This window comes from Brassica oleracea, chromosome C5 (assembly GCF_000695525.1).
Source record: "Brassica oleracea var. oleracea cultivar TO1000 chromosome C5, BOL, whole genome shotgun sequence".
NCBI lineage: Eukaryota > Viridiplantae > Streptophyta > Magnoliopsida > Brassicales > Brassicaceae > Brassica > Brassica oleracea.
In genome coordinates, this window is record NC_027752.1 from 33,838,332 (window position 1) to 33,906,142 (window position 67,811).

General features: G+C 34.0%; 12 protein-coding genes, 2 long non-coding RNA genes and 1 pseudogene across 14 annotated transcripts; 4 read left to right on the forward strand and 11 right to left on the reverse strand.

Moving 5' to 3' along the window:
- Positions 1-3,205: 3,205 nt before the first annotated feature.
- Positions 3,206-6,381, reverse strand: LOC106345064 (annotated as a pseudogene).
- A 21-nt stretch (positions 6,382-6,402) lies between these two features.
- On the reverse strand, positions 6,403-7,444 carry LOC106343911. The gene is made up of 3 exons (XR_001270049.1): positions 7,207-7,444; positions 6,593-7,136; positions 6,403-6,519 (listed from the first exon to the last, which is right to left on the reverse strand). It is a non-coding gene; the product is annotated as an uncharacterized LOC106343911 (long non-coding RNA).
- A 512-nt stretch (positions 7,445-7,956) lies between these two features.
- LOC106294237 lies at positions 7,957-9,052 on the forward strand. The gene is made up of 4 exons (XR_001260788.1): positions 7,957-8,135; positions 8,259-8,363; positions 8,512-8,610; positions 8,714-9,052. It is a non-coding gene; the product is annotated as an uncharacterized LOC106294237 (long non-coding RNA).
- Positions 9,053-9,604: 552 nt separating this feature from the next.
- LOC106293546 (CCA tRNA nucleotidyltransferase, mitochondrial-like) lies at positions 9,605-11,614 on the forward strand. Its single transcript, XM_013729227.1, has 7 exons — positions 9,605-9,967; positions 10,149-10,258; positions 10,360-10,487; positions 10,580-10,646; positions 10,733-10,816; positions 10,919-10,981; positions 11,242-11,614. Exons 1-7 carry the CDS (start codon positions 9,817-9,819, stop codon positions 11,431-11,433), a joined length of 795 nt encoding a protein of 264 aa, XP_013584681.1. The 5' UTR covers positions 9,605-9,816; the 3' UTR covers positions 11,434-11,614.
- Positions 11,615-13,672: 2,058 nt separating this feature from the next.
- Positions 13,673-15,181, forward strand: LOC106343228 (COBRA-like protein 10). Its single transcript, XM_013782383.1, has 2 exons — positions 13,673-14,440; positions 15,094-15,181. Exons 1-2 carry the CDS (start codon positions 14,116-14,118, stop codon positions 15,135-15,137), a joined length of 369 nt encoding a protein of 122 aa, XP_013637837.1. The 5' UTR covers positions 13,673-14,115; the 3' UTR covers positions 15,138-15,181.
- Positions 15,182-15,247: 66 nt separating this feature from the next.
- LOC106343226 (early nodulin-like protein 3) lies at positions 15,248-16,160 on the forward strand. The gene is made up of 2 exons (XM_013782382.1): positions 15,248-15,519; positions 15,583-16,160. Exons 1-2 carry the CDS (start codon positions 15,333-15,335, stop codon positions 16,044-16,046), a joined length of 651 nt encoding a protein of 216 aa, XP_013637836.1. The 5' UTR covers positions 15,248-15,332; the 3' UTR covers positions 16,047-16,160.
- Positions 16,132-20,330, reverse strand: LOC106343225 (protein disulfide-isomerase 5-3). Its single transcript, XM_013782381.1, has 15 exons — positions 20,290-20,330; positions 19,988-20,078; positions 19,807-19,901; positions 19,482-19,539; positions 18,808-18,992; positions 18,664-18,721; positions 18,227-18,267; positions 18,059-18,133; positions 17,853-17,909; positions 17,532-17,598; positions 17,180-17,323; positions 16,874-17,095; positions 16,643-16,804; positions 16,483-16,560; positions 16,132-16,395 (listed from the first exon to the last, which is right to left on the reverse strand). Exons 1-15 carry the CDS (start codon positions 20,328-20,330, stop codon positions 16,318-16,320), a joined length of 1,452 nt encoding a protein of 483 aa, XP_013637835.1. The 3' UTR covers positions 16,132-16,317.
- A 2,452-nt stretch (positions 20,331-22,782) lies between these two features.
- On the reverse strand, positions 22,783-23,493 carry LOC106294335. The gene is made up of 3 exons (XM_013729888.1): positions 23,203-23,493; positions 22,989-23,051; positions 22,783-22,893 (listed from the first exon to the last, which is right to left on the reverse strand). Exons 1-3 carry the CDS (start codon positions 23,419-23,421, stop codon positions 22,783-22,785), a joined length of 393 nt encoding a protein of 130 aa, XP_013585342.1. The 5' UTR covers positions 23,422-23,493.
- Positions 23,494-28,842: 5,349 nt separating this feature from the next.
- On the reverse strand, positions 28,843-29,665 carry LOC106343981 (protein LHCP TRANSLOCATION DEFECT-like). Its single transcript, XM_013783347.1, has 2 exons — positions 29,350-29,665; positions 28,843-29,256 (listed from the first exon to the last, which is right to left on the reverse strand). The coding sequence occupies exons 1-2, from the start codon at positions 29,626-29,628 to the stop codon at positions 28,999-29,001; spliced, it is 537 nt and encodes a 178-aa protein (XP_013638801.1). The 5' UTR covers positions 29,629-29,665; the 3' UTR covers positions 28,843-28,998.
- Positions 29,666-30,301: 636 nt separating this feature from the next.
- On the reverse strand, positions 30,302-34,872 carry LOC106295508 (DNA polymerase I B, chloroplastic/mitochondrial). Its single transcript, XM_013731430.1, has 12 exons — positions 34,691-34,872; positions 33,794-34,391; positions 33,501-33,692; positions 32,745-33,424; positions 32,205-32,667; positions 32,020-32,115; positions 31,708-31,800; positions 31,420-31,614; positions 31,228-31,320; positions 30,936-31,142; positions 30,775-30,864; positions 30,302-30,690 (listed from the first exon to the last, which is right to left on the reverse strand). The coding sequence occupies exons 1-12, from the start codon at positions 34,801-34,803 to the stop codon at positions 30,529-30,531; spliced, it is 2,982 nt and encodes a 993-aa protein (XP_013586884.1). The 5' UTR covers positions 34,804-34,872; the 3' UTR covers positions 30,302-30,528.
- A 1,591-nt stretch (positions 34,873-36,463) lies between these two features.
- LOC106293782 (serine/threonine-protein kinase CDL1) lies at positions 36,464-38,118 on the reverse strand. Its single transcript, XM_013729429.1, has 6 exons — positions 38,016-38,118; positions 37,765-37,946; positions 37,491-37,680; positions 36,844-37,238; positions 36,536-36,758; positions 36,464-36,498 (listed from the first exon to the last, which is right to left on the reverse strand). Exons 1-6 carry the CDS (start codon positions 38,116-38,118, stop codon positions 36,464-36,466), a joined length of 1,128 nt encoding a protein of 375 aa, XP_013584883.1.
- A 453-nt stretch (positions 38,119-38,571) lies between these two features.
- LOC106293603 (glycerophosphodiester phosphodiesterase GDPDL5) lies at positions 38,572-41,513 on the reverse strand. The gene is made up of 9 exons (XM_013729279.1): positions 41,371-41,513; positions 41,032-41,292; positions 40,841-40,950; positions 40,267-40,768; positions 40,140-40,181; positions 39,771-40,055; positions 39,554-39,696; positions 38,983-39,466; positions 38,572-38,905 (listed from the first exon to the last, which is right to left on the reverse strand). Exons 1-9 carry the CDS (start codon positions 41,456-41,458, stop codon positions 38,634-38,636), a joined length of 2,187 nt encoding a protein of 728 aa, XP_013584733.1. The 5' UTR covers positions 41,459-41,513; the 3' UTR covers positions 38,572-38,633.
- A 408-nt stretch (positions 41,514-41,921) lies between these two features.
- Positions 41,922-43,479, reverse strand: LOC106293062 (protein FATTY ACID EXPORT 6). Its single transcript, XM_013728738.1, has 3 exons — positions 43,095-43,479; positions 42,358-42,445; positions 41,922-42,214 (listed from the first exon to the last, which is right to left on the reverse strand). Exons 1-3 carry the CDS (start codon positions 43,291-43,293, stop codon positions 42,142-42,144), a joined length of 360 nt encoding a protein of 119 aa, XP_013584192.1. The 5' UTR covers positions 43,294-43,479; the 3' UTR covers positions 41,922-42,141.
- A 4,615-nt stretch (positions 43,480-48,094) lies between these two features.
- LOC106295796 (purple acid phosphatase 18) lies at positions 48,095-50,877 on the reverse strand. The gene is made up of 5 exons (XM_013731781.1): positions 50,528-50,877; positions 49,496-50,164; positions 49,104-49,292; positions 48,921-49,009; positions 48,095-48,672 (listed from the first exon to the last, which is right to left on the reverse strand). Exons 1-5 carry the CDS (start codon positions 50,660-50,662, stop codon positions 48,447-48,449), a joined length of 1,308 nt encoding a protein of 435 aa, XP_013587235.1. The 5' UTR covers positions 50,663-50,877; the 3' UTR covers positions 48,095-48,446.
- Positions 50,878-51,329: 452 nt separating this feature from the next.
- Positions 51,330-58,658, reverse strand: LOC106292914 (DNA mismatch repair protein MSH5). The gene is made up of 34 exons (XM_013728578.1): positions 58,537-58,658; positions 58,199-58,230; positions 57,918-58,012; positions 57,620-57,700; positions 57,472-57,544; positions 57,245-57,308; positions 56,848-57,002; positions 56,639-56,740; positions 56,519-56,546; positions 56,412-56,443; positions 56,261-56,318; positions 55,979-56,065; positions 55,659-55,715; positions 55,321-55,422; positions 55,166-55,210; positions 54,787-54,864; positions 54,656-54,706; positions 54,497-54,578; positions 54,083-54,156; positions 53,888-53,987; positions 53,702-53,798; positions 53,460-53,549; positions 53,294-53,358; positions 53,149-53,207; positions 52,968-53,044; positions 52,795-52,881; positions 52,560-52,621; positions 52,405-52,466; positions 52,249-52,302; positions 52,076-52,161; positions 51,958-51,989; positions 51,852-51,875; positions 51,633-51,748; positions 51,330-51,536 (listed from the first exon to the last, which is right to left on the reverse strand). Exons 1-34 carry the CDS (start codon positions 58,561-58,563, stop codon positions 51,456-51,458), a joined length of 2,415 nt encoding a protein of 804 aa, XP_013584032.1. The 5' UTR covers positions 58,564-58,658; the 3' UTR covers positions 51,330-51,455.
- Positions 58,659-67,811: the final 9,153 nt, after the last annotated feature.

The window sequence follows — 67,811 nt, forward strand, 5'->3', positions numbered from 1 at the left end:
TGTGTATCAATGATATAGAGACATTTAAATTAGGATACACATTTTATTTTGTCCATTTTAAAGTGTAGAAACCAAAATAAAGACCAAGCAAAACGATATAATGGAACTAAGGAAATAAATATCCTATTAAGCCCCTATGAATTACAAATTTCTGAATTTACACGGCTACAAAAAACTTTAAACCCAGCTACCAATTCTCTAAAGGGGTTTTAGTTACATATTACATACGTCTGCGATTCTTACTGATGTAGTAGCAGTGTTAACATTATAAAGTAGTACGGTTAGATGCGCAAGGTTGTTTATAAAATTAAATAATGGATCACCCAAAAGCTGTACCATAGTGTCTTCTTTACTACTCTGGTTTTTCTAGCGTTGCCTGCTAACCGTGAGTTCGAATCTATTGGCTGTTCAGTAGAAAAATTTGAAGGAACGGTTCAGAGAAACATTATTCTACCTGTGTGTACACTATTCTTCTTGAAGTGGATTTTTTTGTTTGCGTTAGAATTGGAACTATACTCCTCTGCTAGTCATGGACGATGTTGATGGTCATTAAGATTTCTTGTGGAAACGCTACCTTTCTGCAAGCACATAAGCAGAGTTGTAACTAATGATCGTAAGTATTGAAAGATACCACATTTGGTGAGAGAATTCTGTACCTGGAAATGCAATAGACCTTCTTTGACAGCGTCTTTTAAAAGGTTGAATCGAAGCTGAGGACATCAAATATTAGCAGCACTAAGACTAGTGTGAATCAAAATTCTTAGCTGAATCACTAACTGGAATATAGTTTGTATGAATCTCAGTAAAGCTCTATGTAAACGTTTTCAGTGATTTACCTCCTGGAAATATTTGCAAGCTCTTGTTGATCGCAGTAGCTTTCGTGTATGTAGACATACTTGTGCATCATTTTCTGTTGGAATAAAACCTGAGCAATAAAGATACCAAAAGAGTGTATGAGCTAAACCTGAACATGTACATGTCGTGAAAACAATGTTTTCAAAAGAGTGTATGTAATATTGATGTCTGAATGATTTGTATAAGAATCAGTCAGAAAACTGGTAAACTTTTTTAAACAGTTTTGTTCATAAAACAGGAATAATAGAAGAGACAGCTCATACCTTTACGTGATTTTGTTGGTGAACTATCTTAGACATTCTTATTGCTGAAATTTTAGAGAAAAAAAAAGATTGAGAGGATTGTAAGGATAAATTTCAAGGGACAGAGACTTATTTATATATAATCGAAGATTACCACAAAAGAGGTTAAAGAAGTAATGGAGATCGTGATTCGTGAGAGTGGAGAGCTGATTTTTGTGAATACGTTGATTCAACGACGCTTGGGTTAACGGCGTTTGGATTCAGCTGGAGTACTACGGCGGCGATGAATCGATTTGGAGAAGACGGAGATATCGAAGAGTGATCAGACGATGACTATCTATATTACAGAGAAGTGTTAGCCATTATTCTGGAAATAAGTTTTTTTTGGATAATCACTAATGGAAGATGATGTTCTATGGGTGAATCATTACTTTTTTATAGGTGGATAAACACCGCCTAGAACATGGATAAGTATCATTGATTGAAATTCCGTCCTTGATGTGCGTTGATTGAGTTAAGAGGTTTATTAAAGACGATGAATCAAGACATCTAGTAACGTTTCACAGTATATAAACTAAATACAAAACGATTCTATGGAAGCACCACAAAGAGTCTCTACGCCACGATTCGTCTAACTGGATATGTTGTATTACCATTGTTGGCTAGCTGACAGATCGACGAAGAAGATAAAACCGTAGTTCCAGAGAATGCCTCTTGCCAATAGAACTGTATTTCTATCGGGCTGGCACTTGACATTCTGAATAATAAAAAATAGCCCAGTAAGCCCATTAACAATAAGAAAAGACAAAGCAAAACACGTTAAAGCCTGGAGACGTGTCACGCCTGGAATCTTCGACTTTCTTACGTGGATGATGACGTGGCGCGCCCAGGAGAGAGAGATAACTCTCTTTTATATATATAGATAGATATGACATAAACTAAAATAATTAAATATTACCAACAGTCCAGCCTACGCGACACTACCACAAATTTCATCTAAAGATTAGTTAGGAAAAAATAATTTTAGAATTGATGTTTTTTCTTAGAAAATATGAAATATTAGTTTCTTTATCAGCAAAAATATATTTGAAAATCAATTAAAACACTCGCGACACTATCACAAATTTCATCGAAAGATTAGTTAGAAAAACATAATTTTAGAATTGATTTTTTTTTTGAGAAAACATGTAATATTAGTTTCTCTATCAGCAAAAATATATTTGAAAATCAATTAAAAAATCGCGACACTACCACAAATTTCATCGAAAGACTAGTTAGGAAAAATAATTTTAGAATTGTTTTTTTTTTAGGAGAAAACATGTAATATTAGTTTCTCTATCAGCAAAAATATATTTGAAAATCAATTAAAAATGTACTAGACAAATTTATATATTGGGCTTGGGCTTGAAAACAAGGGCCGAAGAGCGAACCAATGAAAATAAAAACATAATAACATTAGAATTGATTTTTCCCTTACTTTAACAACTTTTCTAGTAATCAATGGCAACTTTCACAACAATCAAAACAAAAAGAGTTAAAATACTATAAAAAGACGCGGTTAATAGACTACATATTGTTAAGGACCGTGAGGCGGCAACACCATACTAAAATATGAAGAACAATTAACAATACAATATGCGATTGGTTATATACTAATTCAACTAAAAGTTAAGAAATTCTCGTACTGACATGAATAAGAAGACAACATAACCCCCCCCCCCCCCGTTATTTTGTTTTGTATTTTGCGAAAAATGATACCATTACTGGAATAAAAATACCACTTTTATGAACAATTTACTTTTGAACAGCTGCATAAAACTTCATAAACTCACAATTTTTCTTTTACGGATTTAAAAAGTTTTATTTTCACACTTGTAATCACTACTATATTAATACTATTTTTTTTTTTTGATCGAACTATATTCATACTATTATGCACTTGTTGTCATGTGTTCTTTGTTCCTTCATTTCAACCTCAAGATAACTGTATAATAGTTATGCTTGTATGTAAGGATAACTGATTTCAAATACAATTTTGTTGATAGATAAACTAATACATAGTTGATCGTTCAAAAAAAAGAAAACTAATACATAGTTGAAACAAATTAATCGATGATTCGTTTAATAAAAAAATTGAATAAATTAATCAATGATTACTTGGTCAAATTTGGACACGATGAAGGAGAAAGAAGAAAACGAAAGTAACACACACAATAAAACTCAAAGAGTCAATTTTTTTTGTGAGCAAGAGACAAATTTATATAGACAAACTGGTTGCTCCGCGTCCATATGGACAACAAAAGACGGTTGATTTCTTGCACTGCGTGCTAGACTGTCTGCCCTTGAATTATGCGTCCGTGGTATATGGATGAGCTCTGAACTGTTGAAACTTCTCTTCAATAACTTTATATCTTCCAAATAACTTGCAAAGGTTAGCCACTCTTCAGGTTCAGAAACCATCTTCACCAATTGAGAACAATCTTCTGCAAATGTGATGTTTAACTGTCTTAGATTCCTCATACATTCCATAGCCCAAATAAAAGCTTATATCTCCGAATGAAAAGGTAATTGACTCGCTCTTGTATTTCTTGCTCCCATTAGACCATCAAAACCTTCTAGCGTACTATACCACCCTTGTCACGAAAATATTTCCCCATCTTTCCAAGATTCATCCGTGAAACACCATCTACAAGGGATAGATGGTATTGTCACGTTCGTTGCAGTCCGAGCTTGATCAGTTCTCTGTGTAATTGTAATTTGTGCCTCAGTCCAGAGTACCGACTCCGTTTCTGCCAATCTAAGAGTTTCACACGGATCAATATCCATATTACTGAAAACTTTATTGTTTTTTCCTTTCCATATATACCATAAGATCCATGCAAATTGATGATCTTCCATTTCCGGGGTAACCCTCCAAAATAAATGGTCCATATTTGCAAATAGGGATTTGAGGGGAAAAAAGTCTGGATTCGACGGAATTCGTGAAAGTGCCCAAACCTGAATTGCTGGTGGACATTCAAAAAATACATGATTTATGAACTCTTCTGGTGCTCCACGCCGTGCGCAAGTTGTGTCCCTATGGATTCCTCTTGAGCGTAAAATTTTCTTCACCGATATGCATCATGTTGCCGGTTTAATCAAAACAAACAAACAACAGCACCAACCTCGTAATTTTTTCTGCACTGCTATACATCATGTTACCAATTTAATCAAAACAAACAAACATCAGCACCAGTTTAATCAAAGAGTTAATAAAACCGCAAGGAACACGATCAAATTCATTAAAACACAAACCGGAAAATAGCTTCTTAATCTAGCAGAAGAATCAGATTTCTTCATCTTAATCCCTTTCTTATGAACCTTAACTCCATCACCGTTGACTTCAACATCAGCACCAACCTCGATCCCATACCTCTTAGTCTTCCAGAAGACAATCTTGAACCTCACCTGCGTCTTCAAATCCATCCGAAAAACCGCAGATCCATTAGGCAAAACCGCTCGTGAAACCGCCTGGTTATCCAAAGGCAGAGTATGTCCCTGGTAGAATCTTGGCACTCTGTAGGTAGCGAGAGAGGAGTTGTTGTCGCTGGAGAAAGAAAGGTAGACATCGTCGTAGTAGATACCTAGGTCTCTGTTGGATTAGCGAAATGAACTATGAAGTTGAGAGTTGTATTGAGCCGTGAATGTGAATCTAAAGATTTGTTGAGGGCAGGAACGTAAAAGTACTCGATGGAGCATTTGGGTTTGTCGGGACGAAGACTGAGCCACAAGAAGAGAGAAGTGAGACCAGCTGTGAAGATGAAGCTAAAGCAGTAGCTACAACATGTTTTGCCACCATTGTCTGTGTCTTGATAAGAACCATTGCGTTTTAAATTTTTTGATAATTTTTTTTTTTTGGTAATTTTTTTTTTTTGGTAATTTTTTGTCTGAAAGATTTGAAGATGTTTTATAGATTAGATTATGTGGTCTTGTGATTATTTTAGCTGATATGTCAAGTTGTCTCCTAGAGACGACTAAGGGCATCTCCAACCACAATACCAAATTTGGTGTTAAAATTACATTAAATTTGGTGTTTTGGTGTCAAACTTTATTTTACATTACATTATATATGTTATTTGTATTTTAATTAATTTTGATACTTTATTTATTTTATTTAAAATAAGTCAAAAAGAAAATTTTATACATTTAAAATGAAAAGCATTTTTATTTTGTTACAATTTAATGTAACTGATAACTCATTTAAATATATTATTAATTAAAAATATAAATATAATATTATTTAATGTTTTACTAGTATGAAAATAAAATAATAAATACAATAAATATGCTATATTCATTTTAACTATAAGTTAAAACTAATTAATAAAACTAATCTATCTATAACTAACTATAAAGTAATAAAATACATTATTTTAAATATTTGGTATGATGAATAATATTACACCACCAAATTTGGTGGGATAGTGTAATTTTTGGTGTCCCATTAGAAATGAAATCACACCGTGTTTTAGTGTCCCATTGGAGTTGGCCTAAGTAGTAGACACTAGAGCATCCCCAATGGGGGTTCTACCCATTGGAGTTCTTAAAATGCATATGTGTGTATGTATATATTATATGTATGTATGTAGTTATGGGGTCCACTACTTTTGTGAAGAACCCCCTCCAAAAGTTCTAAAAACAATAGCTTTATACATACATACATACATATAATATATACATACACACATATGCATTTTAAGAACTCCAATGGGTAGAACCCCCATTGGGGATGCTCTCACCATTATCGCGTCTCCTAAGCGTGTATCTTAGGTTAATTAAACAAAAAATGAAAATGAAAAATATAAAACAGGGAAGACACGTCTCTTGTTCTGGCTCCTCAGAGCATCTCCATTGGTTAGAGCTCTTAATGAGTTCTTAAAATTAATTTAATAGTTAATTGTGTATTTTATGAAGTTTAGAACCCCTATTAATGTAATTAGTTGTGTGAAGGTCCAATGGGAGAACCCTATGAGGTTCTTAATTTTTGTTTTTTTAGAAATTGAATTATTAAAAGAAAGTTTCAGCACTAATGAAGAGACCATTAAAGCAAAGAGGTTTAGGAACAAACTTGGGATAGATGCATAGAACGTGTCATCGTAATGATCCTTGTTGTTCACGAGATACGCAGCTTGTCTGCAGTACGATAGAAGAAGACAAGGAAACACAAAGAAAGTAAAGCTGTATCGCTAGTAACGGGAATGTCTGCGTATGGAGCCTCAGTGCCTGTTAAAATGACAATGGACATAACCACAACAATGTCTGCCGCAACAACAACAAGTAGTAAAGTTAGAAAGAACTAACTAGCATAAAGGTGCAGTGAATGTTTTGTTACCTCTGCTCATCTTTGGGCTGCTGACTTTGATCCCACCAGTCGCTGAAAGAACTATGAGAAGATTGTTTTGTCATCAACCTTGAGTAAAAAGAAAAGAAAGAAAGGCAAGAAGGTTGTTGATTACCGGAGATGGCTGGAGTTAAGATACCATCACCGATCATCATACACGTCCCGAGAAGAACAACGAAGAGAAGAGCTATCTTCCTAGATTCTTTACTCTCACAAGCTTCTTACCTTGACCATTGTCATTAGATTTGCAGACAATGAACACATACTTGATGAGAGGTATAAGCAGAAGAGAGTAAATGATCAAAGAAAGAGCCCCGATCACATCTTAACTATCCTTAATGCCATCAGGGAATGTATTGTAGAACACATACAATGGAGAAGTCCCTAAATTGCCGTAAACTATGCCTAGACTTTGGAATGATAGTCTCAGTAACATCCACATTGACAAGCCCTGATGACAAGTCGTATTAAAAAAAAAGTCTAAACTTTCTTGAAACTGAAACAGAGTAAAATAGAGAAAGTCGTTATCCCTTCCTGAATATGTTCAAGCTCTTATCTTCTATTGTCGTATAGATTTTGATTCCCATTGCAGCCTTGTTATTAAATCCAGTGTTCTTGAGGAACCCATCAACGGAACCTGACCTCATTAACCATATATGCTGCAATGGAAACAACAACATCAAAATAAAAATCTCACCAACTTAAATCAGAGGCTTAACAGAAAATTACCGGCTTTAGGATTGAGTTTGGTGAAGTGGAAGAACTCATCAGCTGAGCAAACTCTGTACCAATAGTCGCTGAGGTCGACGGCAAGCAATTGTCTGAGTTTCATCCTTCCCTGAATCTTTGCTTTCTCTTGAAGCCTTCTTCTCTTCTGATCTTCATCATAGCCTCAGAAGGAGATTTTGCCTAACCCAGAAGGATGAGATGAGATTGAGAGAGGAGAAGGAGTGATCGAGAATGGAGGAGGAAGAGAAACTGATTTCGCACAAATGCCGGTGAAGGAGGGAGAAAAACATTAAGGGGGTCCAATAGAAAACCGCCACGTAAGGGCTTTTTACCAATTCTAAGAGCATCATTATCCCAAGTTTTTAATGGGTCTCTTAGGATAATTAAAATTAAAAAGAAAAAGAAAAATAGATATTAAAACAAGAGACGGTTCTTTTTTCTCTTAAATAGGACATGTTCCTTCTTCTCCTCTTCTCTCATCTTCTCTCCGCAACAATCTCTGCAAGAACAAGAAAGCCTAGGTTCTCTTCTCTTCTCTTCCTCAAGTTTTGTTCTTCTTTTTTTTCTGATGATTGCTTTTCTCGTGATGTGAGTAATCACACAACTACTCATTAGACCATCGTCTGATTCGATTCTCCTCGCCCTATAATCGTAAAGCTTGTACGATAGTTTGTTGTATCGACAGTTATCAATTTATTGGCACTTTCAAGTTTCGAAATCAGAAATCTCATAGTGAAAGAATCATTCATTGATTGACTCATTCCTTGTTATCAGGTTTGAAGTCATGGACGGTGTTTGCTAGGTGTCTAATAATGGGCGTGGCGGGTTCGAAACTGGAGAAAGCGCTGGGCGAGCAGTTCCCGGAGGGAGAACGATACTTTGGCTTCGAAAACTTCGGCAACACTTGTTACTGTAACAGTGTCTTGCAGGTTGGTCGATAGGTTCTGTTTTGTGCACAATTTTGATAGGACCAGAAGACCTGTTTGTGTTCTGTTTTTGTTAAGTGTTGTCAACTAATCGTTTTATGATTATGAACGGTTCCTCTTGTGCAGGCACTTTACTTTTGTGCTCCCTTCCGTGAATAGTTGCTTGAATACTACACAAATAATAAAAGTGAGGAGAATCTCTTGACTTGCTTGGCTGATTTGTTTTCTCAGGTGATTATGATCCCTAACTCCTGTGTGTTTGATGGATGTGTACTACTTGGGTGTTTTGTTTTTATTCTCCTGTGTTGAGAGCATCATGTCACTACAGATAATATGGACATTGTGGCGGTGCTAATTTTATTGCCCTTTTTCCCAATAGATAAGTTCTCAGAAGAATAAGACATGAGTTATTGCTCCCAAGCGCTTTGTACAGAGGTTGAAGAAACAAAATGTACTTTTTCGGAGTTATATGCATCAGGTTCCCTACCTACTTTGCGTTCCTGCCTTATCTTTTTAAAGAAACAGTTTTAAGGAAACATAGCGTTTTGATTAAACTGTTATGTTACTATATTCTCATGCAGGATGCACATGAGTTCCTTAATTATTTGCTAAATGAACTTGATGACATCTTAGAGAAAGAGGCAAAAATGGACAATGAAATTTCATCATCTCCTGGAAAGATTTCAAATGGACCAAAACTTCTTCGGGCAAATGGTGTTCATAAAGAGCCTACTGTTACATGGGTGCACAAGATTTTTCAGGTAACGAGCGGTTCCTTTTGGCTTCATTACTATACCAGAGTAAAGCTTAACCGAGTCCCCAAACCAAACCAGATCATAAAGTGATCTCAAGGTGTTTTAGCATGTGCAAACTATATTTGTATACTTCTAGCACAAAGTCTTAATTTTCTCTCTTCTCACAAAACCTGATCAAAGCCATAATCTCAACGTCATGTTCCCTCTTCTCACCAAACCAAGATCAAAGCCATAATCTCAAAGTCATATTCCCTCTTCTCACCAAACCAAGAGTAACCATTTAAAAAAAAAAAATCTCTTGTTGTATATCACAAATATGGCATCTTCTTCTCAAAACACCTTTCAAGAATCAAATGCTAATACATTTGATCAATATTTTGATCAAACCTTAGAGAATTTTACCATTTGTCATCAAGAAGAAACAAGGAAACAAAGAAAAATGTTTAATAATATTTTATTTTTAAAAACCCTAAAATAAGAGACATAAGAATCTCAAGTTTCTTATCGAAGTCTCTTAATCAACTTTATTCCTTAAATATTATTAAAAATCAATTAAGAAACCCTTAATGGGTATGTAGGATAAAGATGCTTTAATAAGCCCAAGTTAGACACGGTTTCTCTGTTATTTTTGCATTTTTCATTTATTATTTTTTTACTTTTGCTTAAAACTCCTACTAGGAGACTCCCGATGGAGTTGATCTCAAGGAACGTGTCTTGTGGGACAGCTGTTGAAACATGATTGGGTGGAGGAGAGGCTTGGTCTTTCGACCTTCTCTGGTTCTCTCTCTCTCAAATCCTCGACGACGGCGAAAGCTCTTCTCTCTCGACGTCATGCTCGTCCTATCTCCCAATTCCATCGTCTGCCTCTCCGTCATGTCTCTCGGCGCCGTCATCACCACCGCGGAGGCGTAGGAGCTTCTGTGGATACGATGAAGGAGAGTCGGAGATACGGTGCAGCCGGGATGTTGAGCCAGAGTGGAAGCGAGGATTGTGGTGGCATGGTGGTTGATTGGTTGCTGGAGACGGTGGCTATCCACGCGCTGTTGAATTGCAAAGAGGGAAGAAGCTGTCAAAGAGAAGGTACTGATTGATTCTATTGTTATATATCTTTATTTTTTCAAACGCGGTATCGAGCTTTATTTAACCTTAAACAAGTCTTAGGAATCACCTACTCAAAAAAAAAAGGGAGGCTTTTATGTTGTTTCAGTGCTCATGTCAGATCTTTCATTTGAAATCTGTGGTTGTCGTTTTGTCATAACAGGTGCAAGATTTGGTTTTACGCTGGATGAAGAACTAAAACAAGATGCTTCAAGCGAGGAAGTTAGGGTAGCTCTTGGTGAAAAAATTAGCAGAGAGCGGATTGGGAATGAAGTATGTATATGATCTTCGTGCTTGCTGGATATTGGCTGATTCCGCTGTCAACCTCTCTTTTTAGGGGTATATTTGTGACGCAACTTGATTTCTTGGTGCAGATTGATTTGATGATATCTGGGAATGGGCCAGTTTCAGCAGTAACGTATCTTTCTGATCTGAAACTGTTTGGGGTTGTATTTGCGTTTCCCTCTTCATCGGAGCCTGCACCATCAGAGGATTGTGGCAGGTTTATCTCATTTCTAATCAACTTAGCAAATCTGGTTCTGTGACACTGCTATTTCTATTTTGCAAAAGCACTAACATATCTTCCCTTTTTAGTCTCTGTAAAGCGTACTTGGAAGCAATGTGGAGCCTCATTCAAACACCTGAGCTAGCAAAGTTCAATGTGAGTGATTATCCTGTCATGATTTCTTCTTGTTCCATTTCTTTTTATGTTTAGTTAGATTTTATTGGTGTCTTATTTGGTTTTAGGGTGAACAAAGAAGACTTGCTCTGTATGCGGCTCTGTTTCTCCCCTTTAGGAAAACCGTTTACAAAGACAATAAGGGCAAATTGGTACTGTAATTCTTTGTGTATTTGAACTCGTCATCTTTTCCTGGATTAAATAAATCTGAGTTTGAATATCGTATCTAACAAATTTGAGCTTTTTTTTTTCAGATCCCTGATGTCAACCATATATTCAAATTCTCCTTGAAGCGGAAGACCAGTGATGCTGAAACGGTGAGCTCTGATTATTAATGTTCAGTATTTTAGGCCTTTAATTGCAGTAACATGGCGATTTGTGTGCTTTGTATGGTAATAACAGGGAAAACCATCTAACATGGTAATATTAAAGACTTCACCTATGTTTTGCATTAGTTTGTTGGTGTGGTCTTGTTCAAGATTAGTGTATCTCGTTTTACCATGCTTTGTTTAAGTTGGACTGCTTTACGTCTTAACAAATTCATGATTATCATAATAATGAAATCCATATTCTTCAGATTATTAATATACATCGTACCACCGAGAGATTCCTATCGTTGATTCATTCCCTTGAGTCGAAGAGTGGCGCACAACTAGACAACCTTGATTGGGCCACTGATATTCTTGAGCACTGGAAGTCCATCTCCCTTGATGATCCAGAGATCCCAGAAACTTCAAAAATAAGAGTACTCACATGTATTCCTCTATAGCCTATGTTATTGCATTTCACTCACCTTTATAAAATCCACGCATTTTTTTGTTCTTTGTTCTATGGAAAGATTAGAAACTTGTGTTGAAATGTCAATAGTCAAGTTCTAACCTGGTGCAGCATCAACGTCCATTACAAAAAGTTGTATTATCAGAAACTTGTATAAATAATATGGATAATGAAAGTGTATTCACAAGATCAAATGTTCCTTCTCTGGTTCTTTCTTCTTTCTCAAGTTCTTTCAATTTTTTTTTTTAAGAACCTACTTAAGAAACTTGCAATGGAGGACAAAAATTTAAGTGTCTCTTAACTAAAGTTTTTAACACAAATTTATTATTAAACAAGTGATTAAAAGACCCTGATAGTTCTAGGGATAAAGATGCTCTAAAATACTTAGCCAAAATCAATTAAAAGAAGGCAAACTAATGGACGTAAGGAGTTAAATAAATAAAACAATTGAAGTATCATAAAGAAACAGCTAGGGATATTCAATAACAGAAAACCTAATCTTATTACATTTTTAAGTTGTACGAAAAAAATTGTTGAAATTAAGATTAATACCTAAAAGTCTAAGAAGTATGAAACATTGAAACTCTCATTTTTAAGTAAAAGATCTAAAAGTAAGTTGGAAAAAAAAATCTAAAAATAATGGGGAGATTGTGTAACGGTATTGAATGCGGATGTTCTTGTTGCTGTTCGACAGATAATTAGAGGTTCATCTAGTGACAAAGAAAAAAAAAACAATTAGAGTTATATGCATCCGAAATGGCATGGCCCAGAACCTTTTGACTGAACTGTACTAATTTCTAAGTATATCAGATGGGATCTCAGATCTCTTTCCTAATTAAACACCAGTCACCATCAATAAAAACTTTAAGCAATTCTTTTTCATATGTTTAATTGACCCTACACTTTTTCCTTTATCGTAGATGCTACCTTTTTCTAATAAAATTTGATCTTCCCGCCCACATTGATTACAAGATCTGACTACACCCACTAATGACCAATCCACTTGTCTAAAGACAATTCAAGATTAAAAAACTAACTAATTAATTAATAATCATTTATATTTTACATACTTATATGAAAAAACCAAATTATATATTCTAGTTATTTGTTCTACCTTCTTTATTCAAATTCGTATAATATATGATGCTGAAATAACAAAAAATAGTATTGAATACATCTCGACATCGCATAAACCTTCCACTGGTAGGAACCTCAACCAACCTCTTCCCATGGATATCGTGGTCCATCTGGACCGCTAGGAATCTCTTGATCTTCGAGAACAGAGCGCTAGATCCAACAAATACCATGACAAAAGCAATCTCAGCAGCAAGAGAGTGGTCAATCGCACTAACTTTATCTCCATCATCGGTAACAAAACCTCTCGACCAAACAAGCCTCACCCCGAGCTGTCCCAACTCGACGATACTATGCTTTATTGATGCCTCCTGGATTGCAAGTACAAAACATGCATGTTTAGCTTAGATCTTCCCCGATTCTGCAAAGAAGGAAATCAACCGAGGATCTCTGTTCAAAGATCATGTCTCCTCACCTCTCCTTGCTGAGAGCCTGGCGATTAGAGCTTTACTGCTCCAAGCTTCCTCTCTCAGTTACACCAACATCTAGATACACTCAGATTCTTAAGAGCTCGTGCGAGCAATCAATGGGAACCGGCGACCGGCGGAGCTCTACGGAACCCTATCGGACATCGCCTCCTTGTCTTTATCTTTCTTTTTCTATTGTTTCACCTTCATTCCACGTTTAGACAATGGACATGCTGATAAATTAGCCAAATCTGCTCTATCCCTTGAGCTTATTGAACCTAGTTTGTAAGAACCCTATTTTAAGTTTAATCTAATCAGATGCACAAAAAAAGTATTGAATACAAGCTCATTTTCAAAAAAAAAAAAAAATCTGGTATAAATATTTTAATAAACTGAATAATTATTGGAAAAAACAACTGAAATATAACAAATCCATACTCCCTTTAGTTGAAATATGAATGGAAATAGTAGAATCCAAATTATTCTGGAATCCAAGTAAATAACCCAAAAAAAAATAATAATTAGAATTTGTTTCATTACAGAAAACAATACAAGCGGGTTTAATGTTAATAAACAAATAAGAAGCTCTGTGTCCAAAATTAGCAATAGTCTGGACCATTAATTCTTACATGTCCTCAAAATAAAACCAGAGGCTCATATCAAAACTACTTATTACGAAACCTCCTCTTTGAATTAAAACTTTTGGATTTTGAATCTTTTTACCAGTTTTGAAACCTTAATCGTTTGATTCAATCTTCTTTGTCAAAGGCTTGGTTGATTCCTTGTTTTTTTTTCTCCGGCTGCCTTGCGGTTCAAGTAATCACAAGGCGGCGGCGAGGAAGAAAGAGTAATATTCAAATGATGAAGGCTGTTACAGTTAAAGCGGGGATGAAGTTACCTTGGGGTACACGCTATTCATTAAGTCTATTAATCCTGTTATCATCAATTATTTTCCTGTGCAACGGCCAGGATTATGGAACGCCAACGGAAGATGGAGCAGGAGGAGGCGAACCACCGCCTGAGATGGCTCATTGTAACGGTATTTTCATGAGCTACAGCTTCGGCAGCCGTGAAAGAGAGTACCCTCACGTCAGAACGTGACCGCACAGTCTTGGGAGTTTAAAGCGACTGCGATGATTGTAAACGCGGGCAAGGAAGAGCTCATGGGATGGCAAATGTTTATAGGGTTTCGTCACAAGGAACTAATCGTTTCTGCGACTGGTGCGGCTCCAATGGACGGAGATTATCCTCTGGATGCTAGCAACGGAACCACGTTCATTGGATCGCCAAACACAGATTTGAAAACCTCTATTGAAACCGCAGGTGACTTCACACAGATATCGACCAATATCGAAATCACCGGGACCCTTTTTGGGGTTGCAAAGTCGGTCATGCCCATGCCAAAAACTCTTAAGCTCATCAACGACGGTTGGGAATGTCCTGCCGCAAAGAGGAAAGGTTAGACCATGCATACTAACTAGACTCCATTGTTAACTTTTCAGTATACACTAATACACAATAAATGTATGTAATGTTTATTATGTAATTGCTTACGTTTTAGAAACACGACATTTTAGATATTTTATTTGTTTATTTTATTCACGTATTTTCGCGTTTGCTATTGGGATTATTTAGACATTAGTGGACATTAATCTCTAAAAATTGTGTACATCCGGAATTTAGTTGTCATAAGGAATATATTAGAGACTTGGAAGAATTCATTATCATTTATATTTGATTTGTAAGTCCATAAAACTTGACATGATATTATAATCCCTATCAATGGCTAGGAAAGACTATTGTTTGAGAGGGAATAGAGATTAATGAGCCATGAGATTTAATCTTTAAAGAATGTGTAATACTATAAACTTTTACACCGGGAATTTACATTTGTAAATTATAAAGATGTTTTGATAAATTACACCGGGAAGAAATAACTTTTGTTTGGTCTCTAGATAAGTGTTCATGTGGATGTTGTTCTCGGCTAATCCCAAAAGCTCAGAACAATGTCAGCTTTTTTTTTTGTTTGACATGAAGAAGATCTTAGTCTTTTGATTTGGAGTTTTGTTGTATTTTTTTTATTTTTTTGAGATCTCTCTTTTGTCTTTCAGATACAAAAGCAAAGATGCAGAACCAAGGGAACAAAAGCTATTGAGAGAAGCAAGGAATAAGAGATTCGAAAACTAAAACACTTCTTGAAAGCAATGCTTTGCTTAGAATCTGAGAGAGATAATAAAAAGAGCTTCTCTGCAACATTTCCTCAAACGCCTCACCTTTATATAAACTCAAACGCCTTTCAACACATGTCCCTATAATAGCACACTAAATTCACATACATACATCTTAAAAAATGGTTCGAGACCTAAAGAACATGACGCTTCGTGGATTCGGTCTTGTGTGTCTGTTCACGATCGTTAGCAAAGCCTACGCTAGAGAGTTTGCGGTTGGTGGTGCAAAAGGTTGGACCGTCCCTTCAGGTTCTCAAGTTTACAGTCAATGGGCAGAGCAAAGCAGATTCCAAATCGGCGACTCTCTGCGTAAGTTACTAATTAAACCATAATCATTGCTTTATTTCACATGTGACACATATACAATTGCAGTGTTCGTTTACCAACCAAACCAAGACTCAGTTCTCCAAGTCACAAGAGACGCCTACGACAGCTGCAACACGGATGCACCAACCGCTAAGTTTGCTGATGGCAAAACTTCCTTCGCATTAACACACTCTGGACCATACTATTTCATCAGTGGAAACAAAGACAACTGCAAAAAAAACGAGAAGCTTGTGGTCATCGTCATGGCTGACAGAAACGGCAACACCACCACATCATCACCACCACTGCCTTCTCCAGCTCCTGCTCCCTCATCATTACCGCCTTCTCCAGCGTTGGCTCCCTCGGCAGAGCCCCCTCCTTCTCCACCGCCAATGACAGGACCCTTTGAGACACCAGCACCTACGCCTACTCCAACTCACGAAACTCCAAATAGTGCAGCTTCCCCATCTTCTTCCTTTGTGGCTGCTCTTCTTGTAGCTGCCTTTGCTTCCACTCTATTCCTACACTAACTAGTTTATCTTCTGCCTTATCTTTTCACTCTTTTTTCAGTTGGTGTTTGTTGCTTGATTTATAAACATTTGTTTATCATGTAAATGAATAAAAGTTCCACCTGGGTTGTATTATTTCTCAAGAAACATAAAGAAACTAAGATAAGTGTCAAAACAAAACTTCTCTCTTTTCTGAGTTTTTCTCTGTAAGAACAGCTGTTCCAAATAAAACAGTCTGAGGTTCTTCTATGGTGTTATAGATTAATGGTAAACTCTAACCTCCAGTCGCCAATCAAAAGTTTTTCCCCAGCTCCACCTTTTTCACCAGTCTTATTGTATTGTGGAAAATAGAATCTAGTATTCCCGCTACCTGAAATAGAAAACAAAAAAAAATTAACATTAAAACCACCATGGAATCTATGAGAGTATGCATAAGAAAGATTGAGAATATACTAACCGTGAAAACACCACCAATGATGGCGCAAAGGTTTGTGATGAAGTGCGAGAAGGACTTTGGGTTTTCAGTTATCACAATCTGCAAAAAAAAACACAGAGCAACCAAGGAGTATTAATTATAAAGAGTATATTAAGAAATTTAAGAGAGATATTGACTGAACCTGCATGGGAGAGAGCTCATAGTGAAACTTTGCAACCGGTAAGTAGTAAGTCTGAGCTATGCTGCTGTGAGCGGTGTATTCATATTCCTCAACCAATGAATGTTCTTGAGCTGTTCTTCTTGTAATGACCTCTGTCTTGACTACTTGAAGGTAGTGCTCGATCTGCATAGTGTATGAAACAATTAGATAAGGGTCAGTAAAGGTTTCAAGAATAGGTATGTTGGGACTTACAGTAACGTTGGCACCAAACTCGTGTTGATTAATGAATGCTTTTTCATCGAGCTTGTCATGGCTTTGGCCGATATATGGCAACAAGCGCCTCATATCGGTCAACAGCCTAGGGGAAAACATTCTCCCAAATGAAAGATGGGTAACAACATGCGACATGTTCATTTTAGAAGAGTCGAACGAATGAGCTCCTGAATGAGCTGAGATAATAAGGTTTCCTGGAACCTGAAACGTACACAAGACGAAATTATCAGTTACAGGAGGGACATTGATTCTGTCTTCACTTTTTTTTGTCGGAATTGTTTTTACCTTCTTTACACGCACATAACCTTCAACTCTACAACCTCCAGTAACTGGTGCCTTTTTAAGATGTTTTAATGTCTCATTGGATATACCATCCAAATCTAGCTTGTGAGTCTCTGGGTGGATAGGTGCGACCAGTTCATCCACCATCTGGAAGAAACAAAATCCTTGTGTATCAAACTTTTAGAAGAACATATGCTTAATACTTACTCAAAACGCAGCAGAAAGATGATGATGTGCATGTATGTATATCTATATAACTGACAGACACAACCACCTGTTAATATATATAACTAGACGAGCTAACAGACACACACATAACATCCTGATCCGTTAATGAATTCTGGATTTATCTTACCTTAACTACACTATCTGTGTCCCGATCTCCATAGTAAGATTCATGTTCGTGATGTCCATGGTCCTCCCTGAAAACAATAAAACAGGTAACACTTTAATAAGAATGCTTGCACAAGCAGGTATGTGGTTTACATATATCCAAAGGAAACTAAAATGAAAAATAAGAACATAAAGAAATATAAGGTTTTGTGCACTTATACAGTGATGATTAGGAGACATAATCGAGTTTCTAGCTGCATTACTACACAAGGTTAAGCAGAAGATATGACAAACAAAAACTATGCTAGTGGGAGTTTAAACGTCTTATCAGATGGTTACTCACTTAAGGTCACTGCCCTTGCGGAAAATCCGAATAGATGGATAGCCTTGTATATGATTCCTGAAAATAAAAAAAATCCAAAATTTATGTTAGGAGGGCAAACGAGAAATTAATTCCAGTGATATCCACCGCTCCTCATGCATCCTTAAACAGCAGCTATGAGAAAGGTGGGTGAAAAAGCAAGAAAGCAACCATCAACTTGTTCGTACCTCTTACATAGTTCAGCTTCTTCTGTGCAATCAACGCTTCCGAGAAGAACACGTCCATCAGTTTCAGGATTATATCTGCAGGACGGACGGATATTAGCAATAACCATGTTTAGAAAGAATACTGAAATTCACAACTTAATCAAATAAGAAGAAGAGTCTAATGCAAACTTGTGGTATATAATTGAAGCTGCTTTCTCCCAAGACGGTTTCTGAAAGAAAACACAAAAAGAAACTCAGCATAAACCAAACATGAACGTATTTCTCAATGTTAGACAGGTACTGAGCAACGTATAATTCAAGAATATGAGATTTTCATATACAGTTCGTAAAATATACAAACACCATACCCCTTTAGACCAAACCGTAATACACATAAAAAGAAAGTAAAGTTCCCTATAAAAATGAGATGAACATGGATTTCACGTATCCTGATTCACTAATAGCAGTCAAGAACGTAATAAGGCTTCCCTCAATTCAAGCAAAAAGAACAAGTTATGGTGAGTACATCCAGAACTGGACCACTAGTGCTTGCATATCAGATTAAAAAAAGACCATGAATATGAAAACTCTGAACCCAAGCATAAGAAATTACTGAAGAAAATTACCAGACGGTTACTCCAGTAGCACCATGGTGCATTAAAGTTAACAATCAATAGAGGAAAGCTGCAAAAGAAAGCCAGTTTACGTTAATCCATCTTCAAATCCTCAGATAGTACTAGAACAATAGAAAAAAGAAGCTGCACACTCACTGTTTTGTAAATGAATCAAAACTACCACTGACAAGTGGTACGGCACCATCAGGAATCTCTTCCTTAATTTCTTCTCCGTGGTTGATGTGATGTGATCCATGGCCCGAGTGGAACTCTTCACCAGTGGTCTTTAAATGTGGATCAATTGGAAACTTGCGAACTGTTTTTGTTATGTTTAGCCTATTCTGAAAATCCAAAACATCAAATTTAGATCTAGGAGCAAACCATATAAATAATATGCATATATATTTATCATAGCTCGGTTAAATTCAGCAAATGTTGCTTTCAAACTGGAACAGGGACTCATGGAAAAAGTAACAAGCTTCAAGTGTTCAACAACATGGCAACAACACTTCTTTGCAGTAAGAAGGTATTATTAAGTTCCACCTACCTTTTTATGATGACAATTACTAATATAAATGGAAGCGATAACCACTATATTAATTCCAGATAATAATAGCACAGCCGACTCAAAATTCTTATAAGCATAGTCTATAATGTATCATATAACCAAAGATACAAATTCTGAAACTGAAGAAATGTCAAGACGTGAGTTATTTCTTCAGCGTTTTTGCTTTCTTGTATGATAATCATACATCATCTATAGCAAAATGTATTAGAAAGTGAGGAAGGGAGGGATACATAAAAATAGAGAGTTATGAGAAGAGACTTACTGTTCCCAAGACGTCACTCACATCAATGGATGCAAATTCACATGAAAGGGCAGGAAAACTACAAAAAAAAGAGAATGAAGATACAAAACCAATGTCAGCTTATAGAGAACAATTATCCCCTCACATGACTCAGAAGGCTATGACAAACAAAAGAACAGAAGATGAAATGTGAAACTACTACCATCTCGGCAGTAAAAAACCATATCTTTATGATTCTAGTAACTTTTATACATGTTCCCTAGACGTTAAGAGCAGGTTTCAATATCAAAAGAGAAGAAAGAAACACAGAGAAGATTCGTTATCTAAACACAAAACAGTATCAGACCTGATGTTGAAATGAATGCGTAAGAAGTCACCATCAGCGCTCTTGTCAACGACGACAGTTGTGGTAGTGTTGACTGCCAAATAACTACTCAGCTCCTGAAAGATCATATCTTTGATCAAACAGAGACAGAGATGATGTTGTGAAACGATCACATTAAAAAAAAAAAGAAAAAGGATTATACCATTCCGAACAAAAGCATCATAATGAGGGCAGCAACGATGGATAAGCCAGCGCCTGATAGAGACGCCTCTGTCAAATCTCTCGGGATTTTCCTAAACAACAAGGGGCACCTCGAATGTCAGATCCTTTCTGAATTATTAAGAGAAAAAGGATCGAACTTTCTGAACAATCAAGGATACGTAAAACGAACCCACAATTCTGAAAATTCCAAAACGCGAAACGCATTAAATCCAAAAAAAAAAACGTATGTGTATATGAAACAGAGATAACAGAGGATTGAGGTAATGGGAGAGGATCGCGCACCTGTAGAAATCCATGGATTTGAGTTTTGTAGGGGAAACCATAGCTGATGATGGATCAGAGTGAAAGAAAGAGAGGAGATCTATCTAGTGTGATAGGGAAGAAGAATGTGAAGAGGAAGAAGAAGATGACTTGTCTCTCTCTTTCTCCTGTAATGCGGAATCCGTGAAGTGAAGGAAAACGCTTTGCGTTTCAAATCTCTACCTTCTTTAACCATTTGGTTTTTGGGTCCACCTCATTACAATAAAGAATTAATCTACCCATATTAATTGTGCACAAACAAAAAAAAAAATCTACCCATATTAATTTGTCTTACTTTAGAAAACAAAAAGATACTACCATTATATTGTCTTCTTTTTGTCGGAAAATAACTAATCGTCTAACACTTAAATTAATACTCCCTCTGTTTTTTAAAGATGAATGTTCTAAGATTTTCACACTTATTAAGAAACCATTTTAAAACTTAGTTATTAATGCATAATTTTTTGTAACTTTATATTTCTTATATTTTTAAACCAATAGGATTAAAAGAAATGTAATTAATATTTTTGAAACACACAATTTTTCATTATTAGTTGACAAAATATGCTTTGAAAACATGAAAAATACATCTTTTGGAAACAAAATATTTCTCTAGAACATCTATCTTTAAAAAACAGAGGGAGTAGTTTTTTAAAAAGATACTTGATTTTAAAAGTATCCTTACATTTTTTTTTAATGTTTATTGTATTTTCTTGTTAGTTTTCAGAAACAATTCAAATATTTTAAAAAGGCGTCTAAAATTAAATAGATTTTCTTAAATCAGCTCTTTTAGAAATCACTCAAAAGCTAATTCAAAAGTTAAAATTTATATATATGGCTATATATTTTTATATATTTTCTATAAATCTCTCAAAAGGTTTGTGTGAAACTTAATTACAATTTCTTTACGTTTAAGACTGGATATCTGTATGTAAAATTCGTGGAAACGGACATCCACATATGGACAATAATTGTGAGCGTTCGAACTTCTAGGATTTTTTACCATTTTATAAACATTACAACATTGTTTTGTAACCATTTATCATCACTAGAATAATTCTTAAAATCATTAGAAAAAAATATTGATTCATCTAAATATATAATAAGATTTTTATTAAACTAACCATAAATTCATTATTAATGTTCTTTATTATATCATTAAATAAAAGTTACTGAATTGCCTAATGTGGCTAAAATATATATGACAATTAATGATTTTGAATAATTAAGATTCGATAAAAATTAGTGTATCATCTATCATATTGGTTTCATTTTAAACTATTAAAATAAATTAAATATTCAAATTAACCATATAATAAAAAAATTGATTTTCTTGTATATGTTATATTAAATTTTTTTTAATACAACTATAAATTACTAAAATTGTTAAAAGTCTCAAATTCAAATTTCATGATTGATTTAAATATTTTGTTATGACAAAATACAAATGATTACTAAATCATATAAGTAGAAAGTTTCATTTAATAATTATTAAGATTAAAAGATATCAATATTATTTTAAATTAAACTATATACCATATAAAATACATAAATTTTAACTCTGAAATTTAGTTTGAACAATTTTTTTGATAAAAGCTTTGAGCAAACATTGACAACTTAATTTTTTTAAATTATAAATTACTAAAACTATTAATCCCACAATGAATTTTTTGTTATCAGTAATTTAAATTTTTTGCTATAAAAGATAAAATTGATAAAAAAAAACCCATACAAATAGAAAGGATAATTTAATAGACACTAATATTAAAAATATACTATATATGTTAATATCATTTAAATTTCAAAAAAAACATTGTTTGGGTTACAAAAAATTATTTATATGTTCGCACCAATTTAATTATATATGTAATGTTACTGACTTTTTAATTTTTCAATATATATTTATTATTTCATCATATGTTAAAACATATAATACGTAAAATAATTTTTAAATATAATATTCATTCTGCGCAAGGCGCGAATCTTAACCTAGTTCACATCTAAAAACTAAATAAAAATGAAAGATTACCACATGTTTATACATTGTCCACAAATCTCCCAAAATGGAACTTGAATAATTTAAAAATAAATTTCTATAAATGCTATGAATGTTATATAAATTTGTTTGACACAATCGCACATTAGGAAATGAATCGGAACTTTTTTAAAAGTCAGGAAAATTCAGTCATTTGAACTACAAGGCGTTCCAAAAGTAGTCATATATACATGTACCAAATATTGTGACACGCATGAAGGCATGATAACATTTTATTACACATGGAAACATGCTAACTTTATATTAACATGCTTGGACATGTTTTACAAATCTTCACTCTTGCTTGTACAATTTACACATACAATACATCATCCATCATTATTTCGACTTGCACTAAATTTACTAGTCTTCAACAGATTTTACAGAAAATAATCACAAAAAAAAAGAATAAAAGCTTACGATTAAAAACAGTCGAAGTATCAACCAATGTAGGTGTACAACATCGACAAAGGCACTAAACAAAGTCCTCTCTTCTTCAATTCTACGCAATATTCTTCATTCATTATCCCTTTCTTATTCAATCCTTTCTCCTATAAATAAACAATAATTTATATATTAAGAATATATTCTATCAAAAAAAGAAAGAATATATATATAGTTTTAGAATTGGTTGAAAGTTTCTTACCTCAGTTTTAGAATTGTTCATGATTTTTATTTCTGTCGTATTGTTCTCCATTTCACTGCAACCCTAAAAACACAAACATGGCTAAGATTAATATATATATATATATATAACACATGAGACAACATACATATATATATATGTGCATTGCCATTAATGAGGCCTATCAATGTATGTATTATGCAAATACATCAATTTGTCTTCTCTGTGGGCTAACCTTGGTTCTGTTAGACGGAGATGAAGCCGTGTCTTCTTCGACATAGATTATAGGAGACGCAGCATCTGAGATCATGGAAGAATCTTCATAATGGCTGATACCATCTTCGGTTTCAACGTACATATCCCAACTACTCTCTTCTAGACCCTCTTGTATTGTTCTCTGTTGATTAGAGATTACTGTTCGCCTCACGACATTGCTTAGTGCTGAGTTTTCCATTTGATCTTTCTGAGAGAAGAGCTTGATGAAGAGTAGGTTGATCTTATTGAAAAGAAAGACGTGAGAAGCTAAAAATCGTATTAATTTAGACTTTTTGTTTGTCAAATCCTTTCAAATGTGACATCTATATATATATGAATGTAGGAGCCTAGGAGGAGGGGGGTACATGAAGCTTGTAGGTCTGGCACAATTTGGCCCTTTAGTCTAATTATTGTTTAATTTATCTACTTGTTGATTTCATATTTATATATGTCAGCTGAACAGTTTGATTTCTTTACGTGCAAGAACAAAGAAAGGTATACAAGCTTGTATAGATTTTGTAACACACCGCCTAGACTTCCTACATTATTTAAATCTCATTAGTTAAAAGTTATAAGACAAACTAACACTAATAAAAACATTTTTTTGTGTGTAAAATTCCAACTAATAATCAAAACTTTGCAACAATATTAAGGAACGATTACATTACATAATGTCCTACTACATTTCTTATGTATTCCGTATTAAATACTCTTTTATGTGCTAGCTAGGTATCAAATTTACAAGTATGTAAAAGAACAACATTTGTATTGATTTAGGGAAAGTGTTCTTGAAATATATATATATAACTTAGTCAATGATGGAGACATGTAATTCGTGGGGAACTGCTACTAAGTGTTTAGCGATAATATGGTTTATAACGTGGCAATCAGATTTAGTCTTCGTTTATCTCAAACAGAAAACGTGATGAAGGCAACTAAAATAGCTAAAATATAAACTAAAATAAAAAACAAAAATAGCTAGTTAATTAAAAACAAATGATAAACGTATATAATATATGGTCGTATATATAGCAGTCCACGTTCTTGAACCTTTTATAGTCCAGCAGGATAATAATTGTTTTATTATTGCATTAGTATTTTTGTTATCAAACATGTACAACATATTGTACTTTTAGTTGGTGAGCCATGAAGTTTTGAACCGAATCTTTGATGGATTTGGGACTGTTACCTCAATTGTGTCCCTTCTCCATCAACCATGTATGGGATAAGTGGCTCCGTAAGCTTTAAAATATTTGACTAATCAACTTGGACTTTGTCATCTTTTATATACTAAATCACAAATCACATATCCAATCAAATTCTGCTACATCATCTGTGTTTATATTATTTTTTTAAATAATTAAAACAAAATAATGTTGTAAAACATGGCAACGAGAAAAGATACGCAACAGTTTCTAAAAACAATCCACTTAGACCACTACCCACGATCATCTTTCCTCCACAGTTTTTTATTTTCTCAGTTCCTGTAAATTCAACAGACGCTAGGATATAGCATGTACTCAAAAGAGACGCTTCCGTGATAGGTAGTAAATTAATAATTCAAAAGGACATATATAGCCTGTAATCAAGTAATCCAATACTTATTTGAATCTTATCAAATGTTTGCAATCTCTAGAATGGAGGCATGAAGTTTGTTCGAACACATGATCACAACAGGTTAGTGTTTGATTTGAAACAACAATTGTCAAATTATAACTTTTTGCTTTGTTCAGTATGATTTTGTGTTACAGGAGCATAAGGTTTGAAGCCTTACAGAGCAAAGCAGGAAATAAATTGTTGATGCAATCAGGAAGAGCTCCTGATGATATATACACCAACTGCCTTTCTCCTTGCTTATCTCGCAAGTTCTAATATGCTTCACTTGGCACGAGATTTCGCAAAGTTTCCTTTTGGAATTGCTGCGAATTTGTTTCAGATCTGGGTGATATTTCGTGGGCGGAGCAAGTTCTGAAAATTCGGTGGACTAAATTTGATGAAAAATTCTCTTAGCCTCTGTTTAATTCTTTGCTTTCTCTCTCAGTAAGGTTGCGTAAGAGAAAGAAATTTTCTCAAATGAGCAATGGAACGTAACGAATTAACGATGAAGAAGCTAGAAGAGAAATGGGTATTGCTGAGAAGAAATTCTTAGAGAATGATTACTATGGTGCAAGATCATTCATTAACCAGGCAAAGAATTTGTATACAAACCTTGATTGTTTAAAACAAGTGCTGATTATGATCGATGTATTTATCTCTGCATCACCCTGAGGAGGAAGAGAAGCTGATTGATATGAGATTCTGAGTGTACATCGTTGCTAATGATGAAACCTTCAAGAAACAAGGCAAGACGTTAGCTCTTTTTCTTCATCTCGGACAAGAAAAGGAAATGAAGACTCTCATGTCAGGTTGGTTTTCCTTAACTTTATATATGTTTTTATAATTGTATAGAGATATTATTGTTGTTTACTTTAGGACTAACATACACATTTTTTTCTTCTATAATGTTATCTATAAAAATAATGTTAATTATAAAAATAATGTTAATGTATTAATTGTTTTTGCGCAAATGATATATTTTCCTCGAACTTTATATCAAATAACTTTTGTTGGTTTTGGAAAAGAGAAACAATCTTTTCCATTTATATTTTAGATCTATATTGAAGTGTTGCAAAATATAAGCAGAGTTTTTTTTTAATTTCCATTAATTGTATCACTAATAACCTTCAAAATTATGTGCATCCATCTATAATATATTGGTAAGAAAATAATATTCCCATGGGTTCAATACTAGTAGTAAATAGTTTGACAAGATGATATATATGAAAGATAGTGATGATATGGATAGTAGTCTAACCAAGATTTTGCAGATCCGAGTTGGTTTTTTCACATGATGTGCCAGCGAAAATATGAGCAAAGCAAACATTGGTTTCTTCTAAAGGTCTGACTGGTTGTCCCGCTGCCACCCGCAAACGCAGTTTTTGCGGTTGGTAGTGGTTGAGAGCGTTTCGAAACAATCATACAAATCGCTTCAAACCGCTCTGAACCGCTCCAAACTTCTTAAAATCAAAAGCTGGTTCTAGCTATCGTTTGCGGTAGCGCGCGGTTGTGGGTGGATAAATAAATATAAATTTATTTTCAAAAATATTTTAAAATTTTAAAATTAAAATTTTTAAATGGAAATAAAAATATATACGTATTATATATATATTAGTTTAAATTCACAAAAAATATCAAAATTTGTTTTATAAAAACTTTAAACTAACCATTCATTACAATTTTTTAAAAAATTTACACATATATAAAGATATACACATATATAAAATGAAATAAAATATTATTTTAAAAGTTTTAATACCAATATTAAAAAAATTTTTATTAAAACTATAACTTTCATCTAATTTAAAATTTTAATAAATAAACATAATATTTTTATTAATCATATTATGTTGATAATTAATATATTTTATTATAAGTGTATGTTTTTATATATTTATAATGTTATAATATGTTAATATTGATAATTTATTATTAAACCGCTGCAATATCTTATAATCAACCAGTCGCAAATATCCCGCAAATGCAATAATTTTTAAACGTTGTGTCAGTCATACAAAACGCTTAATAACGCTTGAAACCGCAACCACCCGCATCCGCAAACTTCCACACCCACAACCGCAACCGCTGCGTTTAAACCAGTCGGGCCCTTAGTTGTCATCTTTTCTTAAATTTTATAGGGTCGACGATCTATTTCCCCACGATAACTATCATACAACATTAGATCTCCACCAAACTAATACCTCATGCTAAATCCCCACGAACCTAAATTTGTAAATTTATTTCTCCATGAATCGATGATTTGAAACATAATTATCCATAAATAATAGTTTTTAATCGGTTTATTGGTTTTAATCGGTTTAATCTTAACCAAAAAATTTTAAATTAATTAAAACAAACAAAAACTTAATTATATATATATTTAAAGCAAATTGATCATCTTCTTCACGAAACTTGAGCATATATACGAATCTAAACCTCTCCTCTCAAATCTCAAATTCATTGTCATGGCTTCCTCTAACAACTACGCTGGAATCCTGCTCGGAATGGGAAACCCACTCCTTGACATCTCTTCCCTCGTCGACGACGAGTTTCTCACCAAGTTAAACAACCTCATATCCATCTCTTTTTTTGGTTGAATTCGTCTAGTGTTTCGTTCGAATCTGAAATTTATTTTTCTCCTTAGCTTTAATATTCGTTTCTGGTTTGCCTTTCAGATCCGACGTCAAGTTGAACTATGTGATTCTCGCTGAGGAGAAACACTTGCCGATGTAACCATTGCTTTTGCTCTGCGTTTGATATTCGAATATAAACTGTATACTATAATCTGTGACATTTTGGGTCCAAATTCGTTTGGTTGATGATTGACTTTCTAGATGTTAAAGAAGACAAATATATATATATATATATATATATATATATATATATATGTTTTTTTAATTGAATTTATATTGTTTGGTTAAGAGTAAACCGATTAAAACCAATAAACTAATTAAAAACCATAGTCTATGGATAATTAAGTTTAGAACTATCTCATGGAAAAAATAAGTTTGCAAATTTCGGTTCGTAGGAATTTAGCATGAGGTCTTAGTTTGGTGAGGATCTGATGCTATATGATAATTATTATGGGGAAATAGATTGTCGACCCAATTTTATATGCGTCCCTAGTTTGTGAACCCTTTGCAGGAATCACACCACTCTTCTTAAAAAAGATGAGAAATTGTATGATGCATTTTAGCGTGAACACTTCAAAAACCCGTGGTCGTTGATGATTGAGTATCCATATGATGGAATATAATAGCAATAAAAGCCAAATTACTGGCTGGTAGTCATTAAAAGTTGTCAGTCTAACTGAAATGAATATAATTATATGATGATACGATTGTAACTTGCTTCTAGTGTCTATTTCAGTTTGAATCTTTGAAGACTGTATTTTAGTTTAGCGACTATGCATACACAAATTTATCATTTTGTTTCTTTCTTTTTGCTCCAACTCTAAATGGCCTGAATCAGCGTATTCTTGATGCATGATTTCCGTACATGTGATATGTGCTGGATAATTTTAGTAAATGTTCTAATAAAAAAATTAACAAATTTGGGAATCTCTTACGTTTTGGGGGTCATATCTTAATGTTTCACTTGCTTATGTCGAGGACCCGGCCACTTCATCTCCATTGCCAAAGCTAATATCGCTATGGACATGAGAGAAGAATTGCTGACATTCCTACTGATTACGTACCCTTCATGCAGAAAGCAGCATGATGTTATCCAGTATCGCTAGACTTCTTCTCCTCTTCGAAAGTAAATTTTATATGACCATAGCTCTAATGAGAAGGAGGGTTAAGTTCAATATTAATGTCACCGTGAATGTGTTTATCTCAGGGAAATGGAAAAGGATAAACCAGATGGTGTGAGGTAATTTTCACTTCGCCATAATGTCATCTTGCAGGCCTTATTACATTATGGATCTTGGCAGCACCAACAAGACGTCAATGTTGAGTGCTGAATTGCCTTCCTTCTTGATTTAAAAGAGATTTTAAATATTCTTTTCTTGGTTTTGTAAAGCTTCTGGTAATAGATTCAATCTTTACTTTAAAGTTGAAGCACACTTAGGGTTCGGACCAATTACGTAAAAGTAAGAGAACATTGAAACGACTAAGATTCCAAGGTACCAAAAAACAGACATCACCTTCTCTGTAAGAAGAAGCTAGAGGAGATCTTGTCAAGCCTTTTGAGTGAGAGATCCAAGGATCAAATCACGGATCTCCTCACTGCTGGCTCTGTCAAGAGCGGTTCTTCCATCAGCGTCCTTAACAGTGTAGTCAGCGCCGGCTCTGAGGAGCTCCTCTATCTTAGGCTTGTCTCCTTCTGAGGCTGCTAACATCAGAAGAATATCTACAGGATGAATGTTTTGGTTTAGAAGAGCCTCCATCTTATCATAGGTACCTTCAACCGCAAGCATCCCCATGTAGTTGAAATACTACAAATCACCAAGAACCAAGATCATATTAAAGCTTTATAGACATCTTTGTACAAACGACAGTGATTCAAGAACCCAGAAGGGAAGACAAACCTGTTCGACATCGTCTCTATCGAAATCATCACGTGATTGGCTGCCATAGATTCCAGCATTCTCAGCATCGACGCCGTTCTTTCCGAACTTGAACCAGCAAGTGGCTCTAGACCCATTGGAGGGTCCGAGTCGGATACTGAGCTTCACAACCCGAGTTCCAAGAAACCGAGAGGAGAGCCTTACTGAGGAGGAAGAAGAAGAAGAAGAACTGTTGATAGGTTTGGTGGTAGAGGAGAATAAGCTCGCACAAGGAGCTGTGCATGATGAAATGGAAGCCATGGCTGCCTCGTAGCTTCTTCTGAGATTTTAGTTAATATCATCCACTCGCTTGTCCTCTTTATGTTTTTGTTCTTTCTTGATAAGATCACTCGTTCTCTTATTGGTTAATTTTCCGCCGTTGGATTACATAAAACTTGGAGAACCCTCTCCCCGATGCAGAGGCTCCGTTGGAAGTTAAAGAATACATTTACAACTTGAACTATTTTGATTCTGATCCGGTTTAGATGGAGCTAAAGAATACATTTACTACTTGACCTATTTTGATTCTAATAGTTTTAGGTTCAGCTCGGTTGGGATGATAAAACTAGGAATAGGAATAGGAAAATACCCAAATTTTTGGTTTTCATTATGTTTCGGTTATTTCGGATAATTTGGATAATTAAGATGATCCGGATAAAATGTTGGATAATTAAGATTATTTTGAATAAAATTATTCATATGCTATAATTTTGATAGTTTGGATATTTTTTAATAAACTTTTTTCAAATACTTTCGGATATTTTTGATTATATATATTGGTTATATTATATGTATATGTAATTAATATTTTTATATATTCAAGTATTTGTCACGTTATTTATATTTGAGGGACCTTGTCCGTTTCCTATTTTTTTGGCTAGGCCTATGTGAAACCATACAAGCATCAACGTTTAACACTAGAAGGCTGGAGCAATTGTCAAAAGCCTAACATTTACTTACACAAGCCATGCGTCTTAACAAAGTTGTTTCAATACAGTTAGATTTCATTGTGATAAGCAAAGTGAGCGTTTGTTTTTTTCCCGCATATGAACATATTTTTTACAAAGCTGATGAGCTAAACAAAAAACAAACCTAGAGCAACGCCTCGTAGTTAAGCTTTCAGTTAGCCGAGAAGAAAAGAATAGCGTGGCTCCATTCATCTTACTTAGCAGCATACCAGTTCTGAGCACACTTGGCATCAACAGACAAATCGACTGAGAGAATGTTCTTGCCGTTGAAAGGTTTACACATGCAGTCCACAACTATGGATTTAGCTAACTCGGCTGATTCACTTGGTCCTTCCAAGATTACTTCATCATGAACCTGTTTCCACAAGAGTAGCCCATTTAGATATGCAATCATCTTATTCGAGCCTGGTTATGTGAGGAGTATGTGTCTAGTGCTTACTTGTAGAAGCAGCTTCCAACCAAGCTCGTTTAAACGTTCATTTGTTGTTATCTCCAGCATAGCGCACATAGCAACATCAGCCGCACTTCCCTGTAGTAACGAGGGTTTAAAATCTAGGAAGTGGAAGACGGTTAAAGAAAAGATGATGGGGGCAAACAGACCTGAACAGGAGTGTTGATTGCTGCTCGTTCGATATGGTTCTTTTGGGCACGTGAACGGTACGCAGGGAACTTACGAGCCCTTCCCAACAAAGTCAGCACATACCCATTTTGTATAGCTTCTTTCTTGCGTAGTTCTTGCCATTTCCGGACTTCTTGTCTGTCATTATACCAGAGATTAACCGTCTCTTGAGCTTCTTCTACCGAAACCTGAAGTGTGGAAATGGGCCTTTGTAAGCTTATTATCAGAACTCAAGCATGTTGGTATCAACTCAAAGAGGTTAGTTTATAGTACCTTCCAGTCTCTAGAAAGCCCAATAGCAGTCTTCCCATACGCAATCGAAAAGTTGAGCATCTTAGCTTTTCTTCTCTCAGAAGCAAAGGCGTCCTGAGTAAGTAACAAAACATTTTGTTAAATCAAGCACAAATTTTAGTTTCTTAGCACCATAGATATTAGACTTAAAACTTTAGAATCTATTTGTTTCACCTTTAATAATGGCACTGGTGGCTTCTCCTGTCCAGGTTGGGGATGCCATTCAAGGAGCACTTGACCATTTTCGACAGCTTCACGAATATGTGGATACATATTCATGGCAGTTCTCGAGTGGAAGTCACCACCGGCCACGAAAGCTTCCATCATGCTTTTGCAGCGAGCAAGATGTGCCAGAATCCTAAGTTCCAGCTGTAGATAGAAATATCGCATCAGTCAACAAGCGAATGTAAACGTACTAGTCATCATAGAAGTTTCTATAAATATCAGAGCTTATATTTTCACCTGCCCATAGTCAGCAACAATAAGAGAATTTCCAGGAGATGCTATAAAGGCCTGACGGATCTTGTACCGATCTTTCTCCAACGCAGGTTGGTTCTAGACAGCCAGCGAGAAGAGAAAACTTTACTAACAAATCATAGGATACAGTAACAAGACCATAAGTACTATAACTCCATGTATAAAGATGTAGTCACTTTTCATAGCACAACATTTTCAAATTATATGAAATGTTTCACCATTACAGAAAGTAGAGAAGATTGGTTACTTAATTGCATCTTCATTCATTCAAGCAAGTCTAAAGTTCAAGCCATGTACCTGCAAATTTGGCCTTCTAGCTGACAACCTCCCAGTTTCAGTGTTGATATTCAGGGAGCAGTGGACACGACCATCTTTGCCTGACACATTACTTCCCTGCATTATAGAATAAGCAGTAAATAAGTAACCTATAAAGGATAAGCTAATGGAAATTATTAAGAAGCTCAAAACACAGGGAACAATACCTGCAGAGGAAGAATAAAATTTGATATTAAAGAATCAATGGAGCAAACTTCGCATAATGAAGCAATTGCATGGCAAGCCTCTTTTCCACTTTCACCCCCACCAAACGCATCAAACGCTGTTCCAAAAGCAGATGTATCTGAGTTCTCCGTTTCCAAAATTTCATCTGGTAGCGACATAAACTCCTCATCTCCTCCCATGTTTTCTTCTAGAGAATTATCATCTGCAGCGACCTCTGTAAAGTCGTAAGCTGCAGAGACTTTCCCAGCTAAGGCTTTCAAAGTAGCTCCACTAACAGAAGGCCACCCTGAGGCGGTGAACTTTTCAGTAGGCAGAGGATTGTCACTAATCCTATGCAGTTTGATGTTCCGGAACTTTGTGGCTCTTTTTTTGCCTTCTTCAATCACGTTATCAACATTGGGGACTTTGAACAGCTTTTCATATGGAAGATCCTCACCACTACAACTGTAACAAAAAATTAACAAAACTCAGTACATGTCAAATACAAATGCACTTCAGACGAAGACACTGAAGAAGCGAACCTGTTAGAAATGCCACCGAAAAAGAGCTGTCTCAATTGCGTATCACTGCCAACATTCATATGCTTTGCATCAGGACAATGCTTCGAGGCCCAACTCCGGAACCTAGAAACAGCAACTTCCTGTTCTGCCTTGGCTACAACCTCAATCTGCGCAAGATACTCCCTATCTATTAGCATCCCCTCCGCTTCCATTTTAGCAAGAAGCTCACCGAAAGGTTGCCAAAACTCTTGGTAAAAGTCAAACATGTTCTTTCCCGAAACCAGCTTCCCATCAAGAAACCATTTCTTCGCTTGCAGTTGTTTCTTCATGCTCTCGTAAAGCTTTAGTGTGCTTATGGAATCCAGTGCAGAGTACGAAATCCAAGCTTCTCGATCATCCTTTTGCAGCTCTTCAACAGGTGGGATGACCACCACTTTCCCCTCGGTTCCATCTTTCTTCAGTTTCCCCTTGCCGAAGATCGTCTTCATTGATACTTTACCGAATAGTTCTGCTTCCTCCTTTGTATCAGTTCCCCCAAGAACTCTTGGGTCACTTGTGAGTGCTTCCAGCGAATAACCACCCGATGTCTGTCTAGACGAATCCCACAATCGTGCCATGTGCATTGTATCACCATGAAAACCAGAAAGGTTGATTCCGTAATTTCTTATAATGTGGTTATCAAAGCTGTAGTTATGCCATACCTATCAGTAGAAGAAACATCGCCATCAAATGAGTTACTAAAGTAAAACAAGACATGATTCAGAAGTTTATACTCACTTTTTTTATGGATGAGTCTTCGAAAAATGGCTTAAACTCAGCCAAGACATCCTTGCCATTTTCGCCAAGAACATCCACCCATATACATGACTTTCCATCTCCAAAGTCAGCTTCTGATCCACAATATATACTGAAACATATAAGCTCGCCATGGTCCACAGGTGTTTCACTCTTCACATCAATCCTCGACACCTGAGGAATTGATAATCAGAAAAACAAAATCATTACTACCAGATGCGTTTATAAGTCAAGAGCATTAGCAATGTAACAGCAAACAGTGACCACACACATACCTCTGTATCGCACGCATGGACGAGATCCCTATATTGATTCACGAGCTTAGTCACAATTTCCTTTGCGGTAGACACACTATCCACAACACGAACCTTATTATATATTTTTGTAAGGTTCGCACGGACTTTGGACAGGTCGGTCCGTTTTCCCACTTTGGAAATGGATACCGTATTCTTGTCATCTATCTTCTCCCTTGGCAACGCTACGAGAGGTCCTCTTTGACTCTTCTGTTGCGCAAAGCCATTCAACTCTCTATCAACCGTGGTAACAACGTCACCTCTGGATTCTAGCTGGTTATCCAAGGTCTGGTAGTTTCCATAATCTATCTTTGGGACGAAGCTTCTGAAATAGTTACTGCCGTTACCAGAAGCATCATCCTGATTGACTTCCCCTTTTCTCCAAGCACTTACAGCACCGGTTAGTTTCACAGTTGGTGGAACCATTATGGCAGTCTTAGATCCAACACTAAGTTTCCACTCTCCGCTAAACTCAACAGTAGAAGAAGACCCTTGACGACCTGAATGCTGAAACCCATGGGAACCACCAGAAGCTGAAGCACTGCAATATCTAGCATTTCCATTTGTGATAACTACTTTTCTGCAAAATCATAAGCACCAAAGAAAATGGTATTACCAACACATAGAGAACACCATCAAGCTCTAACCTTTAGATACATTGAATCCAAAATGACACTTTTGACAGGAAGACATTAGCCTATAAATGAAGAACTAAATACACAATATAGAAAAATACAGCTTTACATGCTTCTTCAACTATAAAACTAGCAAACAGACGCAATTGAGGAATAAGTAAAGAAGACTTTTTTAATGAGCCCTTAAGCTAAACTTCGACAAGAGTAGATAATGAGAGGGAGAAGAGATAGAACGCTGTGAAACCTGGTAAGGATTCTATGGCGAGGAACGAGTAACGAAAGAACGGAAGAAGAAGCGCGAGGACGGCCCGAGACCCAGAAAGAAGAGGGAGAAAAGTGGCGGAGAGAGACCCCCATGGCCGCAAGTGAAGATAGTCTTCCCAGCTTGAAGGGATTGTGGAGTCTCTTCAAAAGGGATAAAAAAAAAAAGAAAAGGGTTTAGTGGTGGCGAGTTTTGTCGTTTTCTCACAGAGCTGAGCTGGTCGCCATTACCTCGATGCCTAACCCTTTAAACCCTTACTTTCCCCCTTTTCTTAATTAATTATCTGTATTTATTATCCACTTAACACACAAAACAGAACATCTTGTTCGAAAAGTTTGGATTTTTAATTCTAAAACCTGATCTCGAGGATGCATGTTTTACGGTATATACAGAAGAAAACGAAATATTTAACGATTCCATCTTAACTACTTTTGCTTATTGTTTAAACTACGTATTTCATCATATATCAGAGACGTCCGTAAAATGTTTTGAGTTATTTTGAGCAGTAAAATCGATGGCATTTCAAATTATTTGATCAGTTGAATAATCAATATAACAATGATCGGTTTGATAGTTCATAAAAATTAAGGTTTGTATGTTGGGTAATTTTGTTTCTAGTATTGTATATGTGGTTTTTTTTTGAAACATATATATGTGGTTTATAAATAACTCTAGTGAATTTATATGGTTTTGGGTTTGTATGAAATGACATTCTTATGGATCAGTTATGATTTTGGGTGTGTATGATTTCGTTTGATCTCTAATCTAGTTCCAAACCCTCCCCCCCNAGGCGCTAAGCTCACTGAACCATGGTGATTACCTTATAAAAATTCTAAATAATTATAGTATGATAAAAAATTAATTATTATTATTTGTAAATTATATTAATTAATATATTATAGTATAAAATCTTATGAAAATAGACAATATGAATGTTATTATATATTTAATTGACTAATTAATAATCTAGATGTGCGATTAGTAGTTTTTAGGCGTTAGACATTGAGTTCTCGTTTAGCGCATAGTATTTTTTTGAACACTAGTAAGAATGTGAATGAATATCTAAATCTCAACAATAAAATTTTAAATAAAGATAATAAAATATATCCACACTCAAAGTATTATTAACTAAACTTAATCCAAATTAATGTTCAAAAAAATTAGGTGGTATTTAGACGCTCAATAGAGTATTAGCGCTTAAACGTATTATTCAGATCGCATAGGTGTTAACAAATCATTTGTTTATCTATTTTCTATTATATATGTATATTACATATTTTATGTCAATTGTACTTAATTAAAAAAAAGAATACTTTGATGAAATATTTTAAAATTGGATATAAAAACAAATTGGAGAGGAGAAAAGAAAAGAAAAAATTATCACTTATTTAGACAAATTATTGGTGAATATAACATAATTAGTCATTTGATTCAACTGATTTATTAAGACTAATTTGGATCGTTTTAGATAACTAAAATTATTTAAACTAATTTAGACCAATTTAAATCGATTAAATAAATTTAAATCAAATTGTTAAGAAAATCATTTCGATTATGTATATAAAACTCTGATGAGAACTAGAAAACTAAACCTAAAACCCTCAAGGCATACATGAACACACCCATGCCTAACTTGCGCAATGTACCAGGAGAAAAGTCTGAAACTTGAAACCAAAAATAAATAAATATTCTCAGCAAAAACTCCTCAAATTTCCTAAAACAGATCATTAAAATTACAAATAAGCAACATATTGCTTAAATCTTAGATTTTTCCTCTTCTTCTTCTCTGTTATCATATGTTTAATTAGTTTGTTTTATTATAATTCCCCTTGTCTTCTACAGCTTCTCCATCTACTTTGTCTTTGGCCATAGCTAAGTACTCGAGCGCACTAACCACATCACTCATCATTGGTCTCGTTGCTGCCTCTTCTTGAAGACACATGGCTGCAACCGCAAGCGCTTGATACAATCCTATTATCGGGTACTTCCCTTCAAGCAAAGGATCCGCCATTAGCGTGAACTTTCTCCTATCTCTAAACAATGGACTCGCCTGCGCATTTTAGCAATCATCCATTCAAGAAAACGCCTATAAACAAGAGACTATGCATGTTAAGTATGTTACTATATATAATTACCCAAGTCACTAGATTCTCTTCTTGAGTTGGTTTTGTCGGGTCGATCACTCTTCTTCCTGTGATCATCTCCAAGAACACTACTCCGAAGCTGTACACATCGGACTTCACAGTGAGCTGTCCGGTGAGAGCATACTCAGGCGCACAGTAGCCGTACGTTCCCATCACTCTGGTCGAGACGTGAGTCTCTCCACCGGTCGGACCGACTTTGGCTAAACCGAAATCCGAAAGCTTCGGGTTGAATTCTTCGTCAAGCAATATGTTGGAGGCCTTGAAGTCTCTATAGATCACAGGAGGATCAGCTGTTTCGTGTAGATACTCAAGCCCTCTCGCTGCTCCTGCTGCAACTTTCATCCTTGTGTCCCAATCCAACGGCTTCTTCTTGTTCCGCACCAATTCTGTAATAATAAAAGGGGTGATTTGTTTACAAAACTATACTCCCTTCGTTTCATTTTAAAAACATCATTAACTATACAGCTAACCATATTTCAACCAATAAAAAAAATGGAGAATATTTTTAATAAATTTTGCATTGAAAACATAAAATGATACTTAAAATAAAATAAAATTGTAACTCTAAAACTACAACTAATGTGAAATGGATGGAATATAATATATGATGCTGTGTAATGTTTTAGATGTATATATACCCAGAAGATGATCTTCTAATGAGCCATTTTGCATATATTCATAGACAAGAATCCGTTGATCACCGTCTGCGCAATAACCAACCAAATTAACAAGGTTTTGATGATGTAAGAGACCCAACATCATGACTTCAACAAGGAACTCTCTGTTCCCTTGGTAGCCATTCCTGTCTAGTTGCTTAACTGCAACAACCTGAATAATGCAAAGAATCAGAACATCAAACCGGAACAGGAATATGAAGGAGATGTTTTAATAAATAGTATGTATATATATTACCTTATCATTGGTTTCTATGTACCCTTTGTAAACCCTTCCGAAACCGCCTTCACCGAGCTGATTCTCAGGGTCAAAGTTCTTGGTGGCGACGCAAAGATCTTTGAATGTAAAGATCTGAGCACTGATGTTCCTTCTCCCGAGTTTTGTTATCTCGTCGTATATGTATCTTCGCCTACTACTATCTACATGTACATATGTCAGCTTCTTTTAGATAGAAAAGCTCTAAGGAATCTGAGAATGATAGCTAGGACCTGTTTTAAAAGAGATGTTGTCAAATTCTTTGATGCTTTGTCTCGATGATGATCGTCTGGTAAATCGTCTCTCGGACATACAGCAGAACAAGCAAGTTTTCATCCTGTAATGTATGTTCCTGGATTTTTTTTACTTCAAGAAGATGATTTGATTACTAAAGGTTCATGGATGTTCTTGACGACCAAGATTTTTATATTTTCTTTGGTTGTAAGATGGCAAAAGGGTTTGCTGAGAACATAAGATTGGCCTTTGAAGAAACCAAAAGAAGAATCTGGTCTCTTTTGGCCTCAAAAGAAGAAGGAACAACACAACAAATGAGATATTGATTTTGCTACCAAGAACCCTTCCTTATGTTTGACTGTTTACTTTTTGTTTTCTTGACATCAAATGATGATGAGTGTTGGTGAAGAATCCGTTGGAACAGAATTGAGATCAGATCATCTAAATTTGGATTTGTTGTTATGTGTTTTTACCCATTTCCATATTTCTATTAATATCCTCTTCTAGAGTTGAAATTTTCAGATATCTTATAGAAGTCTGACATACTTAATTAAATTTTGTGCTTCATAGTTTTACTTGCAGATACTGCAGTTGAAGTCAGTTACAAGCACTTAACACTAAACTACGATAAAGATGCTCACAAGAACCACCATGGCTCTAACCGTAGAGGAAACTTGTACTGCTTTTGCCTTTGACTTCACATTTGCCTTTGCTGGTGCTGGTGCAGGTGCAGGAGGCTGGCTTCTTACTTCAGGCAGAGGTGGTTCCGTGACATTTGAGTCAAGTAGTAGTGGATATGGAGCTTCAGCTGGTGAAAGAATCTCTAGATTAGCCAAAGATACGAGCTCACCGGTTCTTATCTGCTCCATTTTGCTGTAGCATTGGTTCTCTGTAGCCAAATATTACTTCAGACTGGCTCAAGAACATTTAAAGAAGCAAAGATAGAGAAGAGGAGAAATTACTTACTTATGTATCTTGAAGTGGTCGCTGGGAAGTCAGTAATGATGCCATCGATCTCATTATCTGCTCGGACAAAGTAGTCTATCTCCACAGTTGGATCAGAGAAAAAGTCATACGGCTGAGTTATAAACTCGTTGCTAAACGTCTCAACGTACACACGAAGACCGCTTGATCTCAGCCTTGGGACAACATCTGTTTCCTTCTCAAGCCTGGTAATCCCTTCGCTGTAGGGAACAACTGACTTCTTACTGATGACAATGGAGCCTGCAAAACTCTTGATGTCTTTGATTGCGGAATCTGTGACATCATGGATGTCTTCATCGACTGCATAGACCAGCTCTTCGTTAGTCATCTTCCCCTTCTCCTTGAACTCCATCAAGACAGCCTTATCAGTAGACTGGATCAATACTTGACTAGTAGCTCTCTTCAACTCATCTAGTACAGCATCAACTATGCTGATTCCTTGATGTGTTGCTAGATATGCTGCATACTAAGAAACAGAGAATGCTATATTAAGAAAAGAACCTTGTGTTGCACATTATTCAGAAAAAAATATTTGCAATAACAGAAGTCTAACCTCTATTTTTATCAAGATGCCTGAGAGAGAGCTGTAGCGGTTTGGAAGTAACAAGAACTCAGATAATGTAAGAAACTTTCCAAGGTTCTTGTTTCTTGGGTTTCTGAATAAACCATACACCCTATGAGGATCAGAAATGACAGCTGCAATGAAAGGAAGACATTATTAGTGCATATATCGACTCTTCATTTTTAGTTTTTTGTAGCTTCTTTCTTACGCTTTAAGGTTTGTATCTCAGACATGGTCAGGCTGAAAGTGAAGATTCTACTTCCCTGCTGAATCTCTGGTGCTCTTGACATCAGGCTTCTGAAGCTTGTGTAAAAGACGTTAGTGCTGTTCATAAGATCTATGGAGCTCATGCAAAACGGGATCTTGTCCTTGGACATCTGGACATTGCAATCAATAAAGTCAACGCCGTCTCTAATAGCTTTCTCATATGCCAAGTCAGTACCGCCAGAGAAGTCTCCACTGGCCCCATCCTTGGAGATAATAGTTATATTAGCTGCAATATCAAAATGGGTCAGAACTGAAACTAAGAGATGTAGGAAGGTCATTTATAATAGTATGGTTTCCTTCATGCATGTACCTTGCTTCTTAGCTTTTTTCTTGTCTAAATGAGAGAAGCAATCTGTGGAAAACCAAACAAGAGTTTTGGTTACTTAGTATCAAATGGGAAGAGAGAGATTAGAAGTTTAGAGTTTTGTTTTACTTACTGATGGCTCTATAAGGAGTCACTGGAAAGTCTGATAAGAAACCATCAACAGAGAAGTTTCCATTGTCAATGAAATATAAATACTCATTCGTTGGATCATAGCTGTAGTTATACGCAGATACGGCATCATTGGCAAACTCCGATGCGAAAACTTGTAAGCCTTGTCCATGAGCATCTGTGACAAGCGACGTGTGGGGTTGCAGGTAAAGATCTGAACTTAGGGGCCATATGTAAGATTTTGGGACAAGAATGCCAGATGCAAAAGTTTTTATAAAGGTTAGGTTCTTGGCAAGAGAGGCGTAAGATTGGTTGGTGAAGGGATCTATCTGGTCTTGACTCAAAAACCTAAAGATGAGCTTTGTCTTAGTTGGTTTGAAATCTTTTTTCACGCTCTTCAGGAAACTGATGTCTGGAGAAGATATGAAGTTGATTTTCATGTGGCTTGATAGAGACAGAACAAATTTTCTCATGCTTAAATTGTGTTGCGCGTAGAAATCACTGTGCTGTAAGAACAGTAACAAGAAGGAGAAGATTCAGTAATGATCTTAGTATATAAAAGAGTTTATACATTTTACCTGAATGTTTAACCAAAGGCCTGAAGTCCCTAGTTTTGCTACTTCTTCAACAGGCAATATATAGGAAACATCATCGAAGATTTGTAGTCTTGAGAAAACACCCTGTTTCACTGTTGAGAGGAAAAACTTTAGCATATAATCAGAATCAAGAAGAGGGTTCAAAGAAACAAGATAGTTAAAGAACCACTTACAAGTCACGGTAGAGAGTTCCTTCCATGTGAAACCAACAGAAAGCCATTCTTTGTGATTTGGGTAAACGTCCTTGACATTAGAAGCGTTATCAAGATTCAGGTTTGGGAAGCAGATTCCGGCACCGTCCTTTGTTAGCTGAAGGTCACACCATAGTGTTACCTCTGGAGAAGTTGTCAAGTTCACCAACTTATACGCATTTTCACTGGAATCTGGAAGCAAACCAGAGAACCCTCCTCTAGCAACCACAACCGGAGGCTTCCCTGCCAAGAAAAATAATACAAAATGTAAAAACATCATAAAGAATCATGTGTTAGAAAGTGAAAGGAAACGTCTCTGACTATGCAATGTCTGCCAAGAGCTTGATGAAGCAGTCTGCAAAATGAAAAAGTTGATCAGAATCAGAAAAACCATCCTAGGGAACACCATGGTTACTGGAGATTTTTCTCTCCTTGCCACTTTTCTTGCTGAAGATGGGAGTGAATAATTGTACTTATGAGCTGTTTATCAATAAAGTTACACTAACTACCACTTCCTCAAGATGGAAAGTTCAGCTTCAAAACGTAATCTTATTCTGCAGCAGCACTTACTGCAACTTTATTCTATCTTTGTTGAGAACAATGTCGTTTATGTGGAAAATGGGAATCTTAGCTGGAGACCTTAGGTGAAGATAGCTAGCATGTGAATATATCTCCACATATCTCATTGGCTCTCCATAACATTTCTAGCTTGAGAGACGCCCAATTTCTAAAACTGTGCCACCTCCATTTATGGACCATGTAATGCTTTTAGAAATATATCAGCCAACGTTCAAGATTTGCCCTTCTCATATGTACAAAAAGTTTTGAAAATCAACGTACATAAAAGTTGTTCAATAATCAGACCAAGAATGTGTAGCAAACCGTCAGATATCTTGATGATATAATATGACTCAAAACAATTTGTCGTTAACAAAAACATGATTACAAGAAACGAATCAACACATATGACAATATGAAGTTCTTCGACTAATACAAACTAATCTCAGAACCACACGAGAGATCTCTAATCGACAACAAAAGGAGAGAATCATATACATCGCCGAGAAAAGAAAAAACAGAGTTGCATAGCCATCATTCAGTTTTTGATGAGATCTTATTGCCACCAGTAGCGATCTTGTATACGTAAAAACAGGTCATGAGAGCACTGCAATACATATATTGTACTCTAATGTTAAAAAGTAAATGGAGTAGAAACTCAAAATACCAAATCTTGGATGATGCAAACAATGATAAATAGAGAAGACAGATACTTCACACAAAGGAAATGAGAAAAGAGGAAATTTTCACCTGATCCCAGCAACTAGACCAGCCGGCATAACCTTTTGAGTGAGCAAGTAACGCTGTCCCATGACTAGTGTGAGAGCAGCTGAGATTACTGTATACAAAAAAAAAAAGGAACACTTAAATGAGTTTCAGACACTGAAATAGCAAAATGAAAACAGCTTATGTGAGCTTGTTTGAAACGTTCTTGAAGGTTGGTAAGAAGACTAGTTAAAATCAGGAACCTACTCAACTACAACATGTTACAACTCAAGTACGACAACACCCTAGTTGCACTTAACACACATCATCTTGTTTTTAAGAGAGGCACTGGAATTTTAAGAAACTAGCAAACTCAATTCAAGTACTTATACACCTAAAGATCCAAACACAACAAAATGTTGGCTTTTTCATCTTTGATTATCAATCATCACACCAATCAGATCATCAGATAAAATTATTTGTTCAGATCCAGATCTTAGTGGTCTAATTAAGATCCATAACCTACATAACATAGCTAGAGTCTATAACTAAACCCAAGTTCTTGATCCTAACAGTGAACCGTAGCAAAAAAAAACATTCATTTACTCAATTGACAAGTCAGTGAAAAAAGCTATTCACGTCTTTTAAATAAAAAGTCATATCTATACCCTATCGATCAAGACAATAACGGAAACATATGATGCAAAGTCGAAATCTTTCTAAACATAAAATCATCTTAAACCTGAGAAAGACGTGAACAAAAGAGAATATGAAAACAAGACCTGTCTGAAGAACAACAGCGATGGAAGAATTTTTCTTCATCTCGAAAGCTTTGAGACTGAGATATCCAGCGAGAATGAGTAACAAGCCAGCGACTGCACCTCCGGCGAAAGATGTGATGCTTCCTTTCTTCATGTACCCGATGAATCCACCGCCGATTAGGAGCATCCCATAGGGTATTGTGAAGCAGAAATCATGCATTTTCTCGATATTGGGTTTTGTGAATTCCTGTTTTTCCGGAAAGTAGAAGAAGAAACTTGGGATGAAGACAATGTTTTGTAACGAAAAGGAGGAGGACGATAGAGTTTTGTAATGAGTTTGGTGTGAGTGGCGAGCGCGTGGAAGAAGTCCGTCTTTGTTTTTGTCAGCGATCGTTTCGAGAAAACTGAACCCACTTACCAGCCCATTGCTTATACGACCTTATCTAATTAATAATTTAGATTTGAAAATTTTATCTATTAATGCAATCGGGTGGGGTGGGGGAGGGAATGTTTTGAAAAAAATAAATTATACTCTCTCTTTTCACAAAAAAAATTATTACAGAATTATTTTTTTTATTTCGAAAAAAATCATTCCATATTTTCAGTGTATTTTTACATATTTTCTTTTATCTTTTTAATAACTAATACATACATACATATATATATATATATTTAATTAATTATACATCAAATACAAATATATTAATATCTTTTAAAAAAATTAATCAACAAAAAATTTATAAATAACATTTCTATAAAAAGGATGTAGTAGTATTTAAGAAAATGACTAAATGTCAATAATAAAAGTTTAATGGGTCCGATCGGTAATGGTCGTAGATTTAAAATTTTGCCGTAAAAAATAATCTGTAGACTTTTTGATGTGGTTTTAGATTTTGTTGCTTTAGAATTTTATGGGAAGCTCCATAAAATTGCTCTGAATTTTTTGACCTACAAAGTACTTGTACAGCTGTATGTTATTTCAAGAGCTGTGATTTTGAAATTTTTATTAAAACTTAATTGCTGTGAATTTAGTGCTGTATAAATAAATGGGGTTTTAGACAGCATCATCTTCGGTCACTACCAATCACACCATTGACATCAAATCTCTAAATGTAATGTGTCAGAACCATTAACGTCAAATCATTGACAAATAACAAATCTAATATCAATGACTTGTGCTTCTAAAGCTCCAATCTCTACAACTTTTGGATTTTTTTATTAGTCATAGCTATATTTAGATCAAAATTTAGTATAAACTTCACTAATCTGAAACACACAACAACAACACTATGATTCTTTTTCATTTTAGCAAACGCCATATGAGCTTTATCATTGGCATTCTTTCAAACCAAAAGAGAAATATAAATAAATAATTTATATTTACCTTGCACAGTAATTACAGAGTATTGAGACCATGTTGTCTACATTAGCAAAACCAAGTCTTGTTACTCATACTTCTAGAATTTCATTTTATTGTTTGTTGTCAACATGACATTTAAAACATTTGGTGAAAAACATTTGAAATTCTAGAAGTATGGAGAAAAACATTAGCAAAACATGGATAATGCCACATGAGAGATGCTTTCAGATTCAGTGGGGAAAGGGAAATGAAATTTTAGTATTAATTAATCCATTCAGCATAGAGCTCAATCAAATAGCATAATCAACAGATAGAAGCTTATCAATTCACCAAATTTATAGCTGGAATAGTTACATAGACACTTCCTTCTCATTATCCTTACACTTGGTCATGTGGGGAAAGTGCAAGCTCAATGGTATCAAAATCCTTTGAAATGAATTCACAGACTTGTGGAGGATTATGTTTCCATGAAGGGAGTTCAGCTGGTATGCTTTTCCAATTATTCACCGAAGTTTGGAGTATCTGACAATTCTTTAAGCTTGAATCCTTTGACTCTGGATCTGAATGGTTTATGCAAAGCATAAACTGAATTCTTGATCACAAATAGACAAGGAACCATTTGCAATAAAATAAAATAAAATATAAATATATTTATAAGGATTCAACCCTAATCAATAGATGATAAGCTAGTGAGATGTTCATAGAACATCAATTTTCCTCGTTACCAAAGTGGAGTTCTTCGTGAGTCTTGAGTATTCTCTTACTAGTTGTGTGTCCGCGATTCGCATAGTATGTAATTAGATGAATGGTTTGTGTGAAAGTGTTAAGTCTTGTTGTTTCGGATGAAGATGAAAATTTGGTCGAAAAGGATTATTATTTGAGAAGTGGCGCCATTTAAATTCTTTGACAAGTCTAAGGGAGTGTTATTGGATTATTTATTTGTAAAGAGTTATAAAGATTTATATTTTTAAATGATTCTAGTGTTATTCAATCAAGACTTTTCAAAATTATGTTAAAATCTAGTGTTATTAGATTCAGAATTTTACAAAGTCAATAAAAGTCTTGTGTTATTCAATTTTTTTTTTTGAAAAATACTGATTTTGTCAATCCCTTATAATCTGTGGTTATTGGTTTATGGATTTTTCAAGTTTTTCTTCATAAAATCTATTATCAAAGTATTTACTTATATTGCACACTGACCATGTATTCTCAAAGGATTTTATTTATTAAATTGAATTATTATAATAAAATGTGTAATTCAACTCTCATTCTCAAATCTTCCGAGGTGAATTGTTTTTATCTATACTCCTAAGTCCTAAACTACCCTAAACACACATCACACATCACACATCTCACGAAGCTTCTATTCTCGTATAAAGTTTAGCAAAAACGTCTCCATTTTTATATATCTCTCTCAATAATTCATCCCTCAAATTCTATCACGTTCTTATATCTATGTTTTCTTCAGTAAAAAATTGCAGTCTGTTACCTCCAAAATCTGTTTCTTTAATTACCAGAAGATTTATAATTATCAAAAAAATTTGTGTACGATCCAAAACCTTATTACCAGTTGATGATGGTGAAGCAACATTAGAAAATCCCAGAACAAGATTTTATAAAACAAAACCACACAGTCTAATGCTATACTTGAAGATAAACTTTGAAAAAATTATAATTATTTTTAATTAAAGAATCAGTAATAATCTACAAAACTTTTTTAAAAAATAATCTAAGAAATTTAAATATCACTAAAACTCTTTTTAAATTCAGTAAAATATTTATTTTCCAAAATCATCAAAACTCTTTAAATTGTAAACCAATAACAGCCCCTAAAATTTGTGACTCTAGAACTTTTGAAAATTCTTTATTAATTATATATATAATCTATTAAAACAGAAGTACAAATTTGAATTAACCCTAACTTTTCCTAAATATTTACAATGTAATGCCACTGCAATTAAATTTAAATAAAAACTCTTGGAAAATATTTGAACACGATTTTCCTAATTAATTACAAAACCAGAATTTTCTAAAACTAACACACGACGTTAACTAAACCTACCTTCTCCTATTAATGCTCATATCTCACAATATATAATCATGTTGGATAATTTAGGAATTTATTGATTATTTTAAAAGACAGACAAACATCAAAAACAAATTAATACATGGTTCAAATCGTAAGTTTTAAAAAATTATAATATTATAGAAAATTGATTCAATATATAGTAAATAAAAATCATACTATAATATAAAATACATCATGAAAACATCTATATTTCTTTTCATAAAAAAATTAAAATAGTAATAATAATTCATAAATCATAATATAATATAAAATTTATAGACTACAAAATATTTACAGAAGAATCAAATCCAACTCTAATTAATCCGAAACACACAACAACAGTTTATGGTTCTTTTTCATTTTAGTAAACACCATATGAGCTTTTAACATTGGCATTATTTCAAAGCTTTAGTAAAGAAACACCATATGAGCTTATATCTTTGGCATTCCTTCAAAGAAGTTGGCTTTTAGTCTTGAAAAGTACTTACAATCACTGAGACCATATCGTCTACATTGGAGAAGAACGTTAGATATAAAACATATAAAGATAAAAATAGCATGCAATTAATCAGAGAACAATACAACACATACATAGGGATGTTAACTACAGGGTTAGGGCCCAGCCCTCTTTTGTTTATTATAAGCCCAGCCCTATTTTAACCCAACCCTATTTTAACCCTATTATAATCAAGGGTTAGGGCTGGTACCAGGGTTAACTCATTTAATTGAAAAAAATATTTCATTTATTTTTGTTCTTAAATTTTAAAGATAAAACTAGAAAAATTAAGATATGATATGATTCTTTCCTCCAATTTGTTGAGCATCAAAATCAAAAGTTTTCTTCCCAAAACCGCAAAATCGAGTTTTTGCTCCACAACTAAGAATAAAGTTTTTTCGTCAAAAAAAAAATTATGTTTTTTTCCGCCAAAACCTAATTTGAGTTTTTCCACCAAAACCACAAAATCAAGTTTTCCCGCCAAAACCGCAAAATCGAGTTTTCCCGCCAAAACCACAAAAACGAGTTTTCCCGCCGAAACCGGCAAATCGAGTTTTTCCGCCGAAACCGGCAAATCGAGTTTTCCCGCCAAAACTACAAAATCGCGTTTTCCCACCGAAACAGCAAAAATGAGTTTTCTGCCGAAACCGGCAAATCGGGTTTTTCCGCCAAAACTGCAAAATCGAGTTTTTCCGCCGAAACCGCAAAATCGAGTTTTTCCGCCAAAACTAAAACCTCAATATCGAGTTTTCCCTACAAAACCGGCAAATCGAGTTTTCCCGCCAAAACCGTGAAATTGAGTTTTACGGGTTTTCCAGAAAAACTTAATTTTACGTTTTCACTGGAAAATTCGATTTTGAGGTTTTGGCGAAAAACTCGATTTTGATTTTTTGGCGGGAAAACTCGATTTCGAAGTTTTGATGAAAAACTCGATTTTGCGTTTTTGGAGGGAAACTCGATTTTGTTGTTTTAGTTGAAAACTCGATTTTGCGGTTTCGACGGAAAATTTCGTTGTTCAGTTTTTGGCGAGAAAACTCAGATTTTAAGTTTTTTTTTAATGAAAAACATTATTAAATATTGTATAATAGTTGTGTGAATCAAAATAAAAGGGTTAGAATTTAAACCCTGGTCCTATTAGGGTCAACCCTATTTAAACCCTGTTTAAAAAATGAGGGTTAGGGTTACAAATGGGTTTGCAGGGTTAGGGCTAACCCTGTTAGGTTGAGCCCATATTAACATCCCTACACATACACATCATAACAAAGTGCAAGCTTACAAAATTTCAAAGTTGGAACTACGAATTATATGCAGCTTGTGAAAGTCTTCTACTATGGTGTGGCCAATAATAGTCTAACACACCTATTGCTAACACAACCACCTTGTAGGTTTTTATATATATACTTCGGACTATTTTTTACTGCAACCAACGCTCACTTAATGGGATATCCATCAAGGTTCCATGAGTATTTTCCTGAGGTTTTCATTCCATTTCTTCTCCGTCCAACATCCTGAGTTCACAAGGGATGTTAACCAAACCTCATCAGATTTTGTTGGCTCATCATCATCGTTCCTATGCCAGGTCCAATGCGCATGGGTTGAATTCACCATCTGAAGTTCGCCATGTCCAAAGCTTGCTTCCCTGAAGACTGACCACTCTGGTGACGGATCTTTATACCTGAAAGCGAAAAAAACATGATACTCTTTAAAATAAGTATCAACTGCTTTCATCATATGACAAAGACATTCAAAAGTGTGATTAGGTCCTGGTAGATAATCTGTTAAATTAGCTCAACAAAATTCAGACAACTAAGATGAAGCAGATTTAGCATGGACACATCAGAATTTAAAAAAAAAAAAAATTTACTTATAACATAGAAAAATAAGTTCGATAAAAAGACAGAAGTAATAAGTTTGAGGAATTACTTGCGAGCTAGTCCTTCTCTGTTTCCTCCATCTCCTATAGTTATATGCACAGGACCACATGGATCTGATTTACCATTGTTGACACGTTTCTGTCGAAGCATACGGAAACAAGAAGACAAGCTGACATATACTTTTTCTGTTAAGACTCATAAGAGAAGGTAACACATTTTTTTTTTATCTTACCGTGCGTTCATAAGCATGAACATGACCAGTGAATACAATATCAACCCCGCTCGCATAAAGCAAAGGCTCCATTTCAGCCATCATCCCATCGCCTTCATTTTGATGGGCATCGTTACTATTATACCACGGCACATGGAACAAGGCTATTAGCCACGGAGTCCTTTCTCGGTCCACCTTTGCGAGATCACCCTACACATATCATACACAACAAGAATGCAATGTAACATAAGCGGTTGATAGTACTTATTAATACAACAAAACAGTAACAGCAGAACCTAAGAAGCTAAAATGACAAAACAGTTTGATTTGTAACATTTTGCTAACTGCTTAAACCTAGTGTGGTAATAAAGAAAGATACACATAACAAATGGATCATAAGTAAAAGTTCTTACCTTTAACCAATTGTACTGATCTGAGTACCGATCATAATCAGTGTATGAGCCAAGCATGATCACGTGTACACCAGCAACCTCAAAAGAGTAATAAAGATTCGAATTTGATCCACTCTCCGCATACGGCATCTTCCACCTCGAGTTATACGACACAAACTCATCCACCACAAAGGGAATATTCTCTTTCTCATGGTTCCCCTGAGTCACCATCCAGGGCCTCACACTCGCCAGAGGCTGAACCAGCTCTCCAAACGTGTCCCACTTGTGCTGCATATAGTCGGCATAAGAAAGATCACCGGGAAGCAGATGCACTTCGTATTTGCATTGGTCGATATGATCTAGCGTCGACTTGGTCCAACCGGTTTGACCAAGATCACCAGCCACTGCGAAAGTGATCGGGAACCGAGATGGTGGTGTTTTGAGATGAAACTCAGGTCCTCCTCCACCGCAACGGTAATAGTAAACGGTGTCCGGTTCCAACGGGCCGATGACGGCATGGTGTATCTTCCCTGATCTGTAGAATATGTAGCTGTAAGAGGTGCTCTCTCCTTGACCGAGAAAAGAGTATTTCCCTGGCGATGTTCCGTATTCAACAAAGGAAGGGGAAGATTTGTCGTTGGTGACCCAACTCACTCGCATGTGTTTGTCTCCAGCCAATGAGATATGCACCTGCAAGCATAAGAAACAGAACCTATGATGTTCATTATCAATTGTATCATCGAACTCTCTAACTGCTTTCAGACAACAGTTTTGTCTTCATGATCAGCAATAGTAAAGATCTTGGCAAAGCAGAACACGATTAAATGGGATTATGGAATAAGAGTATTATTAACCCAAAATCGGATTTTTTTTAATTTATATTTTGCTTAAATTTGGAAAAAAGATCGGATTTTGCGGAGAAAAAACAAGTGTAGACCCACATGCAGAAGAAGAACAGACAGAGATAAGACAAGAAGAAACATGGGTTTCACAGAAACGGATCAGATCAGAAGAAAAACAGAGGAACGAGCCCTAGGGGGGAGCCTAAGTTACCTGCTCGGGTTGAGAAGTGGATTTTTGTTTCCATGGAAACTGCAAGGCTTGACGAGGCTTTGGTCGGACATAGTCATCTGCCGCCACAGAAGCAAAGAGTATCAAAGAGAAGGTCACAAGCAGCGTTCTTTCCATCTCTGCGAGGAGCTGCTTTCAGATTCAGTGGGGAAGGGAGATGGAATTTTTAGTAAATCTAAGCGGGGAGAAGAAACGGATGTCTATATGACCAAACTGCCCTCACTGTATCTCGTGTGAATGTGATGATTTTGAACACACTAATTCATATCGTGAAAGCATTTTTTTTTTGTTTGCCGACTAAAATCGTGAAACCATTACTAACAAAAGAAAAATGAAAGAAAGCTAAATGATATAAAAAGGAAAGTTAAAGAAAAAGTAAAACCGGTAAAGTGGGTGGTGAGACCAAGATGTGGTCAAGATGAGCAAATGACAAAAGGAAAATCCTTAGCTTATACGCAAAGAAGATAAAACAAAAAAAGATCATATCACAGACAAAACGTCGACCAGTATTTGAAAACCAAAAACAAATATAAAAAAGGAAACAATAATATAGTTGATACGTTCGAAATCTTTATTTCACTTTTTTTATAACACGTTTGTCTACCACACTGATGGGTATGCATTTCTGTTTGTTAAAAGTGTACATGAGTTTGATAGATCTAGAAAAAAACATGTGATATATATTTAGTTATTAGGATTTTCTCCCTGCCATCGGTTCATTTTGGTTGTTTTAGTAGAACTGGTTTCTAATTAGATTCAAGAATGTCTTCCTGTATTGCTTTTTCTTTGTGTCGTTGCTCTTTTAAAACAAATAATTTTGATGATGAATTAAGTTTATTCTTAGAAATCAGCATATCCATCTTGGTAATTAGCTTTCGTAAGTAAGAGATGCAACCTTATGGAGACTAGTTTAAGAAGTGAACATGTCTTCAAAGAAAGCACGGATATCACCTTTACTGATATCAAACTCCATAAACTTGTCAACAGCATCCTGCCAGTTTCATTCCGTGCGGTAAGAAGTTTGGTAAAGCCATGAGGACAGATGAGACAAGGGGTAAGTATGTGTAAGTGAGAGTAGCAAAAAGACCTTGAATGCTTGATCTTGAAACGATATGTTGTCAAGGTTAAGTTTATCCACGTTGTTGTTACTCTCAAAGATGTCCAACACGATGGCTGCTCTCTTCACCACTTCCTCTGGGACACCTTGCGAATCAATAAACAGTGAAATTTATTCTGTTACTTTTTAATCAACATTAGTAAATAGATCCCAACGATATTGCCATTAATTGATTATATAAAAATGTACCAGCGAGTAGTGCACAATGTAGACCTGCATTACATAAATAGGTTGATGTCATTTGGTGTTTGCATTATCGTATGTAGACAATGATGCAAAGAATTAAAATGCTTACCGTAACTCAGCAGCGTTTGTCCCGGGATTAACCTGCGTCAAGACCATTTCCTTAAACAATGACGTGAAGTCTTGATAATGTAGACAGTTTAGGTAGATTGCTAGTCGAGACTTCGTACCGATAAAGAAAGACAATTTCTTCCATGTTTGCAGATTCTGTATCTGGCCTCAGAACGCTCATTGTGTAGAATCGTATCTTCTCAGACTGGAGTAAAAGAAAAAATCAGGAATCTTTACGGATACTGCAATAATAGAAACTCGAAATTTGAGAATGTTGGTTCGGAGTACATACAACGGGCAAGCAGCTCTCGTCAAGTAGTTCAGTCAAGTGGGTGCATACTAGAACCTGGAAGCATGCAGCAATAATCCATGTCATGTAACATGCTACTTGAGGGTTGTCAGAGAATATATAAGGTATTATGGAAAGACAGACAAGAGAACGCTATACCCTTGGTGGCTCATTACATGAAGCAAAGTGACTAATTGTCCCACCAAGCAAGCCAATACCATCTGTACGAGTTTATGTAAGGCAGGAGTTTTTCACAAACACGTGCCTTTAAGTGCAAAGCAGAGAGCAGGTAAGTCCATAAACAGACAACAAACCTTCTGTAAGAGTGCCTTTACCAAACTCGTCCAAGAGACACAGAGATCTTGAAGTTGCCTGCCTGGAGAATGCAAGCCAATCACAATCAGTAGAAATATGATCATGACCCATGAACTTTAGAATAACAGAGCTCGTGAACAAGAAGTCACTAACTGATAAAAGTGACTAAGACCGGCTCACAAGTTCCTATCAGTAGCTTGGAATAAAGCTAAGATAGAGGCAGTTCAGAGATACCTTAGCATCATTCCCACTTGATGTAGATCAATCATAAATGTAGATTGCTCCGCGGTCATGAACTTGCTTCCCATTGCACAAAAGATCCTGTTATTGTACGACTGATCTTAGCAAGGACGGATATACCTTTAAAAAGAGATTCTAGAAGGGTGAAAGAATCCAGGACGTTCAACCTGTCAGTTAAACCAACAGTTGCAGCATCTGCTGGTACAAAGCTTCCAATATGAGATAGGAAAACAATTAAAGCCACCTAGAAATAGCAAGCCAGAAAGAAAGAATCATCGACTTTAGTTGTCAATTCATGGAGATGATATACACATTCATTGGAAGAAGAGAAACAAAAGTAAAGCCGACCTGCTTCACATATATGCTCTTTCCTGAGTAATTAGGACCGGTAATGATATGAATTCGACCTGAAGCAGGAAACGCTTGCAATCAGGTGATGAACACAGACTAGTTAACAAGTTATTCAAAACAATTTAATCAGCAATCAGCTCACCGTTATCATTTATTTCAGTATCGTTGGGGATAAATGTATCCACTGCCATTTCCTGCAAAACATGCCTGCCCTCCAGTATAGATATTAACCGATACAAGTTTTTGTTAGGAGTTTATGTATATATGCAACAATAAGACGTAAATGCAGCTAAAAGAGGTAACTTCACCTTCCATTCCGAATATCAAGCAATGATTCCATTGTCAGAACAGGCCTTACGTAGTTATTCTGATGGGCTACACAAGCCAACGATAAAATGCTACAAATGCCAAGAAGAATAAATGGTAATTAGTCATTACTCATGAGCAGCCAATCAGTTACTGTGAAAAAGTGTTATATTTCTCTACGAGGAGAGTAGGAGAGGCTAATAATGAAATGGGATATCTGTAGCTTTTGGAATGTATTGATTACCAATCAAGTTCTGCAACAAAATTAACTGCCTTCAACAGGTGTGCCGAGAACAAAAGTGTGTGCGATAGCAAGTCCCTTATAATAGCTCTCTCCATATCTGTCAACAATTTTTTGTTAAAAAGAATACATCATCTTACGCAAGAAGCACTGTGCCATGTAAACAATTAACCTGCACGAAGAGCATACCTAAAATTTTGTGGTAGATATCTCCAAGCACGTTGTCTAACTCTCTTGTCTTTGGAGTATGATAAAAGAATCGATGAGTCTCCCCATCCAGATCAGAGAACTACTTACAAGAGAGATTTGTAGGTTAAATAAGTTATGCTATGCATAGCGTCCAAACTATAAATTTCGAAATATTTTAACACAAACACAACGTACCGAAAATTCAAATTCTTTAATCCTATCAAGTGCAATTTCTTCAAGTTTTTCTCCAAAAATACACATGAGGTACCCTGCAGAACAGGTAAATCGACGGAAAAGTTATATTTCATTTACATAAAGGAATGAATCGTTATCCAAGTGTGGATAAAGACGCATGGTCATGATTTCTTAAATACACATCACAAATTGAAATGCTACGCAGCAATCTAGAAGCATAAGTCACATAGTTGAACTGATAATCCCAGGGCATTATGGTTCCAAGTGTGCAACTGTATCTCACTTTTGTTAGGAATCAGTGATTCTAATTCGTAAAAGGCAATTATGTTTAGAAAATCTTTCTAGCTAAACATTTAAGTATATAACACTGTATAGAACTTATGTGAAAACTAAATCGTGAAACTTCAGACCCACCAATTTGTTGAATATAGACAATACAAGGAGGGAGATTCTCCTTATGCAGATGAGGTAAGTGTTCAAACTCCATCGATGAAACCTGTGAGAAAACGGAATCATCCAAACGACACGTTTACTTCAGTTATCAATTAGGAGAAATTATCACATAGAAATAACCTCTTGCAGGAACTCCGGCAACCCCTCGTATATTTGCCTCAGCTCATCCAACTGGTAAAACAAGAAATGAATTACTTGAAAGAAAAATTAGAGATATGACAGCCTGAACGAAAACAATTTTTTATAGTAACCTCAGCACAGAATCCATCTTTAACCAATGTTTGATAACCCTTCTCTTTGCATCTAGTTACATCAATGACTCCAAGTACCTGCGGAAGTAAGTCCATGATTGTTATACATATCCTACGCATCTCTCACTCAGAGGCCTGCTGAATTTGTTTAAACGAATATCCAACTTCTGAGTAACTTTGAATTGAGACGTTTAAGAATTTTTGCCACTTTTAAATGTTTCATATAGATGGTCTCATTCCCCATTTTTAAACAAGATAATCATTTTATAAAGGTTGTAATTCTCCAAGGAAAGGAAAAGAGAGATGTTAAGATATGCTCTTTTGAAGAAGACACTACGGATTATAATGGAATGAGAGAGGCAGAAAACAACCAACTGACCAGTTCATATACATGATCTAGCTCTGTGCTGATACATAAGCCAGCCTGCAACATGGCAATAGAACTTAGAAAAACAACCATGCAATTGAATAAACGAATGAGAAAATAGCATTTGAAGCTTCATAAGCTGTTTGGTTATGAGAAATATTAGCAACCTTCTCAATAATGTCTAAGTTGAAGCGTCTCATATGCTCTCGGAGACTTTCTGAGACTCCAACTTCAAATATCTTATTCACGTGCAAGAGCGCACCTATACTCTAATGCACACAAAAGAGGGCATTAGCTTCTGAAACTATTTTTGTAGGATTCAATCGAAATTTCAGCTAGGATCTGCCCGAAAAGACTTCATAGGAAATCTAGTTACAGAAACCATTTTTAAAAGAAACTAATGAATAGAGTAGTTGGAGTGTAGTGAAGGAAAAAAATATAAGAAAGGCCTGCAAGCAATAAATGAGAGGAGATATGGAAGATGATCGTATAGTGAAACAATTACCTTCATAAAAGCTGTCCAATCATTACTGGTACACAAGGACGTCGGGGAGTTGAATTTCTTGTTTTCACATAAGAATGAGATATTTAGCAAAATCAAATGTGTACAAGAAAGAATCTACATAATCGGTATACAAGTTCACACATGGCATGCAAAGAGAACACTGATTCTGCCAACAGATTAACAATTATGGAATATATTCTCTGTGCCATCAGCTTCTAATTCAAGAATCTGCTTCACAGGCTCTTACGACTAAAGCAAATAAGCATGCTACCAGCCTACCACGAAAATATTTTAAATACAGAACAATGGTACCTTCTTACCTTGAGCAAATGGGATATGTCCTTCACAGATTTCAGTGTATCCCGCAAAGATGTCATCAGCTCTATAGAAGATATGAAAAAGGTAATCTCATACAGTCAAGAGAAACTTCTTAGTAAGCAACCGAAAACATTATTTGTCATTCAGAACAAATGATGATTGGGGTTTTTTATGCTGATAAGGCTTCAGAAAGCAGACTTCAAATTTTGTCCATTGGTTTCTCTTCTTTCTTACTGATTGCCAACTCCTAGTCTACTTGGCATAAGGCGAAGGAAAAAGGATACAGCATTGAGACGACGGTCTAACACTTCAAGATCCAGAATTGGCCTCATAAACCAGCTTCTGAAAATAGAGAGAATGAAACTGATACCTTAAGATTACATCATATCACTAGCTGCAGGAGAGTTTAATATACCTATCATTCAGATTTATTACCTTAAAAGCCGTCTACCCATTGGTGTGGCACACTGAAATAGGCCAGGTAAGTTAAATCATATATACAAGCAGTAACAACTAGAATGCCCAATGCAAGGAAAGCAAACCTTATTCATCATGCCAAACACCGAGAACCTTCATTTCAAAGAATCAGTGAAGATCATTCATAAGGCAGAGAAGAAGAAAATAGATATAACATTTAACAGTTGAACCATTTAGCCATTTACCCTTCTTTTGCCCTGCCAATGCCCATATGGCTTGGATGTTTATCTGTTTGAAATATCTGTAGTGCCTCGTGAGCAGCTGCATCAAGTTTAAGAAACTTGTTCCTATTGAAACATTTGTCAAGGATTTTGAGGCAGCACTACCATCCCAAAAATTTAGAAAATATTTTCACCAAGACAAAAATAAACAGAACAGAAACATTGGAGGATACAATGGTACTTCCATGACTGAGTCAATTGCAATTGACGCTGTCCCAGATTCGTTTTGTTCCAGGGTATCTACAATTCGTTCGCTTTCTAATATGGCAAGAAGACCCCCACTAACACGAACTTGGACTTCACTGCCTACATCCATCATTGAACTCAGCTGCAAGTTACAAGATAATGAAGAAACATCATACAATAATAAATGAATCATTTTATCAACTGCTAAATTAGTAGGAAGACCAACAGATAGCTTTGCTTTGCTTTACACAGAAAAATTACTGACGATGCCAAACTGTTTTCATTTTGGCATCAAAAGTATCAATAAGCTCTATACTAGCACGTTATACAATGAGATTAAAGAGAATCCATAGTTAAAAGTAACATTTCCTTGAGGTAACTTACATAACAAACCCGTTCTTTGATGTTTAGCCCTTCATCCATTCCTGTTACTCGAAGATATACAAGCCTACAAAATATTGGGGTAACAATCACTTTAAAATAGCAGATATTATGAGTCAGGTAAGCTATTACGACTAGAACTGCAGGAACCAGTTTCCTACTACATTCATCATGTCATCTGACTAACCGAAACCACCGCAAATAAGTGGAGCTGATTACGCTTTCTTTACCTGTGCCACGCTTGCTCGTAGCTGAATGTTGAGCTCTTTACCAGCTTCACCGTGGAATCCTCGTCAGTTCCATCTGTAGAATCAAATAATTATGCAAGACCATAAATTACAGGGCCCGTATAATCACAGAAAATAGATGGCCCCATACCACTCTTGTGCAGAGCGGATACAAAGGAATCTTCACTTTTGGTGCTTGTGTAAATGACCAATGGCTTCGCTTGATATTTGACTGAAGAAATACAACCAACACAAATGAAGCGAACAAATACCTAATGAGACCAGAGGACAAGTGTAGCAGAACAAAAACTGCAGAAAAGTAGCTGAAAATCAAGAACCTCCTTGACTCAAACTTTCCATTAAAAATGTGATAGACCAGTATATGAAATTGCATGCAGGCAACTACAATATGTAAAGATTCAATTTCATATCGTATTGAAAATCTATACCCATATTGATCAGAGTAAAATCAGAGCAATCTTCCTCCCAAAATTCAAGCACATGAAGCTGGCGTACACTACAGTCGTAGTACGAAACTCCAACTCTGGGGGGAAAAAAAACAGATTTTGTAAGCTAAATATGAGTTTCTCCATCTGATAACCAGCTAACGAAAGAAGCCAATGGATTACATAAGCATTCACTCAGATGTAATTGACAAATTGTTAAGTCTCTTAGCATATTTTCACAATAATATTCATGTCAAACAAGAATGTGAAGTTAAATTACTAACCGACGACCGTGCTGAATGCAAGCCATATAAACCTGCATTGCAATTGAAATAAGCAGATTGTAAGTATGAATGATTCTGATGATCTGCAAACTTTTCAACTCAGACGCAACGATTAGACTCTCACTAGTTCCGATTAGGCTAATCTAGGTTCAAACTTCAAAGAGGAGCAGCTAGGGTTTCGTCAAGCTCTTTACAATCGAGATCGGCGTAAATCGAAGCCGGAACAGATTTTGAATCTTCGAAATCGTAAATTGGCGAAAGCTAGATATCAAAACGACATAACATCCGTATTCTCGGGAGAGACGAACAGCAAAATCAGATAATATAATCGGATATACCTGCGATTCGGTTTCCGTTTCCTCCATTGCTGTGAGTTAGAAAGAGTAGAGACGTTGGGAAGATGATGACGGGAGAAGGGCGCGAGAGGGAATCGGAAGTCTCGACGGATTTTGAATCAAAATATCTCTGAATCGTTTTTAAGGAAATATTTCGAATTTTGTGTTCCGGATTGCAAATATCGAAACTTCTGTATAATATTATTTTGTGTGTGTTAAAATGTAACCCCCTAAACATTACTAATTACCATATTCATTTTTAACAAAAAAAAATGACATGTTTTTTTGACAGATAAGACATAGCAATTATTTAACGAGAAATTCCCGATAACATTTTTTAAGTTTTTATCCCAAAAATAGCTCTCAACGAAGAAAATAACTAAAATAAATTTTATTAAATTATCAAAATACATTTTTACCCTAAGGTTAACTAATCTAGACTTTATGGTTTAGATTTAAAGGATGGAGTTTTGGGGATAGGGTTTCAAATTTTAAAAAATGAAAAATAAATATTAAAATTTTCAAAATAAAAAATAGCTATTTTGGTCTTTTTTTTTTCTTGAATGCAATTTTTATGACAAAAACTTAAAAAAAACTATTTGAGAGAATTGTCTTTATTTAATTGTAACATGTATAATTTCTTTTAAAAGTATGGACAACTATTTAAAATGAGCCAATAAATGTTTTTTGACACACATAACGGAAAAATAATCAAAAAATTACTAAAAAGGATAATTATACATTTACTCTAAACATATATAGATATAAATAAATAATAAATAATAAAAATAACTTTTTCAGAAAAAAAAAACTTATTCAAAATTCAAAAAATTTCCTCAAATCAGTTTTCAAATTATTTTTTTAAAAAAATATTTCAGAATCCGATAATTTTTTTGGAAATATTCTAAAAATCTAATCTATTAATTTAGGGTCCTGTTTTTATCTACCATTAATAAGTCATAGTATAACCACTTAGAGAATTAGTTAATATGATATATTTGAATATCTCTTACATACTAAATCACAAGTCAGTTGGCCAATCATATTCTGTCACGTAATAATTATTTACAAAATTAAAAATTAATTAATTAAAACAAATAATAATTTAGAAAAATAAAAAAGCAACCGTATAACAGTTTATCAAAAACCGTTGAAAAAAAACAGTTTATCAAAAACCCACTACACTACCCATGATCTTTTTTTATCCACGATCATATACTTTTTAATACTCTTATATCTATTGGATAAACAAACAACCAATCGATCAAAAACAAAATAAGAGCTTTTTCTCCGTCTTTAGGAGCAGAACTGCCGAATAAAAAGAGATCAAAACTTACTTTTCTTTGAGTTAGAGAGATAAATTGGAGCTACGACGCTTGCTTCCTCTTCGTGTTATCTGTTTTGAACAGCTAAAGTTTGAACTAATCTATAGGTATTTGTTATCTCCTATAATGTTTCTCTTTCATCTGTTAGTGTGTTCTTCAGTATAATGTGTGAATATCTATTTATATATGTATAATTCTTTTACTATGTTTTCAAATTATTATGTCAACTAAAGTATTTACTCTTCTTTCATGTTTAGTTATGCCTGCTGTGAATTTATAATATTATTTTTGTTTGTAAATGGAGATACTGAAAGAATTACTAAATGTAATTAGCCAAAGAAACATAAAATGTGAGGTCAAAATTCGAAAATTATATTGAAAGCAAAAAGCATAAAGAAGGAAAACATGAAAGCTTCAAACTAATATTTATATCAAACAAGCTAATTAAAATTAATGTAAAAATATTTAAACAAATCTAACTTTATTTTATATAGTATGTTTGTGTTTAATTAGTGATAAGTAAGTTAATTTTTCTTATATATAGCTTAACTTTCTGATCAATCAAAATTAAATCATACATTATGTTTTTAGTTGTATATAATTAAAATTTGGTAAAAAAAAAGATTAGTTTTTTTTGACAAAAAAAAAAGATTAGTTTTATTTGTATGCAAAAATATTTTCATAGGTAGCATGGGTTCAATACTAGTTTACATTAATTAAAAACCAATTATAAATTTTATTTTATTTTAATTATAAAAAAATCTATTGAGAAAAAAATCTAACAAAATCTTATTTACAAATTTAAATATTTTTATAAAATAACATATTAATTAATTTCGTAATTAGTAATATAATATTGTTTTACATCAATGTTAACTAAAATTTTATTATAAAACAAGAAAATAAAATTATTCATTATTTTTATTAATTCTATAATTATATTATGTATTATATAGAAATAAAAGTGCAATATAAATATGACAAAATTATATTAAATAGATAAATTAAATTTGTTTTTATAATTGCTTAAAATATATAATATTTTTATACAAAAATAAATTTATAAATATAGGTTAAACTTTTCTATCTACAACTATATATTATCTTTTTTTTATTGAAACTCTCAACAATATATTGTTTGAAATTATTATATACAAAATATATTATATACAAAATATAATAGTATATAATAACCTTTAATTCATATACTATTTTTTAAAATATGTTATTAAAAAACTATGAAATTTTAGTAATTCATTTAAAATATTAATGAAAAATCAAATTTCAACTATAATTTTTTTTTAATTATCACAAACTTTAGAAAATATTACCAAAAATTCAAATATTTGTTATAAAATAATGTATTAATGTAGTAACAAAACAAATTCAAAATTCATGTAATCTTCCAAACTCAAAAATAGTAATGTAATTTTTTCAAAGTTTTCTTGACAAAATATAAAATTTAGAAAATAAATATTCAACCTCAAAATTATAATATTTTAAATTTTACAAAATATAAAATCATAGATAATAAAGAATATTTTTTTTGAAATGCACTACAAAAAAACAATATATGTAGTGAAAATGAAAGCAATCTAAAATTTTGAACTCTTAATTGAAAATAAAAAGAAAACTTAATATCATAACATCAAAAAAATCCTATATCAATAAAATTTACTAAAATTATATGATAGATGCTACTATGTATAAAATTTACTAAAATAATAGGGTTATAATATTAAAAAAAACAGTGTTTTTTAAATAATAAAATAATATATGTTAAAGTTTTTTTTTTTAAATACAACATGTAAATATAAATTATCTTTAACATATTTCTTTTCTATAATATAAATAAATAAATTTTAAAAAAGTATTAAAGCAAAATGTATATATTAAAGAGAAAACTTATTCTGAAGTATGTTATCTATTTGATTATTTCATACTGTTATTTTATTATAACTAACTCGAAAATATATTAGTAAGTAATAAAAATTAATAACAAAGTAATATGTATTAAAAAATCACTAACCGAATGAGAAATATAAAAAATAATATTATAGAGTTAAACAATATATAATACTAAAATGGAAATTATATATTTAAAACATTTGTAAAAATATCAAATACATTTATAAAATGAAAAAATATCCGCACAGATGTGTAGGTTAAAATATAGTTATTACTTAAAATTTAAAATCCTAAACCCCTCCCCCCTAAACACACCCTCCGAAGCCAAACTCTAATTCTAGATTAGATAAACTTATTTTGTATAAGTATATTTTACTTTATTAATAAAACATATTTTGATGATTTTGGTCCTTAGAAGTTATTTTGTGATTAAAAAAATTTAGTATTATCCTAAGGTATTTTCTAATAATTTTTATATTTTTTAACAATGTTTTTTAAATATGGTGTGACTAATTACTCCTATATCATCATTGAAATAAATTTTCTGTATAAATATTTACTTTTGATAAGACTTTTGAAATATATTAATAACTAATAACTCATATATCAGTGTCACCAACTAAAGTAAAATATATATCACATTAACAAAAAAACTAAATATAATTACAAATATTTTTTACATCAACTTATATATCACATTTTGTGTGTATATATATTAGAGATGTTAAATGGGCTTGAAGTCCGTGGGCCTAACGGGCTATTGTATAAACGGGCGAATCCGTGACCCGTTTATTATGATATAAAAATAAACGGGTTTATGCGGGTCCGCCCGTTTAGGCCGTCTCGTTAACGGATATACCCGCTAAATAAACGGGTACCCGTTTAAGCCTGTTTATGAGTTTTTTTTAAAAAAAATATATATTTAAAGAATACTTTTTCAAAAAATATTATTTTTTTAATTTTTGTTTTGAAACAAAATAGTTATATTATATATAGTTTGTATTACAAAACAAATATATATAGTTTGTGTTTTTTTTCGTAGAAAAAAATTTAGGTTATAATTGTGTTTAAAACCTACTAAAATTTGTTGATGTTTTTTATAATATTATGAACTGATTAATATTTAATAAAAGTAAAGTATTTTTTCAAATTTTGCTTTAATTGGAATTTATATTTATTATAAGTTTTAAAATAAAATAAAACCACTAAAAATTATATAAAGATATGACAAAATATTATTGACAAAAAGTAGAATTCACAAAAAAAAAATTAGCGGGCCTAAACGGGCTAAACGGGTACTATTAACATAATTGGGCTTAACATTAAACAGGTTTAAACGGGTATTGGGTTTAAACGGGCTAGACATTAAACGGACAGGGTCTAAACGGGCCCGGGTAGCCCATATTAACATCCCTGATATATATATTATCAAAATTTGAGCAATACTAATCAAATACAAAATTGTTGATAGCTGAATGATTAAATTTTTATTTATCATTCTACTATGTTAATTAACATATTTATTTTTACCAGTTTAACATATTTTAACTAAAACATACAAAAACCAAAATTTATTAGAATTTATATATTTATAAAACATATATAATATTGATAAATTATTAAGTATAATATAATATATAAAATCTTTTTATAAAATTAATTTAAACTCTATTTAAATTTAAATAAAATTAAAATGAAATAGTGAAACTAAATGAAAAGAAACAAGACTACAAAAAATATATTTATGGTTTTATTTTTTTCAAACAGATGAAATTAAAACATAAAAATAATAATGTCTAAATGTATACTATATTATATTTAAAGACAATAACATATTAAATAATATTATTTATGTGCTTGGCGCAAAAAAAACTCTTAATTAGTATATGACTCTAAGTTGTTTTTTTTTGGCGTCAATTGGTAATTTGGTATATTAGCCAAATCCTCAAATTAAATTAACTAGCATGTGGGATGAAATGAAACCTGCCAAAAATATATACACTGTATAATGAAATTGATGATTACAAACAAAAGTTTGTATGAGTATGACTATTACATAAAATTTAATTTCATAACATAGAAAATACAATTATTGGATGTAAGAACATTCACATAGCTGGGATCTCTCAGATTATTTTAACTGTAAGAACAAAATAGGAAAAGAAAAAAAAATGACTCTTCTCAAACGAAAGAATTCGAGAAATCCACTAATTTTGTTTACGTTGATGTATTGTGATTTTTCATAGTTTTAGTTTTGTTATTTTTCATGTATTCATCCATTTAACTTGCATTTAGGTGTATTTAGTGCCTTTGCATGTGCATTTGCATTGTGGAACCTTTGAAGAAGGAACTTAAGCAAAATGGAGCATTTAGAGAGATGTAGTAAACAAAATGAAGAATTAAGAATTGGAGGAGATCCTAGCGGCCTCTACCTAGACTGCTAGATTCATCTATCCGTAGCTGCCTCAACATTGGTCGCTAGAGAAAATGAAATAAAATTCCATTTAATCCGAGTAACTCTATTTTATTCAGGGACACATCGGTCTAATCTAGCAGCTAAGAAGCAACCGCTAGATTCAACCATTCTTAGCGGCCTCGACAAAGGCCGCTACGACAACTTAACCTAGTTGGATTTTGAGTTTTTAGTACTTGTCTTTGTTAAGAAAACTCATTAGAACGTGTCTTTGTTAAGAAAAGAGATCCTTCAATCTATTGTATAACACTAAAACCTTTGGAATCTTTGGAGTTTATGTAATTTAGTACTTTTTATCTTGTGTTTATCTCGTTAAACTTTATCATGCTTTTATCTATCATGGTTTTAAGTGTAACTAAGATGATCTGTGAATAGACTTCAAATTTGAATGAATATTATTCACAAACTCATTTCAATGTTGAATTTATTTTTTACAATTTGATCATTACACTTTTACTTTTCTTTTTGTCAAGAGATCATTACACTTTTAAATAGGTTTTTTTAACTTAAAATATCAATAAATGTGTTTTAAATTTAAAGCCAATTATTAGTACTTTCATTAATATAATTACAAACTTATATAGAATATTATATATTCTATTAAAATAAATTTATGTATATAATAAAGATTTAGTTAAAATAAAATTGGGTAAAATTAGTAAGTTTGAAATTTTTTAAAGCATTATTAGAATTTAATAATAAATATTAATTGAAATATAGTTCGAAAAAAATTGAGAGAAAAATGAAAGGAATTATTTGAGAAAAAAATCAAACTTATTTTGAATTTATATCATTTTGATGATAAAGAAAATGAGAATAACTCTTGGAAATACGTTAAAGTAGAGTAGTAATTCTCGACTCGGATCGTAGAGATATTTTCACCTCAGCATGTAAAGTTGTTAAATGTATGTTCAACCACAAAATTGAATGATTCAGCATCTAGTCTTTAAAATTCCACTCTAAGACATTAACTGCACCAGAATCCATCCATGAAAATTATTTTGATAAACCAAAATTTGAAATATCTAAAAGAGACTGTCTCAATAAATTTGTTTAGAGGATGATCCCAATACTTTTTTTATAGGTTGCTTTCCTACAACATTCTGTTTTAAAATAATCAATTTGTAAAGTGTATATACCAAATTATTAAATAATTATTAAAAATATTATTGTTATAATTAAAATACTGTTAGCAAGGATACTATCTTGTTTATAATCATGTTTGTAATTTAAAAAAGAGTTGACAAAAAGGTATTTAAAGCAATAAAATTGCTCATACCAACAATCAAGAGATAGACTTGTAACATAAATAAACCAAAAGTTAAATCCGAAACAAATTAAATACGGTGAAACCCTATTTCAGCAGCACGTGACCAATAGTTAGAGGTGGAACAATCAACCTCCACACAAAGTCACAGCGGATCAGAAAAACCTCTGTCACAGCCCAAGACTCAAACTCAGCAAAAGAACTTGGCATAAAACCCAAAAATGAAAAGGGAGCTATTCCTATTCTTCCTCATATATAATAGAGACCTGATCAAGTAGTTTTGCTATTAGAGGTTGCAAAGAGCGGTTTTCGCTTTCTGTAATACCCCAACTCGTTCCAGTCACTATTTCAGAAATAGTAGCCTTTCAACAGATACATAACAAACGAGTGCCATTTTTCCCCTGCAATATTGATTAACTTAATTTTTATGTTTAGCTAGTCGTCAGACCAAAGATAAATACGGATCTTTAACAATTTTTTATACCTCATTTAGCGTTTCGAAAAGATCCATATCTGAGAACAAATATACAGTTTGTATCTAATCTATCTAATCTGAGTCAGATAGAGTAATTCAAAGCTTAAATCAGAGTTAACACAAAAAAAAAACCTTGGAAGAATCCCAAAGTCGACTAATACATATAAACTTCCTTCTGCTTTTGGATAAATAAACGATATCCTTTCAGAACGCTTTAGCCTTATGCATATCATTCGGTGAACCAGAAAACAAGTATGCACTATATAAATACTTTTAACAACATATAGTTTTTATAATATAAAAACAAACTCTAGAAATTGACCGTGCTAAAAATTATCGATTTAATGAACTGTAGTCGATCTGCAAAAGAGAAAAATATGTGCGACCGTTACAGAAATTACTCTCATTCTATCCACCAACGGCTCAAAACTACCGCTCTATACTCAGTGCCGTGCGAGGGTTTCTAGAGACCCAAGGCGAGTTTTAAAACTGAGGCCTTTTAATATAACTATTAACTAGTGGTAATCCGGCGCTACGCGCCGGGTTTGTATGTTATTCTCTAATGAGTTTAAAATCATTCATAATACTTGAATCACCAGTATATGTGGATAAGCTCTTACATCGTGTGTGTCTGTTCTTTTACCTGCTTTGTATGATGTTGTTGGAGATGTTACATTTTGATGGTCGATATGGGTTTCTAGCAAACATATATTATGTTTTTATGTTTTCTAGTTGTTGGGTATTTTTTTCTTTTGATTGTTCATTAGGATATATAATTGTTTCTACTAAATAGTAAATTAGTAATTTGTTTTAGGAAATGTCACATTATACAATTAATGTACTATATCTTCAAAATCATCTTAGTAGAAAGGAGAGGTTTCTGTTTCTAAACTCCCAACGTTGGTCTTCATTTGTTTTGTTGCTGATTTTTGAACTGTAAATTTATTATAATGGGATAATTATAGGTTTATTTTAGGTCAATAGATGTGTACTTCTATAGTTTTATGCCGAGGAGAAAATGATAGTTTCTCGTGCTATTTAAGTGTGTAATGAAGAAGACGAATAGCATGTGGCGAAGAAGGGTAAGCATTTATATCTTTTAAATTTTCTTTAGTTTGCTCCAGTTATTGCTATTGTATTACTGGTTAATGGTAATTTTTTTAAATGTTTCTTAATGTAGAAGCTAATTGCATGTGGATTTGAAGCTTAGATTGTAGGCGATTTGGGGTGACTGACGAAGGAGTGATAGAGCACGAAAAAGATTTATTTATTTGGGCTAAGTTTGGCTTATTATCCATTTGGAGGTGGATGTTATTTTGTTGGTTTACTATGTTCCCGAACCTTGATTTTCGTGTAACTTTTTTTTTTGTTTCGATTCATTTTTTCTTGTCTACCAACGTATTTTTTTGTCACATTTGTTGTTGTAATTAGTAATTTTTTGGTGTAATGTTTTAGATTAATGGTTGACCATATTTCGTATTTGTGTAATGAAATCTATATCAGTAAGTTACGTAATATTTGCGTGTCTCTTCTTTAAGTTGAGCAGTAAGGCTGACTTCCGATCAACTCAACCAATATGTTGATAAACCAGACATTTTTATAGGAGATCCGTTTAGGATGAAACGGTTTCTTTGTGGACGTTATGCATTTCACTTAAATGACCATTGATGTATAATTTCTTACCAAATGGATTATGTTACTTTTCAATGTGTTTGAAACGACCGAGTCAAATTGATAGACAATTTATTTGCTTGATCATCAAGAAATCAGAAGATAGGTTCTCATTCTAATAAATTTGGTGGCTCCATTTTGGTTTTCAGAAATCACGTC

Coding starts and splice junctions, on each gene's coding strand:
- LOC106293546 (XM_013729227.1), top strand. CDS start 9,817: ATGAAGGAGAGTCGGAGATACGGTGCAGCCGGGATGTTGAGCCAGAGT. Junction 10,259..10,359: donor GAGAGCGGATTGGGAATGAA/GTATGTATATGA, acceptor TTCTTGGTGCAG/ATTGATTTGATGATATCTGG. Junction 10,488..10,579: donor CCATCAGAGGATTGTGGCAG/GTTTATCTCATT, acceptor TTCCCTTTTTAG/TCTCTGTAAAGCGTACTTGG.
- LOC106343228 (XM_013782383.1), top strand. CDS start 14,116: ATGATTGTAAACGCGGGCAAGGAAGAGCTCATGGGATGGCAAATGTTT. Junction 14,441..15,093: donor TCCTGCCGCAAAGAGGAAAG/GTTAGACCATGC, acceptor TTTGTCTTTCAG/ATACAAAAGCAAAGATGCAG.
- LOC106343226 (XM_013782382.1), top strand. CDS start 15,333: ATGGTTCGAGACCTAAAGAACATGACGCTTCGTGGATTCGGTCTTGTG. Junction 15,520..15,582: donor CCAAATCGGCGACTCTCTGC/GTAAGTTACTAA, acceptor ATACAATTGCAG/TGTTCGTTTACCAACCAAAC.
- LOC106343225 (XM_013782381.1), bottom strand. CDS start 20,330: ATGGTTTCCCCTACAAAACTCAAATCCATGGATTTCTACAG. Junction 19,540..19,806: donor CGCATTCATTTCAACATCAG/GTCTGATACTGT, acceptor TTTTTTTTGTAG/TTTTCCTGCCCTTTCATGTG. Junction 18,993..19,481: donor TGAGTGACGTCTTGGGAACA/GTAAGTCTCTTC, acceptor TTGGATTTTCAG/AATAGGCTAAACATAACAAA.
- LOC106294335 (XM_013729888.1), bottom strand. CDS start 23,421: ATGGAAAACTCAGCACTAAGCAATGTCGTGAGGCGAACAGTAATCTCT. Junction 23,052..23,202: donor CTCCGTCTAACAGAACCAAG/GTTAGCCCACAG, acceptor TTGTGTTTTTAG/GGTTGCAGTGAAATGGAGAA. Junction 22,894..22,988: donor TGAACAATTCTAAAACTGAG/GTAAGAAACTTT, acceptor GTTTATTTATAG/GAGAAAGGATTGAATAAGAA.
- LOC106343981 (XM_013783347.1), bottom strand. CDS start 29,628: ATGGCTTCCATTTCATCATGCACAGCTCCTTGTGCGAGCTTATTCTCC. Junction 29,257..29,349: donor ATAGAGACGATGTCGAACAG/GTTTGTCTTCCC, acceptor GGTGATTTGTAG/TATTTCAACTACATGGGGAT.
- LOC106295508 (XM_013731430.1), bottom strand. CDS start 34,803: ATGGGGGTCTCTCTCCGCCACTTTTCTCCCTCTTCTTTCTGGGTCTCG. Junction 34,392..34,690: donor CGCCATAGAATCCTTACCAG/GTTTCACAGCGT, acceptor ATGATTTTGCAG/AAAAGTAGTTATCACAAATG. Junction 30,865..30,935: donor CAATCAACACTCCTGTTCAG/GTCTGTTTGCCC, acceptor TCGTTACTACAG/GGAAGTGCGGCTGATGTTGC.
- LOC106293782 (XM_013729429.1), bottom strand. CDS start 38,118: ATGAAAACTTGCTTGTTCTGCTGTATGTCCGAGAGACGATTTACCAGA. Junction 37,681..37,764: donor ACATAGAAACCAATGATAAG/GTAATATATATA, acceptor TGCATTATTCAG/GTTGTTGCAGTTAAGCAACT. Junction 36,499..36,535: donor AGAAGCTGTAGAAGACAAGG/GGAATTATAATA, acceptor AAACATATGATA/ACAGAGAAGAAGAAGAGGAA.
- LOC106293603 (XM_013729279.1), bottom strand. CDS start 41,458: ATGGTGTTCCCTAGGATGGTTTTTCTGATTCTGATCAACTTTTTCATT. Junction 40,951..41,031: donor GGAACTCTCTACCGTGACTT/GTAAGTGGTTCT, acceptor TCCTCTCAACAG/TGAAACAGGGTGTTTTCTCA. Junction 38,906..38,982: donor GACCACTTCAAGATACATAA/GTAAGTAATTTC, acceptor ATTTGGCTACAG/AGAACCAATGCTACAGCAAA.
- LOC106293062 (XM_013728738.1), bottom strand. CDS start 43,293: ATGCATGATTTCTGCTTCACAATACCCTATGGGATGCTCCTAATCGGC. Junction 42,446..43,094: donor CGCTGTTGTTCTTCAGACAG/GTCTTGTTTTCA, acceptor TTTTGTATACAG/TAATCTCAGCTGCTCTCACA. Junction 42,215..42,357: donor GGTCTAGTTGCTGGGATCAG/GTGAAAATTTCC, acceptor TATGTATTGCAG/TGCTCTCATGACCTGTTTTT.
- LOC106295796 (XM_013731781.1), bottom strand. CDS start 50,662: ATGGAAAGAACGCTGCTTGTGACCTTCTCTTTGATACTCTTTGCTTCT. Junction 49,293..49,495: donor ATCAGTACAATTGGTTAAAG/GTAAGAACTTTT, acceptor TGATATGTGTAG/GGTGATCTCGCAAAGGTGGA. Junction 48,673..48,920: donor AGAGAAGGACTAGCTCGCAA/GTAATTCCTCAA, acceptor TTTCGCTTTCAG/GTATAAAGATCCGTCACCAG.
- LOC106292914 (XM_013728578.1), bottom strand. CDS start 58,563: ATGGAGGAAACGGAAACCGAATCGCAG. Junction 55,716..55,978: donor ACATATCCCATTTGCTCAAG/GTAAGAAGGTAC, acceptor TGTGAAAACAAG/AAATTCAACTCCCCGACGTC. Junction 54,579..54,655: donor TGCCGGAGTTCCTGCAAGAG/GTTATTTCTATG, acceptor GTTTTCTCACAG/GTTTCATCGATGGAGTTTGA.